At 38.6% G+C, this 65,468-nt stretch overlaps 1 protein-coding gene across 1 annotated transcript; it reads right to left on the reverse strand.

Moving 5' to 3' along the window:
- Positions 1-18,593: 18,593 nt before the first annotated feature.
- Positions 18,594-60,620, reverse strand: CCDC186 (coiled-coil domain containing 186). The gene is made up of 16 exons (XM_069460726.1): positions 60,469-60,620; positions 50,082-50,777; positions 45,520-45,646; positions 38,474-38,602; positions 37,184-37,396; positions 35,436-35,555; positions 30,452-30,556; positions 29,745-29,843; positions 29,486-29,572; positions 28,480-28,622; positions 25,941-26,196; positions 25,152-25,341; positions 23,512-23,592; positions 21,865-22,075; positions 19,971-20,190; positions 18,594-19,084 (listed from the first exon to the last, which is right to left on the reverse strand). The coding sequence occupies exons 2-16, from the start codon at positions 50,714-50,716 to the stop codon at positions 19,001-19,003; spliced, it is 2,700 nt and encodes an 899-aa protein (XP_069316827.1). The 5' UTR covers positions 50,717-50,777; positions 60,469-60,620; the 3' UTR covers positions 18,594-19,000.
- Between the last annotated feature and the right edge of the window lie 4,848 nt (positions 60,621-65,468).

The following is a 65,468-nucleotide window of genomic DNA, read 5'->3' on the forward strand; positions in this document are numbered from 1 at the left end:
AGTTAACGCTAAGTGTGCCATCCCTGGAATGCCAGGCTGGGTACTAGGAGACACTTGCTTTGGCAGTCAGGGCCCTGCACGACGGTGCCCTGTCCTTCACTGGCCTCCAGGTAAGCAGCTGTAACCCAAGGTATTGCCTTCCACGGGGGAGTGCCTGCAAGTCAGAATCGGCCTTCACCGTTGCAGACCCTCACCTCCTTCTGTGTGGCCAGCATTGGGGCTCCACTCCCTTCACCCTCCCCCTCAATCCGCAGAGCCCTCATCATACCAGTGGGTTCAGTCCCGTCCCCTGCAGGAACCCAGACTGTTGGAAACAAAGGCATCTAACGCTCCCTGAGACAAGAGAAGTCCAGACACCCAGGACTCGGAACCTGGCCCCTCACTGGGGAGAAGGAGGGAAAAAATACCTCTCATTCTTTCCTGATGAGCATGCAGCAGAGGCAAAATAGGCAGAGTTAACTCTCAAGCTGGTGATTCCACCACAGCAAATGTTCAATATATGGCCTGGCCCCACTCACACGTGGAGAGTGACACATTGCACGATAATGGGAAGAACTGGCACCATGCCCTGCACTGTCCTCCACCCCCCAGATGGAGATGAGGAACAACGAACGATGGAAGAGTCCTTGCTGTAAATGGTCAGCCAGGAGCCCCGGCCAGGCGTGCCATCGGGGAGTAGCCCATTGAGAATGGTGTGGGTGCTTTCCTGTCTTGGGGGACTCCAGGGTGACCCCTCGGGCTAAAAATAAGGCACACAGACCGTGCCAGAAAAGATCCTTGCAGCATGTGCGAGAATGTGCTTTCTTGATATGAGTCTGGACCACACTGTCCCCGGGCTTTGTATTTGTCCTTCCTTTGGAGACATGTGCGAGCTGGCTCTAGCCAGTCAAGAAGTAAAAGAATCAGGAATGCCCTCCAAGCCCACGGCAGAATCTTGGAATGAGGAGTCCCAGCCTGGAGCACTCAGTCACTGTGGGGTCTGGGCCACCTCTCGAAACATCACGGACATTAAGCTGAAGCCCCAGGGGTCACTCTAGATAGAACAAGTCCAACCTGGGTGGAAGCAGCTGGGGAGCAGTGTGTGTGTGTGTGTGTGTGTGTGTGTAGTTCCGGAGCATCAGCCCCCTTCCATTGGATAAAAATAGCCAAAAGAGGTGTGGGGAAGATTCCCATAGAGATCTTTGAGAAGGAGGAACATGAGGAAGAGGCACAGACCTGAGGACAGGGGAGGCTGGTTAGGATCTGGGGGCACGCTGGCAGGATGGTGGCCACTGCTGCTGGTTTACAGAGGATCCATCCAACAGCTTGCCCAGGAGAGGATGGCCTCAGGGCAGCTGCAGTGTCTTTGCCCAGAGTGCAGGCAGTGGGGTATCCCCCGGACCATCGGGAGAACTGAGCTGAGGAACTGCTGCAGGCTGCACAGCCTCCGAGCTTCACGCTCCAGCCCTCCTGGGATCCTAGGAGTCCCCTAATGCACTTTAGTAAATTCCTTTCCTACTGCATGGGCCAGACTTGGTCTCTGTTGTTATTTGCCATTAAGAACCCTGATTTACCCATGCTAGCTCCTTTTCTCCCAAATTCACATCAATAAATGCCACATGGAAATGATTCCTGTGAGCCTGGGAACAATAAATTACATGGATGCAATGGAACCAGGCTGCTGTTTAGCAAAAGAGAATAACATAAAAATGTGTTTTTGTTTCCTCCTTCCATAACGCACATTAAACAACCCCATCTTACATTACTTCTAAGCCTCAGAGACCTAAAAACCACGAGTAAGCACACGAGGGCTTGTGAGTTAATTATAACAGCCCTTGCTAAGTTCAGCTTGTGGTTTTCCTCTTATAATGAAATGTCAAGAATGGGGGAGGTAAGCTCTGTCGTGTGTTGCTGCTGATGTTTTTAACCAGGGATCTAAGGCAGTTTGATATTTTTGGCTTCATAATTCTCATTTCCAGTCCAGATTTGGAAATAAAGGAAGATTGAAGTCCAAAGAAAAAGAGTTTCTTAGCTACAAAATAGTCTGGTGTTCCAAGGTAAAGCATTGAATTCCTGAGGTCCCTCTTCTCCCCATTCTTTTGAGTTTGCTCTTTCCATGTAGCAAACTATACTTTTCTGTTGCTCTTTTTCTCCCTTCCTGCCCTAGTACTATAGGCTGACTTCTGCCTCAATTTATCCCAGCATTTGTTTTGTGGCTTTTGACATCTTATTTCCTCTTGGCACCTTTCTTGCACAATGAGACTTCAACTTCAGGATTTGGTGCCAGAAAGAAAATCAAGGTGTCACCACGTTGCTCTTTGATGCCCAAGGAAGGGACAGCTATATTTCCCAGCTTCCTTACACCCCACTGTAGAATCTAACAGAGAAGGGGTTCCCATAGCTGAGGAAGGAGGCTTGGGACTGTGTTCCTCATTCAGCTTTGAAATTTCAAAATGCAAGAGAGAGAGGTCAAAAGTGCATGATGGTGTTATTTTTCCCTCTACGAACTAAGGACACTCTTCAGCAAGGGTTGGAAATTCCTAACAGTAAAAACTACTAATGTTGCTTTCTGTCCCCAAGGACAGATGCAAACTCTTCTGGCCTCTGTGTGTGCTTGTGTGTATGTGTGTGTGTGTGTGTGCATGTGTGCATACGCGTGTGTGTGTGTGTGTGTGTGTGAGAGAGAGAGAGAGAGAGAGACCAGCCCTCGTTTTCCCTACAACCCAGGTTTATCCCCCTTATCAGATATCCCGTCTCTAAGAGTGGCAGAACATGAATTTTGTCCCAGCCTGAGTTTGACCCATGTGACCCCAGTACCAGACCCAGGGTGACCTCCAAGTTCTTCTGAACTTCCAGATCCTGAGCAGCCGTCTACGATTGAGGAAGGAAGAGTTAGGGGGAAGTTGTTGAAGGAGAGATATTTTCAGCGCAGCTCCCTGCAAGCTGTGCGGGAGGACACAGTAGGGGTCCTCACCCTCTCATTGCCTACTGAATCCATCAGCCTCTTGGCCACTTTGCGTTACCTACAGGTAACGGCCGATGCGGGGCCCAGCACAGAGTAGGTGTGCGATGGATGATGGAGAAATAAGTGACCAAGTTATTTGCAATATCACTCTAGGCTCAAAGTCCTAAGAAAGTATGCCATTTAGTAGCATCTGCACAAATTTATCTTTCCATGAGGAACTTGGCCTCCAAACCTTGGGTGTGTACAGAGAACGCAACTTCCACACAGGCCGAAGGGAGGCATTGGTGGGCGTGGTCTATCCCACCTCTACGGGATAACACCTCTCCTTTGTATAACCCGTGACACCCTCCGAAGTCCCTTTTCTTAGTTTATCTCATTTGAGTCTCGAGAACAGAAAGGAGAGCAAATTCTTTCCCAGTTTTACCAATGATGTAACTAGGGGTCTGCTATGGGCTGAATCGTGTCCTTCTAAAATTCATATGTCGCAACCCCAACCCCCAATACCTCAGAATGTGACTGCATTTGGAGATGGGGCCTTTAAATAAGTGATTAAATTAAAATGGGGTCGATGAGGGTGGGCTGCAATCCAATCCGACCGGTGTCCTCATAAGAAGAGGAGACTATGACACAGACACTCGCAGGGAGGGATGAGACCACGTGAGCACAGCAGGAAGGCGGCCATCTGCGAGCCAAGGAAAAAGGCCTCAGGAGAAACTAGACCTGCTGACACCTTGATCTTGGACTCGTGGCCTCCAGCACTGCAAGAAAATACATTTCTGTCGTTTAAACTACCCAGTCTATGGTGTTTTGTTATGGCAGCCCTAGAGAACTAATGTAGGTTCCCAGAGGTTAAGTAGCTTACCTGAGTGAACTTTTGTCCACACGCCCCAGTTTTAAAATTCTTTATCAAATAAAACAATTTGCTTAGGAGGCGGAAAAACAAACGCTGCCTCACATCTGCTCCTGCATAGTGGGTGATCGACTTGCTTCTACACTGTTTAATTGCCCGAGGTTTCTATACACACAGACGCGAATTATAATGCTCCTTTAATTTCAGGCAACTTTGATTCAATAGTACTTACTGAGGCAGCCCTGACAAATAATTCAGGGTCCCCAGTCCCTGCTCCCTACCCTCCACCCCCAGGAAAGTGAAAACACCCCTCCTTATCTGTCCTTATTTGTCCAGTGTTCACCTGCGCCATTTGAGTAACACACAGAGAATGACAACGATTCTGAGAAAAATTAGACTTCTTCAGGTAGATCTAATTCCAATTCAAACAGCCCTCTGACACTGACTTATTTTCTTTGGGGATAACCACCCTCCCCACCTGAGCCAGAGCTGCTCTGTTCACCCACCGGTGGCCAACTTCTTCCTTCCACCGTGTGTCCCCGCCTCCCCCTGAGCCGCCCAGAGTCTGAGGTTGCAGCGGGCCGTTTAGCTTTGCATTCTGACACAGAACCGAAACTTGGGCGTGAGCGATGTTTTTGCATCATGAGCCCATTTCCCCTTTTCCTGCCTGCCTCAGAAGGAGAGGCTCGCTGTGTCCAACCTGGCCCTGACCTCTCAGGGAAATTTCTCGAAGCAGAGAGAACAAGAGTCCCGTGGTCATGAAGACGGCTCAGGCCCCGGTGGCTGAGGAGCAGAGCTGTATTCTGGGCAGAACACTCCCCCTGCTGAAAGAGCTGGCAGTGGGTGGGGCAGGGAGGGGGCAGGAGGTCGCAGCTGACTTTCCCAGCAGGCAGAGATCAGGCACTACCTGGTTAAAATAGTAACTGCTGGAAGTGACAGTGACATAATCCAAATGAGCAGTGGCCGGAGTGGTCACATTCCGAGTTATCTAGCCAGGCCCTGCCTAAGGACTGCCCTAGACGATGATTTTGCACTCTGCCCAGCTCCAGGACCAGAATTCGAGTTTCTGCTCATTAATTTTGATAATATATATGAACTTAGAGTCATTAAAAAATACGCCTTCGTGCCTCATTATTGCCATCTTTGTAGTTTTCAGGATGATCATTAGGTCCTTATCAATACACAAACAATTGGCGACAGTTCCCATCATGCCAGCAAAGGCCACCTCCAAATCTGTCATCTTCGTGCTGTGCGGAGAGGCTGGTGCCCCACCTAAACTGTGCCCTGGTGGCTTGGAAGATGTGTGAGTCCTGTGTATGTCAGACTGTAAGTGATATGGGCCTCACCTCCCTCCTGGAGACCTTTGAAGTAAGGCAAATTTAAGTCTGATGATCCCCAAGCAAGAGTCATAATAAAATGAGATGTGGGGACCCCGGCGTGGGGGGTGATCACCCACCTTAACAGTCCCCAAAGGAGGACTCAGTTCTCAGCACGACAGAGTCCTTAATAGGAAAAGTCATATTTTTCACTCACCATTAAAAGCAAGTCTGCATATTTCTAGATACACCCTGGTATTATTATTATCAAAGCTCCAGAAATGTCCCTAGCTACACAGCAAATGTTCTACACCAAATGGAAATGACTCAGTGAGAAAAATTCCCTCAAGCCAGAAACAACGCATCTAGCACAGGAGAGGCCGAACCGCAGAGAAAAGCACTGGGGAGGGACGAGAGTTCCCAGCGGGGAGGAAGCCTGGCCCTGCACTGAGTGGGCTGCCAGAGACCCAGCGCGAAGGATGAGGCCGGGGCGTGAGGGCGCCAGGGACAGAGTTGGTCCCTAAGTCCTCAAAGCCAGTGAAGTGTGGGCTGCGGGAGGAGGAAGAAAGGCAGGGGATGGTTCAGATTGGAGCGAGTGATGATCAGGAGAGTCACAGGGGCTTGCAGCCTGACAGAAGGAAGCAGCTGGAAGCTCCAAAGGGGAGCTGTTCCCAGCTCGCTCTCCACTTGGACAGCACTGGCATGATTCAAAGCCCTGCACACACCCCGGGACAAAGAGAGGAGGGTGCGGCTCCTGCCCACCCGCCTTTCAACTCTCCAAAGCTTGGGCTCCGCCTCGCCGCCCCTGACCGTGGGCAGCTCCTCTCACATCGAGTCCTTTGAGTCCTTTGATTCACGGACTCCCCGTGTCCAGTAGCCCTTTCTAAGGAAGCAAGAGAGGCTGAAGCGCCCAGCTCTTGGCTTGCGGGGTAGGTAGAGTTTCTTTAAAGAAGGAAATGACTGTGTTGACTTAATTTGGAAGCCCTGGAGAAAGCTGGGTTTCTCTCCCACTTTCTTCCCAAAGGCAAGAAAGAGATCCTTTGCAAGAAAGCCGCACTGCCAGGCGGAGCATTTGGCCACGGAGGCCACCGCTTGCGGAGGGGCTAAGTGGATGGAAAATGCTTTGCCAACATCTCGGCTGACACCCGAGGCCAGTGGCTCATCGATGAGAAAATCAAGCTATGTCAGAAGTGGAACCCTGAACGCCCAGTGATGCATGGCGGCTTAGGACACAGGTAGGAGGAGGAGGATCTCAACGCAGGACAGTTCCTTCCACAGGTACCACCTCGGAACCCAGCTCCCTGTCATCCCCACACGGTGTCCTCATTCTGTCTCTGCACATGAAGCCCTTCTAGGCCACAGGCCCCACTCCCACGCCGGCAGGTCCTGCTGTAGTCTTCAATCAGCATCTGCCACGTGGGAGCAGAAGGGGAGACTTGGTTCTTAAACCAAGGCCCTCAGCATTCGCTACCTTTGGTTTGTCTCCAGAAAGCAGAACAATTAATTAGATGATTATAGATGATGGGTGGAATAGTTTCGTCATACTTAGCAAATTACATTGAATATAGTAAAATTCTAAATCATATAGCAAAGCCTGCTGGATTTCTGTTTCATGTGGTAACAGAACATTCAATGAGCTCTTTTTCCAAGAGGACACTTCCTCTCTGTTTGTAAGACTGCTTGATCAATCCCATCCTGAACTCTACCCAGATAGGATATCACCGAGCCAGCTCAAATTCAGAACCTTATTTTTTAAAAAATGAAAAATAAGAGCCTATGGTAAGATCACTCAAATTGAGTCCAAACTAGCCTCCCAAATCTTGGAGTACTTGCAACTGTGTTTAAAATATATATAAAAAAAGATTTTGGAGATTAAGAAGTGAAAGCTTTAGATGGCAGTAGTGTTGTTTGCCCTTTTTGGAGTGGGCAGGTTGGGAAGTAGATCTGGCCGAGGCGTGGCAGGAAGATGGCATCACAGCACGCAGGGCACATCCTCTCTAATAAGCGCTCTGCAAAGCGCCTGCAAGAATGTCACTCTTTCTTCCAAATGTCCAGCTCTGAAAGGCTTGGAAATAAAATTTTCAAAGGTTGGAAAAATTTTGCTATTTTCTGTACCCGGGGTTTGGGCAATAGTAAAATTACACTCTCGTGATCTGCTAGATGATGCCAGAGCCTGCCACCCAGGGTCACAGGCTGTCCTGCGGACTGAGTATCTGTCTTTTACCTGACACTGGGAAGAGGGACTAACGAAAGCTCAGGTTCCAGGAGCGATCACTCAGGATCCTGCACACAAGACAGGATGATGAGGAGAAAAGGGAGATGTTCCCAGAACTAGCCTGTGAAGATGGACTGGTTTCATAACGTTCCTCTGCCATCTAGTGGCATTCAGAGCCTGAACTTAACTCCCAGAGTTTCTAGGAGCTCTTGTCAGAGAGGAGTGATCTGCAAGACTTTGACAAATTATCTTTATCTTTTTCACTTGAACACATTTTAACTTGTGAGGGGCTCATCGGCAAAGAGTATGAATAGGAACCGGCTTCGAGTCTGTGCTGGTCTATACTTTGGGTGATGACCCCAAACCACTGTACCGTGGACACATTGCCTGATAAGCTGTGACAGGCGACAGCTTGTTCCTTCATACTACCGTGATCCACAGCACCAAAATTACACATACACACGTAAGAAAAACGCATGCCATCTTCATCGCTGGAGACAAGCAGTGCCGCATGACTGTGCCTTTCCTATTTATACTGGTTTTGGAATTCTCGTTTAAGGATGAGGCCAAGTCTTTCGTTACGTCACACCGCTTGCGTGACTCCAGTCTTCTGCCGAGTGTCTGTGACCTTGCACTGTCCTGGAGCCTCGAAGGGCCGTGTTCAGTTCTGGGGTTCTGAACTCTCTGCCACTGCAATAGCTGACACTGATCCAGCGTTCACACTGTGTGATTGGAGACATAATGTGTTTAATGCTCATTGTCCCATTTGAATATCACCACAATACTATGAGGAAGGTACCCGCTATCACCATCATTTTGCATATAAGCAAAATAAGGCACCAAAAAGTCAAGCAGTTTGATCAAGTGGTGGGTCCAGGACTCAAACCAGGCAGTCTGACTGCAGAATGTTCACTCCCAGCCATTTTGCCGCCGCCTCCTTCAGTGCATATTGTGCCCCTGCCACTGGAATTTTTGATGGCACAAAACTCCTCATCTAATTTTTCAGGGACTCAAATTACTTGATTAATAATTCAAGCTTGTCAACACACATAAATATAGTCTCCTACCATCAAAAAAAACTACCGAATGAAATCGGTTTTGTGGCTCCTGTTTTTTAAAGCCACTTGAGGTTTCAATGCTGAGTGTTGCTAACTCGTGTCGCTAACTCCGTTACATGTTCTTGTCATCCCAGGGTGCTTCATACATCATTTTACATTGGTTTTCATTTAGAGAATGTATACTTGGCTGAGAATAGAGTGATGGTAATGGTCGAAATTGATAATATAAAGTTCCAGTAAGACTTGTGCTCATGCCATTTGAGATTGTTTAAAAATTTTTTTCAATTTTCCTTTTTAACAATGAGGTACAGGCAGTAATCGATTGCACCCCTAATGATTAATGCTATAGGTACCTACTTAAATATTTATTTGTACTGTCTATACATTTGATACAGGTCAATTAATTGGATTAGAATACGAAGTGTCAATGAGCCAACAACTGTACTTGGCCTTGATATCTTGAGTCTAAATGGGCAGTATCTTTATTTTACAATATGTTATGGAATTTAAAAATGATAATCCTTTCCCACCCTGTGAATACTGAAGCTCAGAAAGCTTTTACATTGCCTCTTGGCAAATCAGTCAACCAAAGCATTTAATGCAAAAACCTTTTATATATCATTGTTTTTAACAAAATGTCTGCCAAGGGAATACTTCAGTACAGGAAAGAAAATTTCTAAAAATATAAAAATATATTTATAAGCTATATTTAAAAATATAATGGAAGTAAGCCTTACGACAGTGTTGTTTTCTACTACGTATTAATATGTGATGTCAAAGTGCTGCTGCTTTTGAGCTAAAATGTGGCCCAGTGTCAAAGGCAGTCCACTAATGGGACAGTTTTTGTCTTTGCTTGAAGCTGACGTCTACACTCATATCCTGCTTGCTAAAAAAACTGGCAAAAAGAAAGCTTTCCTAGAGACTAACGCTCTGGCAAGAAATACATGCCATTTCTGTATTAATAATCCAGGCACAGTTTATTCTTTTTCAATGGCCTGCAGAGTAAATTATATCATGGGCTGCACAAATTAATTAGAACTACCCAGGGAGAATGTGGCCAGTACAGAGATGTATTATGATATTGTTTAGATGCCTGTATTAATTTTTCTTTGGCACTGTGTAATTTGCTGTTGCAACTACTTAGGCAAATAATGGTTCAAAGCACACTGAATAATTCATAACTCATTTACTTATCCAATGCATGGTGACTGTGCATTCCCTTTGTGCCTGGCACTGTGTTAGCGCTGAGGACCCCCCTGGTGACGAGGAATTTGGTGTGGTGGCTGACAGCATAAACCCAAGGGTCAGGTAAATCAGATAACCTGAGTTCAAATTCTAGCTAGCTGCTTACCGGCGGGGTGACCTCAAACACATTGCTTAACCTTACTTAGCTTGTCTCTAAAATGTTTTGTGAGTGTGTGTGTAAGAATCAAATGAATTAACATAAGTCATCTAAAACCATATTTGATTTGTCTTAAGCACCTGCCATTTTCAATAATGCAGCTGTGCATTAATACAGCTGGAGAGGAGGCATTGTCTCCGCCCTTAGGGAAGAGACAGGTAAGTGTGAAACTGCTCCCACTGTATTATCAGGGAAGCATTCATTTGCTAGGTTGTTATACTTACTGATTTACAAAAAATTTACTTGTTCAAGTCCATGATCAATACCACCAAAACTCTGACCTCATTCGAGTCTCTTAGAGGAGCCCTCGTGGCCTGTTGTAATGCATGTGACCAACTGGCTGCATTTTGCTCGGCTGGTACATGTCGTCTCAGAATGGCCTCAGGTGCTCCTTGTTCTATGCTACACTAGTCTGTGCCATTTCTTTGAGTTACAACAATTACTAACCACCACATTTCTTTCAACAGGTCTCCATTGAACTCGCCTGCTATCTGGAATAATCCGGACTCTCGCCATTTTTCTCCAGGGTCCTTGAGAAAACCGTGAGGCTGAAGGATGCTTTGGGATGGATTGTCAGAGGAGTTTGGATTTGTTAACCAGCCCCACTGCAGTCTCTTATGCTCAGTAGGTTCCTGCGACCCAAGCCCATGTCATTTTGTTGTCCATCTTGTTTGTTGCCTTATTTACTTTCTGTCCTCATTTTCCTCATCCCTCGCTCACCCACGTGCCACTTCGTTTGTGGAAAAACGGTGGGCGCATAGAGCTCACGATTTCTGGGTCCATCCGTTAGCAACCGGCAGCAATGCGAGGAAGCCCTCCGCTGAACGTGGAATGACAATGAGTTTGTCCATTCAATTTAGAAGAAACAGATTCCTCCTTAAGGAAAAATATTTCAAAATAATTTCCCAAACTATTTAAAAGTTACTCTTGCCTTAAGTGTTCCTATAATGCGCAGACTGTCAACATCCCAGTGGATGGGACCCCGACTGAAGCAGCTTTTCTGGCAAAGCCAGGACTCAGTTGATTGTGTGCAGCACTCACAGCTGTTCACAGCCTGACTGCTAATGAGATAACTTCCTAAGGTGCTTTCCATTCCTACGGGTCTTACCATTTCTTACTGAACACGATAAGGGACGGCAATGGCCAAATAGATGCCATCTTTCTGCGCCGAGAACGTGATCCAGATCAAGTTCCTGCTGTTCCCTCCACACGGCCCACATTACCCCCCTGCGACAACTGCATCATCCTGAGCAAAAGTCGTGGAGAAATTCTTCCATCTGCGCTTCCCCCTCTCCTTTTCCTTCCGCATGTTTTAATTTCCAGCTGTCTGTGAAGGCCCTTCCCAGATGCCGTCTCTTCCAGCCAAAACCCCACCTCCATCGGTGCCATCTCAGAGCACTGGTCTCTTCCCACCTCGTTCCAAGTCATGTACTTGTCTTATCTCCCACAGTGCCTTGCACATAATGGTGTTGCGTGAGTTTGTCAAATAATAGGATGAGAAGAAACGATCTTTTACATTTTTTGAACATCAAGCTTTTAAGTGTCAAACAGCAACCTCTTGTCTTTGCGCTTTTTCAGAAGGTTGTACAATGCTCTTCACACTCGGCGTCAGTAGCAGTCTGGGTCCAATTGGGAGATAGAAACTGCACAGTAGGTTAAACTGAAGTTCAATACAAGGGATTGTTGAGTATGATAAAGGAGTGTCTATAAGGTATAAGGAAATTCTATACCGTATGCAGGGCTGAGGGAGAGTACCCAAGGAAGCACAAAATGGGAAGGAGGTCAGTCCCCTGGATAAGCAGAGATGTTAGATGGTTTGGCAGGGCTGGGCTGGCCTGCTGGTTGCTGGGTAAGCAATAGAATCTTCTAGAATGCCCACTGGAGAGCAGGCAGGGGAGTCTGGACACCAGCAGGGCAGAGGCCTTCAGAGCACTTGGGCAACATGGAAACTTGCAGAGGGAACGGCTATTCTGTGTGTGACAAGTAGCTGTGTGTAGGCCAGGCCGGGGTTCTGGTTTCCAAGTCAAGAGGGCTACGGGAAGGTTATCACCAGGCAGGGGCTGTAAGGTTGCCGAGGGACGGTGCTCTGGGCTGTGGCTGGGGCAGGCTCCACTGGAGGTTCCCGCACACGCAAGGCTGACACCTCGCCCCCACCAGAAACCCCAGAAAGCCTCTTCATCCCGTAACGTGCCTCCATTGCCCTCTGCTGAGAAAGCTTAACGTCATGCCCCCTCTAATGGGAAAGGCTTAAAGGAATTCTGTTGTTTACTGCAGGGCTGACGTTGAAGAGTACATCTGGAGCTCTGAGGCAATAGAGCGATAATCAACACACCTTCCATCTTCAGAACTTCCTCAATTCGTTTGGTTCCAAGGACCTATGGAACCCAAGGGTGCTGCTGTGTCTTGGGTGTGTCCTCAGGGTCATCGGTGCCTGCAGAGCCCGGAAAAGGCTCCACGTGACTCAGCAAGTCGCTTCCTTTTGTGGGCTTTTCCCTCATCTTAGAATGAGGGGTTGGACCAGGTCAGGGTTTCCCACTTCCAGGCCACAGTGAGGTAAGAAAAACAAACACCGTATGTTGTAGAGCGAAACTCATTAGATTTAAAAGTTGACTCTTTCGGCCTTTGCTTTTACTGCTAAAACATCCTGTCTTTTATGAAAGTATGGGGATAATAAACGGGAATTCTTTTTGATCCTTGCTTAGCAAAATAGAAGTCAGCAAGCTCAGAATTGTGTTTTCAGAATTTTACTAGTCTGTGGAACCTGGAAGTCTGGTCGGTCACTGTGGAACTAGATGTTCTCTCTGGAACGGCTCTTTCATCTCTGAGACTGGTCTACGGGGCCTGCTGGCCTTTGCTGCCTGTGACTCAACTCAAAGGCAAGCAGAAGAAAATCTAGAAAAGGTGCTTGTTTAAGCAGCACATGAAGTCAGTTTGGGTCTGTCACAGACGATTAGTCCCTGCACAATGACAACTCACAGATACGGGACGTGTAAACTCAGGGCAACTACTAAAACGCTTTAAAAAGAGGCATAACTCATAATCCACAGTGAAAATATAATTGAATTATTTAAAATACTTGATTAATCCAAAAGCAGGCAGAAAATCTAGAAAAGAATGGGAAAAATATTTTACATGTGTATCTTGTTGTGCACAATGGCCCAGCCTGAGAGGCAGCAATGAAGCTAAGTTCTATCAAAACACAAGTCCTTTGAGTTAGGAGCAGTGCCTGAGTCATATATTGCTTTGAAAGCACCACAGAACCCAAGCAAACCATCGATGGTGAAGCTTTATTAAATCTAAGTAAATGAGCGCCAACCCTGTGGCAGGTGGGGCGATGCAGCCACTCGGCTGCTGTCCTGACTGCACACGACGGCTGTGCACTAAGCAAAGGGCAGCTGGAGGTGTGAGGTCCAGACCTTACCAAGCGAGGCTGCAGACGCAATTCACGTGGACACCTCCCTTCTGTTGGAATTAGTAAAAATCCCAATCCCTATAGTGCTTTTTCTCCCTTTTCTTCTCCATTCCTACAAAGGGGTAACCACCCACCGTATGTGTACGATAGAACCAGGCCCTCAGGACAAAAGCTGTGTGAGAATGTCAAACAATTATTAATTTAAAAGCTCCAGGCGGGCTCATGCCACCTAGTCAGAGTTCGTAGAGGGGAGGGCTAAAAAGCATTAGGTGGTAACATGGCAGGTCTAACTGGTATTTCTTGGGACAAGCAAAGTGGGAGGGTGCTGAAAACACCCCTGTTTCCTGTCCTTGGGCCGTTAGTTATTAAAAATAAACAAAAACTGCACAGTGAAACGGATAATGTGGAAACTCCAGTATTTAATGTATTTCCTGAGTTGCTGTAACTACAAGTTGACTATTGACAAGCTGGTTCTTTACTTCAGTGGATCCTGAACTTTCAACAGAACTATTTTTGCATTTTCTTAGATGGTAAAGACTCCTCTCTGGAAAATAACATCCTATCCCTTTTTTTGGAGTGCAGTTAGGGCCAGGGAGTCTGACTGGCAAAAGTCTGGCCTGCGGGCAAAGCCCTCCCCGCCAAAAAAGGCTGGAAATTCCTCAGAAATAAAATACTTCTTAAATATATGTTTCCTTCACCTGGACTTTTTTTTAAAAAAAATAAGAATCAAATCTCTTAAATGTAAGTTAGGAATTAATAATTAATAGAGCATTTCTACAGGGGCAGAAACATCAAGTCTGGTCACACAGTTCTTCGAGCCAATCATTAAAATTCTGCAGTAGCTTTGGTCAGGCACAGAGGAGGCCTCCGGAGTTGCCAGTTCTGAAAGCTGACTTTATTAAGAAAAAACAGACTTGGATATAAGTTCATCGGAATGGCCTTCCAATCTGATGACTTCAGGTCACACTGACCACCTGTATGGTACTTGGGCACAGTTAATATAAAGGAGCTATCAAAGCCTCTGTTTGTGATTACTACCTCCGGTTCAAGTCACTATTCTCCTGCTACATGGACCTAAATTAAGAACCCCACAAGCCAATAGCTCCTCAATTTACCCTCTTCCCCTAAATGTTTCTTTCTCTTGCAAACAAATCTACAGGCTACTGAAAGCAGACTACTAAGGATGTCCAGAAAACTGTCTCTACTCTATTAATTTCACCTTTATTCTGCAGATCCTAATTTCAGGGGATTCTTTCCAATAGTGAACTCATGAAGTTACATGGCATAATTTAAGCGTACCAGAACTGTTAGAGAAACGGGAACCAACACCTTGTGATACAACACATCCCATCACACATATTAACGTGATTAAATTAATGCCATTTTTTGTATCTTCTTATTGAATATATTTACTTCTATATTATTAAAGCCAGACAACTTGGACAAGTTCCATGGTTTTATGAAACATCTGAATACATCAGTGGCTCATCAAATTCAATTAGAAATTTTCACATACTTATAGGTTTAGCCTTTTTTTTTGAGACAGTCTTGCTCTGTCACCTGGGCTATGGTGCAGTGGCATCATCATAGATCACTGCAACCTCAAACTCCCTTGGAATCAAGCGACTCTCCTGCCTCAGCCTCCAGAATAGCTGGGACTACAGGTGTGTGGCACACCACCTCGCTTGGCTAATTTTTGTATTTTTTGTGGAGATGGGGTATTGCTCTTGTTCAGGCTGGTCTCGAACTCTTGGGCTCAATCAATCATCCTGCCTCAGCCTCCCAGAGTGCTAGGATTACAGGCATGCCACCATGCCCAACCATAGATTCGCCTTTTGTAAAAGGTTGACTATCAATAACTTAAACAAAAATTTAAAGTACAACCTGGCATTCTGCTTAATCTGCTTATTATTTTTCACTGACTTCTAAATATATTGATAGAATAAAGACAAATATGGAAAGCAGATTCCCAGGCTAGATTAAAAAAGAAACTTCAAGCAATTTGAATTAGCCTTGCCAAAAGTCTAGACAATCAGTCTGTTTAGGATGTGTTTACAAACAAATAATTAAAGATGCCATTAAAATACAACTTGGTAAACAGGCATTACCTATTTAATAAGTACAATATATACACAGAATCCTCTTGAAAAGCTTCATTTTATACAGAAACATATTTACAAAATGAACAATGTAATCAAATTAAAGATTATCTGTACAGTGCACACATATATATATATATGCCCTCTGGAAGATAAAGAAGTTTTCATCACCGCAGTCAAAGTGGACAGCCATGTGCATTTTTAAAAAGAATTCCATTCCAGAAGAAAAATACATCTTTTATATACAATTATATTTTTCATTTATGTTCCTGAAGATTCTTCATATTTGGATACTTTATCAATTATTTCTCTTGTTCATCCTTGAAAAATTTCAGGTTTCTAGTGCCACCAACTGGTGTTAGTTAAAAATTAACAATCTTAGTGTAAAAAAAAATTGCTTTAAAAAAAGTTGAAAAATAGGCTATGGGAGTCAACATTCATAAAGCATGGATGACAACATGATTTATAAAAACATTTTTACCAGGGTAGCATATATAACATTTATAATATTAATGGTTTCTAATTTTTTTCCTTCTACTGATAAATCTTGGTCTGAATTTGAATGTAAAAATTTTTAGACAATAATATATTGCAAAACAAAGTTTGGAAACATGCATGACAACATGATTAGATTCATCTTTCTGAGCATCATTTAGGCATTAATAATTTACTAAAATGGTAAAAATATAATGCCATTTACAGTTTTTGGAATTTTTCCTTTTTCTTAAAGAATAAACATCAAATTGTGACAAATGATAGGAAATGTGCAGAACCACCATGAGAACAGCAATTTGCTCTCGGCATACCTCAGCAAAGATTCAGTTTTCCAAAGCTTCATGCGAGGGTGAGAGCTCTGGGCCATGTACTTGCAAAAGAAGATTAACCATCTTCTCAGCCTTAGTTTTGAGAGGCCGGTTATGAGCCACAGAGACCCAAGACCTACTCCTACTGCCTCCCAGCTATTTTTATTAGACCATAAGCTCCATGGGGACGGAACTTCCCCGTCTGGTCTGCTCACCAATATAATCACAATACCCTGTATGATGCCTATACAACAGTATAAGTTTTCAATAAATGTATTTATTCAATGAATAAATAACATCTTGGTAGCCTGATAAAATTTAATTTCAAGCTAAGTAGCTTTAAATGGTTATGCAGAAAGTAAAAACAAAAAACCAAAAAGCCATCATCAAAGTTCAAAACTCATTCTTCTGTCCAAACTCATCATTTTCAATCCTTAAAACTGAACAGACTAAGAGTCTGAAGTAGTACGGGAAAAAGGAAGTCACAGCAAGTATTTGATTTAAAATTAAAACCCAGTGAAGTGTACACATATACAAAAATCATTTCCTGCTCAAAGATACCAAAATATTGCTAACTAATCAAAACAGCCTTTAATGTGTACAATTAATAATAAGCATATAGAACTCTCCAGATGCTAGGTGTATCCAGATAATTTTTCCTTTTCCAGACACCCCATTCTTCTCTCCGTATCTTCAATAGATAATAGGCAGAAGACCCTTCAAATCCTTGCATCTGGAGCTGTTTGTGAATCAGTCTAGATAGGTATCTCTGATATACGCACATTTTACTTTGCTCAGTACCGATCCATATACAAAAAGATGTAGTAGGTACTGAAGAACAAAAGGAAAATGAGGCATTTTCTTCAGAATTTATGGGGGAAAAAGGTAACAACTTAGTGAAAATATGGTTTATAATAGTTTTCTTCTAAAATTGCTTCACTACTGAACTTAAGCAGATGATGGCACAAATATTAACACTGGAATGTCCCATTTTTGTTTGTAGTAAACGTATATACATTTACTTTAGAGTGTATAGGCATAGGACACTATGAATCTGATCACTATTTGGTCTCCAGTATATACTTTGTGCCTTGAGAAAAAAATAAATATTGTAGTTTATGAATCTATATCATGTAAGAAGCCAGAAAAATTTAGTTATGTTGCCTACTCTGAGTCGTCTTTAGGAGTGTTTAGTATATTTAGAAACAAATGGAAAAATAATTCAGATTTGTTGATACTTTCCCTTGTATTTTATTTTGATAAATTATTATTAATAAAAAGAGCAAGACACATTATGGTAAGACCAATATTTTTTACAACTATTTTAAAAATAAAATGTCTTTGAATGTATTTTCATTTTGAAGTGAAAAGATGGTATTTGTTTTCAGCTGACAACATCTAACTTAATATATAGAAAAAATAAGAACACTACATTAAATCACCTAATCCTTAGTAAATTACCTTTTAAAATAATATTGATTAAAAAAATGTTAAAACACTTTAAAAGGACATTGCCACCATGAGCCCAACTTTTAGAGCCCACACAATTCTTTGAAGGCTTTTAATCCATTATCCCAAAGCTTAATTCCCTTAAGGGGAGAAAAAAGGATGTAAAAATTCAAAATAAAAATGAGACTTGCTGCAACATCTGCACATGAGCCAAGGTATCTTATTATAGTAATGATTTGAACATAATGAAATATGAGAAATTATACTCAGAAATTATAAAAGGTGAGAAAAAGTTCAATGACATAAAACTATGGATACTATGGCTGGCAACATTTAAGTGTACATCTTAAATAAATATTGCAAAAATCCAACAAGATACAAAAATTTGGCTCTAAAATTCCTTTGGTTCCAGAGATATAATTATATTTTGTGTTTTAAATAAATATATGGAAACATCACATTTAGGGGAACTGTATGATCATTCCACTATAATACATAATTAATTCTATCAATAGTAAAGAATGGTGCTCAAATGAAATGGTTAATAGTGCCATATGCTGATTTCTCTTGGGAACTGGATATTCATAAATATCTTAAAACACTATTACATTTATCTTTACACAATATCAATACAACTAAAGTATTTCAGTTTCAAAGAATCAGTCATCTCTCTGTTCTAATGATTAGTTCCATTTCACATTTTAAAATATAACTGAAGTCCACAGGAATTTTCTAAATGAACTTGTAATTTATAATCATATTTTAAGTAACTAAAGATTTTAAAAATTCAACTATTAACTCAAACAATCTGAATCTGAAAAAAATGTACCTAACACAGATAAGAAAACCTGACAGAGGCATATAATGCCTAATCATTGCTAGTTACCAATAGCTAGCTTTCCTATTAAGTACAGTTTTCATTAAAATTGAAATTAAAAGATTTAAGTAATCATATGCATCCCTAAAACACAACCAAATGTTACACTGGAATGTCAAAACACAAATTTTTATCATTTCTTTAGTTTTCTTGATGTTGGAGAAACAGCATAGTACTGAATGATTAATACCTGTCTTTTCATGCATACTTTTTAAAACCTGAGTCATTTTTGACATTCTCTATTTTAAAGGGAAGAAATATGGACAAGGGTTTTTTTAAAAAGCCCTTATAGTAACGTTCAGCATTTCATACGACTATGAGCCAACTCAGCTGTTTAGATTCAATGACAGGCTATTGTACTGTACCATACAAAAACAACTTTCATCAAAGCTTACACTCTTACAGTATACATAGCAATGCATTCATATTGTAAAAGGATGCTTTTTTTGTACAGATGAAGCAAAACAAATTTTTTACTGGCTGACACACAAAGCAGGGAAAAGTTTCCAACAATACTGGTCAGTGGCACCTGCTCCTGTGTGGCTTTTGTTTGTTTACTGAGCAAGAGCTTTCTGTTAGATTTTCTTTGTCCTCTGTTCTAGTTCATGCTGATGTTTAATAAGACGTTCTATTTCTGTTCCAAGCGTTTGTAGATTTTCCTTTAAAAATCAGGAAAAAGAGAAAAACAGAACTACTAAGTATAACAAATAAAAACACTCAGTTTGAACTATTTTTGCCTCAATTTTGAAACTGAAAGAGTGATTAGACCTAAATGCCATGTGAGATAAACTAGGCACAGCGGTCCTGTCCATTTCAAAGTCATACTCAATCTTTCTACTGAAGCTACAGCAATTTTTAGTACATAAGACGATTACTTATACTATCAGGGCCCAAACACAGAAAAAAATAAAATAGTTGGGTCATATAATAACTGCAAAAAATAAAATAAAGCTGGAAAATACATTAGAAATGCCATAATCTTAAAAAATTGTTTCAGCAATTAACTATAACTAAGTATACGTCAAAGGCCATGCAATGCAAAGTAAACAACTCATCTTAGTGTTTATCAAATGGCTGATTTTTGCTACTTCTTCATCTTTTCTTACTAGCTTAAAAAATTGTACTTTTCAGGCCAGGTGCAGCGGCTCACACCTGTAACCCAAGTGCTTTAAAAGAACAAGGCAAGAGGATCACTGGAGCCCAGGAGTTTGAGTCCAGCATGGGCAACACAGCAAGACCCCATCTCTACAAAAAATTAAAAAAAAAAAAATAACTGGGTGTGGTGGCACATGCCTGTAGTCTTAGCTACTTGGGAGGCTGAGGCAGGAGGATTGCTTGAGCCTAAGACGTTGAGGTTGCAGTAAGCTATAATTCGGCCACTGCAGTCTAGCCTAGGTGACAGAGAAAAAAACACTAAAACTTTATCTCTGGGTAAAATAGCTACCATGCATTACAGAAATAGCCCATTTAACAGTTAAGTCAGACGATGATACAGATACCATTTTGCCATGTTTACTGGTTGTTAAGTGAATGAGAAATAAATACCTTCAAAGTAATATTTTTTAGTAATGTATCTTCCAAAACAGCCTGTAATTTTCGGTTGATCTCCAAAGAGAGTTCCAATGTTAATCCACTATCAGCTGGATGGGATGTATATAAAGATGCCATGATGCCACCCCGTTTACTTAAATGGACTTTGTTATAATCAGATGCCTCTGAAGAAAGTGTGCCCGATTCTTCCCGTAAAATGTAACTCTGAATTATTCTGCAAAACAAAATGACACTATCAGTTGTATACCTGCCAATTAAAAACATTGGAATTTGCAAGAGTCAACTAATCATAAGCATAAAGATGATTAGCGTAAAATAAATACTACTAGGTTAAAACTCTAACTATATCAGAAAAGAAAGGAATTTTGCTTTCTCAGGTTTTCCTTAAACTATCCCATTTTTATTCTAGCATGGTATTTAAAGATATATAAACACTGTTTTTCTATTTCTATCCCTATTACTTTAATCAAAATATTTGAGCAATTTCTTTATTACTCTAGTTTCTAATGTTTTCTATTTTCCTATTATTAAACTTAGAACTCTGTATTTTACTATTTAAAAGCCACAGGCAAATTTTTATGAAAGTATAAAATTATTTCAAAATCAAAGTCTGCTTTATCATATTAATTGTACTTGGGTGTAGTACTCTAGTGTTCTTAGATGTACTGCGTGGGCTGCATTACATATAGCACTGTACAGTAACAATTAGAAAAGGCAGTATATTTCACTGAAGCTTGTCTGATAATATCACTTGTGTTACAATGGAGTTATATGTTTTTATATATAAATGAGTATAGTTACATTAGTGTTGTGGTAATGCCTCTTTTTACCTGTTAATACTTAAGTATGTACACGAGGCTCCACTTCTGAGTTATTGCAGTGTTCAGTCCTAGTTTTTACTTTTATTCTTCAAACATTCAGTTTTACTTTTAATTTTATGTACTTTAGTTCTGAGTTAGATAAGCAGATATGTACAGATAGTTCATATTCATGTACTGCACCTAATGTCATTCAGCATCGGTGCCGTATTGTATTATGTAAATAATAAAAGCCATGTACAGAGGGGGGAAAAAAGTCATGGCAAAGACCTGCAATATAAAAATAATAACTACATAGTATTTGTGAGAGGAAACTGGCACAGCACAGCTCTAGATGTAGTCAGCAGTGTCTGGATCTCCAGCTGTAGGTCTGTCACTTACAGCAGCGGTCCCCAACCTTTTTGGCACCAAGGACTGCTTTCATGGAAGATAATTTTTCCACAGATAGCGGGGGGTGGGGGGGGCGGGTAGCTCTGTGGCCTGGCCTGGTCCCTAACAGGCCATGGACCAGTCTCTGGGGCTTGGGGACCACAGACTTACGGGATGAGTGGTAATTCTGGGACACTTAGTGATTTGACCTGAGCCGTAGTTAACTTATCTGTATAATCAGAGAACTCACTCTCTGAGCAGTTGTAAGGAATCAGTGAGATATTGCTAAGCCACAGGCATCATGCCTTGTACTAGTAGGCGCACGATAAATGACCCCACTGTGGCCTACCCAACAGGAAAGGCAATCCACAACCCCACATGTATCTCTTAGAGCCATGGTTGTGAAAATAAAAAGTAGAGCACATCTTTCTTAAATCCAAAAGCACTTTAGTATCTTAAAAAAATTAGTATCTATTGAACTCTACATTGCCTTAAAAGAAAGACCTCTAAGGTGATAGAATTTTCTTTCATCTCTGTATTCCTAAAACCTAGAACAGTGATCACAAAAGACTGGAACTGAATGGTTATAATTAAGAATTATTTTTTGAAAAATAGGCTTTTGATATGATTAATTTTGAAAATAGTAACCTTACCATATGATTAATGGTATTTTGAATACAGATTATGCTAATAATACATACTTTGTTTTTTTCCTAATTTCTTCCACCAATTGTTTGATGTGGTCTTCCATAAATTCGATCTTTTCATTTTTCCGGGCATGTGCCTTCTGTAGCCTCACTATCCTCTCAATCAACATGGCCTTGTCTACTTCTGGAAAGTTATCCACAGCTACTGACGACCCGGTATTTTCTGGAGATCGATCTTCGGCACTGCTTCGAGCATTAAGGGACCCTGAAGGGAAAAAAATCAGTTTAGACACTGTGCTTAGTCTAGAGTCCTTTCTCATGTATTATTTATTCCAGCATCATTTGCAAATATTCACTCTAACAGTGTTGGACACAAAGCACAACACAGGTCATATGTGGTCTGAGTTCTTATTTCTGAATATACTGACGACAGAAGTACCAAAACGGTCTATTACATGGCTTAAGAAAAAGTCAGAATAAAACGCCTAAGGTGATACTAAAATTAAACTATAAAAGAAGAGAAAAGAGCAGAGAGAGGGAGGGGAAGAAGGGAAGAGAGAGAGAGAAGGAGAGGATAGAACATAGTGGGTTAAGCTCTGGAGCCAGCCTACCTACATTCAAATCCCACTTCTCCACTTACTAGCTATGTGACTTTGTACAAGTTATTTAAGACTCTGTGCCTTTACTTCATCTTAAAACGGAAACAGTAATATTATTTGCCTCATAGGATTGTTATCTTCATTTAAATGAGTTAATATTTGTGAAGCACTTAGAACACTGCATATTGTAAACACTATGTTAAGTTTAGACATTATTTTTACCCACATCGGCGAGAAGAATTTCTGATCCTCTTTACCCTACAAAGATATGTTTTTTTTCCCCAATCCCATTTTATAGATGAAAGACAAGTAATATATCTTATCCAATGTTATACAATAAATAAATGGCTGGGCTGGGATATAAATACATACTGTAATTTCAAATCCATGTTCTTTCTACTACACATTTTTTCCCACTATTTTAACAGGTGATGATGTTTTTTTTCCCCTAACATGCAACTCGTGGGGGGCAGTACAGTGTAGTGGCAAGCAAGGACTCTGAAGTCAGAGAGTTCTGTCACTACAGATTTTGGGTAAGTCATGTAACCTCTCTAAATCTTGGTGTCCTCATTTGTAAATGGGAACTGAATTATAATATTTACCTCACATGGCTGTTCTGCAGAGTAAATGATATGTTTAGCATGGTTCCTGGCATTTCAAAAAATGATAAATACATTGATATTTAAATCTGACATATAATGATGACCATTTTATTAGTTCTCAGGTGATAAAAGTAATATAAAAGACACCATACTACACCAAATCTCTCTATATGGATGGATATAAATTTGAATTTAAGAAAATGGAAGTTGTGGCAAAGAATAAAGCAGCAGCAGGTAAGCAAAAAGAAGGAAGGGAGACAGGTAATATAGAACCTTACAACAAGGCTGCAATCCTGGGTGACAAATAGAACTTAAACATTTAATCAGAAACATTTTTTTACAATATAATTACATACAATCACTACTTTTTATACTTCAAATAACCACCACTTTTCGTATTTCAAAATGAAACAAAGCATATCAACACTTTTTAAAACAAAAAATGGTATGTATTTTTATAATCAATCACTAAAGAACAACTAAAGCTATTAGTTTTTTACCTGATGAACTAGAACGACTTCCCATGCTGCTGACTTCTTTATCATAGCTTCCATTCTCAACTTGATCTAATTTTCTCCGTGCTGTAAGAAATGGATCACTTGTGAAAATTATCATGACCACTTGCCCCCATCCTCTCTGATTTTAATTGCTAAAATCACCTAGTCAAAAATGGCACAGACAAGAGAAAGTTACTGAATACATACTTTAGAGGACTGTAGGTTAGTAGTCCCCAAGCTTTTGGGTACCAGGGACCAGTTTCATGGAAGACAATTTTTCCACGGGTGGTGGGGGGAAAGGGAGGAGGAGCGGGAGCTCAGGCATGGTTGTAAATACACATGAAGCTTTGCTTGCTCGCCCGCAGCTCACCCTTGATTGCTTCTTTGCTGCTAGTCTCAAGACTAAATTTAAAACATAACTCAGCAGTCCCCAAGCCTTTTGGCACCAGGTACTGGTTTCATGGAAGATAATTTTTCCATGGGGGAGGGGCGGTGGGAGAGTGGAGGTGGGAGTGGGAGGGGGCTCTGTGGCCTGGTTCCTAACAGGCCACAGACCAATACTGGTCCACAGCCCAGGGGTTGGGGACCACAGCTGTAACATTCATATAAAATGACATTTGGAAATATACAGGTCAAATACAAAATATATAGAAACAAAACTATGGTAACTGATACTGTCATCACGTAATTATTAATACACTGAACTTAACTTTTAGAGTCCTTACAATACTAGAAATTTCCCACAAATTTCCCTTTAATTACATCTTAAAAACAAACTAAATTCTATGGCAAATATCTGAATATATTCACGTGAAGTAAATTCTATGGCAAATATCTAAATGTATTCATATGAAGTAAATACTAAATCTCTTTTATCGTGTTACTACCTCTTACCCTACTTTAACACAGAGCAGTGGGAAGAGTAGAGAATAGGAAGTCGGAATACATATCTTATTCACCTTTGTATCCCAAGCACATAGCACAGACCCCCCAATGATTGTATGAATTTTTAAATGAAAGAAATGTGGGTTCCAGTTTTAGTTGTCAATTGTTGTGTTTGGATAGTTTATAACCTTTCAGGGTCTGTTTCCTGAGACCCACATGAAGGTTAGATCTCAACAATCTCTAAGTTAGAGCTCTGCATCTAGAGCACAGGTACCCTACAGGCTGCACAAAACAATTCACAGGCATATGAAGAAAGAATATATCAGAACTGCTGTTTATACTTATATTTAAAGATAGATCTTTTAAAAATTCTATTTTTCATATTTTCTGGTATACATAAAAGAGTAATATATGTTTACAATTTATAAACACATATAATTTGGAGAACGAACACATAATAATTTTTTGCTAACAGAAGTATGTGATGAAAAATGTTTAGATACTACTACCCTAAGATACTTTCCCAGTTCTCACATTTTGTGATTCTGTGAATAAATGTCCTTTAGCATGGAAGTTAGACTATTAATAGAATTGCAAGAAGCTTAGCAATTTGGTTTATGAACAGAAATTCATTAAAAAGAACACATGGTTCCAATCTATGTGGTAGAATCTGATGTAAAATATAATTTTTCCATAAAATCCTTAACAATTAAAAGAAATAAGCACATTCAAGGTCTAAATGTAGGAGAATGTTATACCTTGCTGAAGTTGTTTGGTAAGATCCTTGATACTAGAGGCATGTTTACGTCTTTGAGTTACTAACTCATCCTTTAATTCTTCTACCTGGGTACTCAGTGCTTTAACTTCTGTTTGACTAGAAGTAAGTTCAGCTTGCAGAGTTTGGACTTCCTCTTTTCGCAGTTCTTCCTCTTTCGACAATCTACTTTCCTGAATATTAAATAACACAAAACCCACCAATTTTAATATGTTTGTTTCCCTTAAAGCTCACACTTTAAAAACCTAAAAATATAAGGTCCTTCATGGTAGAGATTCTTCTACCATTATTTCTCACCAGGTTTTGTTTATTGACCTCCTCAAAATCCTCATATATCAAGTTCTATACAGGCAAAACAACATGCGATACGGGTCTCTGAATTTTTGGACTAAAGTCTCAAATTATTTCTATGAGTAACTTGAAGAAACTCTCATAACTTGGAAATACTAAACCATTTTTAAACTACAAAAAAATAGAAATTTAAAGTTCCTTCTAAAAAATATATATAGTGATCCCAGTTAGGGATGACAAACCGTGGTTTTATTTTCAAATGTGAAATATTCTTCATAATTATTATAGGAAGAAATTTTATTATAAATTACCACAGTTCAAAGAAAAAACTGACATTTTTTATAGCATTTGAAATTATCAGAACATCAGTGCCTATAGAAAAGAGCTTAAAATCAACTAGCACTACTTTTATACTATTAGGTAAATAGATTTGTGCCTCTTGCCATATTGCTTTAAAAGTTAAATGTACATTTATACTTACCAAATTAATATTTGTCTGTTTCATTTGTTCACATTGGCTTTGTAACTGACTTTCACTACATGAAAGTTTATCAAATTGTGATTGCAAAGAATTGGATTCAGACTGAAGCTGTGCATTCTTACTAGTGAGCTTTTCTGTAAATAGCAGTAGCTCAGATTCTCTTTTCCTACTGCCTTCGATGTCTTTTTGTAGGTCATTAATCAAAGAATTAAGACTTTCCACTTCTTCCTTCAAATTTTCAATTTCTTGTTTACCTCTAAAAAACAAAGTTTATATTTAAGAAAAAATTAAACTTTTAAAAGACAGTAAATTAATAGTTGGGGAATTTTCATCTAATCAAATGCTTCACAAGGGTACTTTTATTCATTCATGCAAATATTTATGAATGCCTAACTGAATGCTTAACATATGCCAGAAACTAAGAGCTGGGAATATACATGAGCAAGACCAACATGGCCCCAGCTTTCAGAGAGCTTTTAGTCAAGTAGAGAAATGATATGAGTGTGAAAAAAACATTTTGATGATAAAAGTACAGAGCAGGTTGCCTAAACTAGTGTAAATGATGTTCAAACTAGTACTTAAAAGCAGAAGTCAGCAACCTTTTCCTGCAAAAGACCAGATAGTAAATTAAGTTAGGCTTCTGGGTCATATGGTTTTTGTTGCAACTGCTCCACTCTGCCATCACAGTGTGTGAAAACTGCCATAGATATTACGTAAAGGAATGAGTGTGGATATATTCCCAAAAAACTTCATTTACAAAAAGAAGCAGTGGGCTGGATTTGGACCAAGAGCTTGGCTTGGACTATGGTAGTAGCAGTGAGGGCATAAAAAGTAAATGGATTTGACAGATATTAAAGAGTTAGCATTGCTAATATTTTGTGACTAGTTAGATGTGTGAGGAGGAGGAGGGAAGAACAAAGGATGGCCCCTAGAATCCTGGGTTGTACAGTCATGTGGATGCTACACTTATCACTCATCCTGGGAACATGAGAGGGGAAGCATTTTTGTGGGCAAGATAGAAAAATCAGTTCTGGATATGTTAAAGTTTGAGATGTCTTTGATACTTAACGTGCTTAGAGTTCAGCAGAAAGTGCTGAAGATGATGATTCAAAAGTTCTACAGCATACTATAAAAATAGTTGGGATCACCCAAAGGTACAATAAAATTAGGATAGAGGGCCTTATGACAGATAGAGAAGCCCGCCAAGGAGACTGAAAAAGAGTAGCCAGAAAGGTGGGAGGAACACTACGAGAGCATGATGGAAATGAAGCCAAAGGAACAGGGCATATCAAGAAAGATAACCCAGTTCAGTGGTGTTAAAAGATACTAAGATTCAAGCAAGACTGTGTCTGAGATATCTCTACCATATGTTAGGAGGCATTAGTAGTTGTTAATGAAATGTTGGGGTAGAGTCTACAATGCAGAGGAATACAACATAGGGAGTGAAGAAAGGGAGAATGAGTATAGATGATTCTATAAAGAAGTTTGGTTGTAAAGAAAAGCTGGTAGGGGAAGGTTACAAGAGTCTTAGCTTTTTCAAAGATACAATATTTAAATGCAGAAAGAAAAAGAAAGTCAATAGAGAGAGATAAAGGATAAAGAAGGAATAATGAAGACAGACCCTGAGAAGGCAGAAGAGCATGGGATCCACAGCAGAAGTAGAAAGACTAATTCAGTTCAGAGAGGAGCAAGAACAGTTCTTCCAGGATAATGGAAGCAAAGGAAAATATGGTTGCAGATGCAGGCAGTTCATAGGATTGATAGCAAGAAGTTGAAAGAATTGCCACTTGATAGCTCCCATTTTTTCTACGAAGAAGTAATCACCTGCCAAGAGCACGTAGACAGGTAAGGGGAAAGACTACAATGTGAAGAAATTAGTAAGTAAAAAGTGATAAGGTGTGAAACAGATACTAAAAAGATGCGGGAGAAAACTCTGACCAAGGACATGGTAGGATTAGAGGTGCATTAATATTCTCATCATTTGGGTTAGCAACCATGAATTTATAGCAGTATCAATCGGGATGATGGTGAGGATTTCTTTAGCAACCCTGAGCAGCTTAGGTATTGGTAAGGTGTGGAAAGAAGATATTTGAATTCAACCTGAATCCAGGCTCTGCCAGGTAATGTCATGAGTGAAGTTTAGTTAACTGGTTTCATAAGACACCAAGGAATAATGCCAGCTACTGACCTCAAGCTATATGTATGCGAGGATCTAGATCTAGATTTACCTTTTAGAAGAAAAAGTAAGTACTGTGTATAACTAACAGAATTTGAAAGCTAAGGAATGAATAATGAAATTAAATAAATCCACTGTCTTACAAATGGCTACTGCCAATGTTTAAGGAATATAAACTTTGATTTTTAGAAGCCATGATGGGAACTCGAATATACCCAAAAAAGTTCAAATGAGGAGAAAAATTTAAAAATTTTTAGCTAGTAAAATTGTAAAAATTGTTATTGTTTAATGCCATAATTGCTTTTAAAAATAGATATAGAATTAAAAAACCTATTAACACAAACAGAAGTTGCTGTCTTATACCTTTGAAGCTGCTCCTGTATCTGATCTGTAATTTTCACTTTGTCCAATAAATTCTGAATTTCAGCTTTTTGGCGATTAATAATTTCCTTATATTTTGATAATTCATCTTCTGTTCTTAATCGTTCATCTTCTAGACATTTCACCTATCAAATGATCATAACCAAGTTAAACTATAAACAATATTTTCTTGCTCCTTATAAACTCTTTTACATAGTGGCTACATATTAATAATATAAGTTGAATTCTAAAGCAGTATTAGGTAATGTGAAGAAACTATAATGGGAAGTTAACAGTACTGGGTTTTAGTCTGAGATTTCTTAACAATTTAGTCATGGAAGTTTTGGCATGTTATTTTATTTTTACTGAATCTCTATTTACTCAACTGAAAAAGAAGAATATACCTTCCCTACCTATCTCAAAGAACTGGCCAAGAACAAATGGGAAGGTACAAGAAAAACACGTGAAAATTAAGTGATCTCAAATTCAAAGTGGTTACTTAAAAGCCTATTTTTAAAGAAATGAATGATACATGGTGACATATTAAAAGAGATACTATTCTTACAATAAAGACTATAAACACCGAAAAGGATTTAATAGATAATTAGAAAATTAAAACTGTATTCATCTAAGACTATTAAATATACCCAGGAGAAATATAAAGAAAGTCTATTATTTTCTGACACAGTTCTAAGGTCCAACTATCTTTCTAACTGATTTGCTGATAAGACTGTCTTTAAATCAGAAGCCAAGAATAAGTTATAGATACAGCAAATTGTGCTGTGAAATAGGAATGCTTGGCAAACACTTCAAAGGGACTAACACGGAAGACATTTTTATTTTAACAAAAGAGATTATGTTGCTAGGGAATTGCTATTCTACTCCGAGTTCTTTAATTTTGCAAAATTTCTATATAAATATCCTTTTCACACCACTTTAAAAATCAGAATAAATCCATAATTAAAGACATTTATCCTTCCTCTGGAGTCATGATTAAAGATTTAATTACCTTTGTTCTGAGTGTTCGCAGCTCATCCATACCCTCCTTAAATGTCCTCTTCAGATCTTCGAGTTCCTTTATTTTGGCATGATGCATCTTTTAAAAAGTTTAAAAGAAACCACAAATCATAATGCACTAAACAAGATCTAAAATTTATTGCCTGCTCCTTCCATCAGGCCTTAAAAGCAGATGGCGATAGGTACTCATCATTTCTCTCTTCCTGTAATTATTAGAAAATTTAGGATATACAAAGAGCAAAACTACTCACCTCTAGCTGGTCAGATTTTTCTTGCATTTGTTTTTCGAGTTCTCCTTTTGTAACTCTAAGCTTTGCATCAAGCTCATTTGATTTAATTTCTTCTGACTCCTAGTGGAAAGGAAATTTTAAAAAATGACAATTTTTAAAGTTTTATACTTTGAAAAGTGAATAAGGCTTTGCAATTAAGTTTACTAACTATGAAATACATAGCTGATGTATCTAAAACTGAAAATTGCATTGAAAGGTTTTATTTATTTATTTTTAAAATTTTATTTCAGCATATTACAGGGGTACAAATGTTTAGGATACATATATATTGTCCTTGCCCAATCCAAATCAGAGCTTCACGCATGTCCATCCCCCAGACGGTGCATACTGCACCCGTTAGGTGTGAAAGATTTTAAATACATCTACTTTGCGTGAACAAGAATAACACACTTAAAATATGTAAGATAATACAGAGTAGTTTTTTTTAAGTTATACATTTCTTTGCACTCCTCTGACATTTTCTAGGGTTTTTATGAGGTTGAAAACTTCTCTACTGAGATCCATTTAAACTTGTAGGTACTTAAAATAAGAAATAACCTGCATTTTATTTAACTGCCCTATCCAATCCATTCCATACTTCAAATACTGCAAATACAGAAATTTAATGAAACAAGAAAACTGACATGTAGTATAATTTGACACAAATCTATTTGAAAAGTTAAGCATACCTGGTATGTTTTTATCATATCCTGACAGTTTTTTCGTATCTGATCTGCTTCTTCCTTTGCTTGTGTTAACTTTGTTGTTGTTTCTTTCAGTTTATCTTTGGTTTCCTGCATTGACAAAAAACAGAGACAAAGTTGGCCACAATGATGAATGGTAAAAAGTACTCAGGGAGCAGAGAAAGTTCTTTTCCTAGCACTGCCACTGAGGGGCCAGATACTATTCCAGCAATATTTTTTTTCTAACAGAAAATGGAAATGATCTGCAGAGTTAACTGATAGCCATTAAATAAAGTTAAATTTGACAGATTTTCAGCAAATTACCAGAAGTTACCAACCTGTTAAGACAAGAGCAAAATGTTAAAAAGCTCTGTGCACACACACATAAAAGATAATACATTGGTTTGTGGTTGTGGTATATATTCAAAATTGCTGTTTTATAGATTAATGCTTCAATATGGTTTCTGTTCCTAACCACTCTCCTAAAACGGCAATTCTGAAGGTTTTGGGGGATTACTCTCCTCAAATCCAATTACTTTTTCTTGTTCTTATTCTTTACTTACTTGTTCCAGTTCTGACCACCCCTGGCTCTTTGAATATCCTTCCTCTGTTTCCATTACAAGAGAGTATTCTCCTCTTTCTTCCCTCTCCATTGGTCCTTGATTGGCTTCCTACTTCTTGTGGTGATTTTCCAAGGTAACAGCCCTTGACCTGCAGCTTTCTCTCCATAATTCTCCTTCAGAGAACCAATCCAGTGCCATGGTTTCAGCTATCATATGTATTTAGAATGAGAGGTTAGGTATCTATGATCTCCTCTCAGTCGCTTCCCTTCCAAAAGGGGTAGATACTGCTACTCTGCTTTTTCATAGATACAACATAGGGACACCCTGGATTCTAACCATCAATACACTGCACTGTAGCTGATATGTTCCCGCAATTCAGTATACAGCTTCCAGATGGCAACTCAGTGCTTGTCACATATTAATTGTTCAACTAATATTTGTTGAATGAAGGAATATTTAACATAAGCCTCTAGTTAGGTTGGTCTCCCCAAATACCAAATACTCATCTTGCTTTGTTCTTTGTTCCTGCTATTCCTCCACTTGGAATGCCTTTCTCTTCATCTCTTGAACCATCTAAGTTGCATCGATGCTTCAAACACTGCTTCTTATATGTCATTTTGTTTTTTGGGAAAAATCTACCATACACTTAAGTACTTTGTTATATACTTTCAGTTGCCAGTCTTTAATGATAATTTGACTTATATTAAAACTTAGTATCACTTTAAAAATATAAGCAATTATTTGGATACTTTTCCAAATACTTACTTTTTAAAATACTAGACTTGGGGGTGGGGGGGAGAGAGAGGAAGTTTATCTATTTTTTTTCTGCTACTATATCATCAATAACTAAAACAGAACCTGGCACATAGTAGGTACTTACTTCATTCACTCACAAAATAGCAGTTGAGAGATTCCTCTACGCCAAATAAATATTTACTAAATAAATGAATGTTTGAATAAAGGAAAAGTGAGAACCATAATAAATGTGTTTAGGTTAAGGTATTAACTGCATTCATTGATTTATTCATTCAGTATTCACTGAACACCTTCTTCACACCGCTGTTCTATGGTCTAGGGATACAGTTGTGTACAGTTTTGTCTGTGTAGAAAACAGACAAAATGTCTATCCTACGAAGCTGATATTCCAGTGATGGAGACAGATCACAAACAACACATAAATAAAATATGTATTAGTGACAAGTGCTAAGGAATAAAAAATAAAGCAAGGAGATGAGAAAGCTTGTGGGGAGGTGTTGAAAGCTTAGGTAGAGTAGCCAGGGCAGTCTCAGTGAGAAGGCGATAGGTGATCAGTAGTCAGCTGAAGACTTGAAGGGAACCCACTGCAGACTGCCGCATCTTCCTCTTGTCTGGAACTCTTCCTTGTTTCCCATACGTTGAACTCTGTCTCCTCAATTCAGGGAGACTGCTGAGCTCCGTTTAGGTTCCTCTCCTTGTGCAGTGGCCTGGAACTCTCCAGACACACCTCGTTTGTTTCCCTTCACTAAGGGTTCGTTGTCCAATGCTGCCTGTTGCCTCAGTCTGAAAACCTTTGTTTCATATATTTTATCTTTTTTTTTTTAATTTTGGGAGGGTAAATGTGGACCTTGTTATTACAATACAATAGAGTATAGTCAATCGAATATAGTTATAGAATTGAACATGGAATAAAGCTTTACTAAGTGAGAAAAAAAATGGCAAAGCTAATTAGAAATGAGCCCTGGCTTCTAATTAGTGGGCCTTCTGAGTAAACAAACCATTTAAAAATGAGGCTATCATTGACAACATGACAACTTTGGGAGAAGAGCATATTAAGCAGCAGAGTCTTGCTTCAGGTAATCTAGCAGAGGGAACATATCATAAAATACCAAGCCCTGGTCACACATAATTGCAATATATAACAGTCTACTGCATCCTGCTGGTCTAAATGCTACCTTGATATCCAGTACTCCACTCTCTCGCTTTCTCTGAAGCAGAAACATTTGGCATCCACCCCACACAGCCAAACATGGTTGCCAAAGAACCACTGACACATCTATTGCCAGCCATGTATATGCTCCAGTGAGATGATACTATCCTGATACCAGGTAGTGAATAGGTAGCAACCAGGCAGATAAACCAGTAGATGAGGTCATGGGGTGAGATTCTTTTTTATTCACTACACTCAAGAGGTTCTTTTGCTTTTAGAGGTTAGGTGCTAAAAGCACATTTCAGTCAAACCCCCAAAGGAGTTTAGAAAAGGGAACAAATAAATTTCTACTGTCTGGCCTGATGATCTGGGTGTCCACTCTACCTAGTCTAGACTTAACTCTGTAATAAGCCCTGGAGGCCTGACCAGAAGCTAATGATCGCAATGGATCCAGTAACCTATAGGACTCCAGTATTAGTATCTAAGACTTTATGGGCAGAGACTAGAAATTTGAAAGAGTACCTGGAGAAAAATGTACTGAAAGTGTCAAGTCCCTTGCCCAGATCTCTAGAGGTAGCCTACACTGCCCAGACAATGATTAAATCTTGTACCCTTTCATCCAGAGGCTCCCGCTAATATCCACTAGGTAAATACATAAAATAGGTAACCAGGAATCTCACTCTTTGAAACCAATGACTGTGTTGTCTACAGCTTTTATATCACCCATATTATTTAATACAATGCTGTGCACAGAGCTAAATGCTTGCTGGTTAATAAATGCCTTTACTCAAAAAGAAACTGGTACATGTCTGATTTCCACAGACTGATCAATATGCTTGTTATTTTCATTTTCCAGCAATCCACACCATGTAACCTTATAGAAGTTGGCCTTAAACCACTTTTCTAACCTACTTACGGAGTATCTGGTTTCATCTGACCTAAAAGCTGTCACAAGAATCTCTCATCTGGCCGGGCACAGTGGCTCACACCTGTAATCCTAGCACTCTGGGAGGCAGGAGGACTGCTTGAGCTCAGGAGATCAGGATGAGCCCGAGCAAAAGCAAGACCCCGTCTCTACCAAAAATAGAAAAATTAGCTGGGTGTCGTGGCGCATGTCTGTTGTCCCAGCTACTCAGGAGGCTGAGGCAAGAGGATCACTTGAGTCCAGGAGTTTGAGGTTGCAATGAGCTATGATGATGTCATTGCACTCTACCCAGTAGTGCCAGAATGACACTCTTATCTCAAAAAAACAAAAAACAAAAAACTCTCATCATCCATTCTTTAAACTCCCAGATCTGTAACAGGTTTTTACTCCTCAATGCTAGTATTCTAACAGGTTTCATGATCCTGTCTCTTAGTACTATAGATAAGGATGTGGAAAGTGCCACAAGTATTAGATATGACCGAGTATTATGTTCAGATTTTGAAGCGACTCAGGCAGTTGAAAATCACTACTGTTTTTACGGATTTGGAATTTTAATTCTTCATTCTGTAACTCAAAGGGAAAATTCTAAATGGCTCAGCCCCATTGAGCTCTAGGGATCGCTGCCCTGCTCCGTTCTGGCAGTTCTTTCTCTGCCTCAGTAGTTCCCTCACACACGTGCTGATCAGCAGTCAGCTTCAGACCTGAAAGGAACCCACTATTCTCCAAGCTATCTTCAACCACTGTCAATATGGATTATTCTCCCTACAGTTTTCTCTGATAACACTATCTACAAATACCCAAAGGTTATTAAAGTTCTACTGATTTAGAATGATGTAATAATGTATTCCATGATTATGGTTTTTAACAATATTAAGCCCATTTTTAAAAACTTGGAAATTGATATTTCAATAACCTTGCTCTTTTCATTTCAGTGTTGCTCAACATTTCAGTGTTGATCTTTTACTTCACATTCTATCATCTTCAGATTTTTACTACCTTTTATTATCAGCTCAGTTAGTGCTTACAATTATGACATCAGGTATCAGCCTTTATAATTACCTTTTATTATATTAATTTTTTAATAAAATGATACAGACTGGGCATAATATTAATGGAATTACATTTACATAAAACAAGGAAACTTATTCTTAAAATTTTTATTATATTCATTATTAACCTTAAGAATTTATATTTCTTGAGTATAAGAATCTTAGCATCACTGATATTTTTTTTAAATTTCCAGAATTTACTTTCAATTTTGATAACCTACATATTCTCCTCTCCAATTTCTCACAATGTTTAATTTAAATTTTGCATACCAAAAAATGCTTAAAAAGAACAAGGCAAATTTGGGTACTGCAAACTATTAATAATAAAATTTAACATTCCATCCAATTTTATATGGAAACCATGCAAGGTTATTTCTTTTTCATAATCACCAAATACTTAGGTCCAAGTTACTCTGCAGAAGTCACTAAACTAAGCTTCAGGCCTTATCAACTGTTAGTACATTTACTTTTTTTTTTTTTTTTCTTTTTTGTACATTTACTCCTAAAACTGATTCTAATCATTATTCCACTGCATTATAGTACTCACCTTGTGCGAATCCATTTCAGCTTTTAATTTGTTTTGTGCCCACTTTACTTTAATGATGTGAGAGTTGATATCTTCTTTTAATTTGTCTATTTCTCTGATGAGTCTAGTCGTTTCACCTTCCTAAAATAATATCAGGTCATATTTTTTCATTTAAACTATCAACTAATTATTTATGTATCTTTTATACCCCCTCAAAGTAATCAGTGCAATAACACTATAATTCAAGAGTTGGCACACACTATGGCCCACAGGCCATAACACTGACTTCAAGTTCAAAGGATAAGAGGGCAGTAAAATCCTAAATCCAATCAACAGGCATGAAGATGATTAACATTCATATTTTAACCAACTGGATGTGTTGTCAGCATAAGTATACCTTTATGATTCTTCTTAACTGGCTAACATTAACGTCAAATATGAACTAAATTGGTTTTGCCAGAATTTCTCACAACAATGACAATATTCCAAACTAAAAGCTAATGAATAAAAAGTAACATTTATCATCGAGAAATGATAATGCACTAGAAATATGACCATGTCAAGAGGCTGCTAGTTAACAGCAAGGGTTCTCAACAGCTAGCTCAGTAATCAAATATCCTCAGACAGCATTTGTGAAGGACATGTTCTTCTTTAAGAAAAATACAAATTCTGGCCGGGAACGGTGGCTTTTGCCTGTAATCCTAGCACTCTAGGCAGGAGGAGGACAAGGCAGGAGGATTGCTTGAGCTCAGGAGTTCAAGATCAGCCTGAGCAAGAGTGAGACCCCATTGCTACTAAAAAAAATAAAAATAAAAAATAAATAAAAATAAATAATAATAAAAAAAAACACCACACAGAAAAATTAGCCACGTGTGGTGGCATGCACCTATAGTCCCAGCTACTTGGGAGGCTGAGGCAGGAGGATCCCTTGAGACCAGGAGTTTGAGGTTGCAGTGTGCCACTATGACTTCACTGCAGTCTAGCCCAGGTGACAGAGCAAGACTCTGTCTCAAAAAAAAAAAAAATTCTACTCTATAGTGAGGAAGTATTAAATTAAGATTATATTGGCCAGGTGCGGTGGCTCACGTCTGTAATCCTAGCACTCTGGGAGGCCGAGGTGGGTGGATCATTTGAGCTCAGGAGTTCAAGACCAGCCTGAGCAAGAGCGAGACTCCGTCTCTACTAAAAATAGAAAGAAATTATATGGACATCTAAAAATATATATAGAAAAAATTAGCCAGGCATGGTGGCGCATGCCTGTAGTCCCAGCTACTTGGGAAGCTGAGGCAGGAGGATTGCTTGAGCCCAGGAGTTTGAGGTTGCTGTGAGCTAGGCTGATGCCATGCCACTCTAGCCCGGGCAACAAAGTGAGACTCTGTCTCAAAAAAAAAAAAAAAAAAGATTATATCAAGTTGTACTTCTGGCTCTAAAACTATTCACATTTGACACTACGATGTGTATATTTTACCAAAATATAATCTTCCTTTAAGCCACAAACTAATTTCTCCAACATACAGATTTTAAAAGAAAGTTTTTAAAAAGATCAAGAAAAAGTTATCTAAAAAAACATGTGCCAATACTTCATCTTTTCCCCAGCAAATCTTTTTTTTTTTTTTTTTTTTTACAAATAACAAGGTACTAGAATTACTAAAACAGTCATAAATAAAAACTTTATGTTTGAGTTTTTTAACTATGTTATGATTGTTTGATTAAATAAGGAAAAGGAAAGAGAACAAATTTCAAATAAGGTCCAAGGGCACAAGTTATACCTTTGTTTCATACAGCTGGTGCAACCGTCCTTTCTCTTGAGAAAGCTGCTTAATTTTGTTAGTGTTTTTCTCAAATTCCTTATTTGCATCTCTAAGTTTTCTCTCAAGTATCTCTTTTTCCTTTCGAAGGTCTAAAGATTCCTTCTCACCTCTTACATACTTCATTACCATTGCTTCTTTTTCTTGGCGTGCCTCTTCACATTTCTTGTTGGCCTTCAAAAAAAACACCATCTGGCATTAATAACAAATGTTTTGCCAAATAGAAATATATCAAAATAAATATTTTCCTCTAATATCACCAATGTATTTTTTGGTTTTTGCACAACATTCCCAGGACTTGTTCCATGAAATTTTAAAATGAAAGAAAAAAATACAAAATTATAGAAAAATGACACAATATTACTAGGATTTGCTTGTATTCTCTTCTATTCCCTTTACCTTGGCTAACATAGTTGCTATTTTCCATTGACTCCTCCAGATCCCCTTTCCCACCCTTTTCTATGTCACCCTGTGCCCCAGGAAGATGACCATCGTGGACCATATCAACAAGTTCCCTTCCTTCAAACCTCCGGTTGGGTTCAGCCAACAGGAGGTACTAGGCAGACGCTCAGGAACGTAGGCAGAGTGAGATCTGGCTCCACCAGTTTCCACAGTAGGCTGATGGCTGCTGCTCCCGTGAGGTGCCCTCTCTGTACAACCACTGTCTGTGTTATATTATACTACCTGCTCCCTTTCCTGTTCCTTTCAGCTGAAGGGAGATGATAATGGCTCCCCTGGCAGTTCTAAGCTCATGCATCTTCTTTTTTGGGGATCCCTAAACTTTGCCCACACCTTCTGAAGAGTCTTTATTATATTCTCTTCAAATCACCAATTTAAGTCTGCCATCTGTTTTCTGCCAGGATGCTGACTGTATAGCTGACAATTTCTAAAATCTATAATCTGAGCTTCCTTCCCAAAAGTAGGTAGCCATATGCTAATGAATGATTTGTTTTCCTGTTTATGAAAAGCTTTCTGAAATATTTGACACTTACAAGAAATACCTAATTAGATTAAGGTTGAAATCTATATATTCATTTAAAATTCTCTATTAGTATGAGCTGGTACTCCATATTCTGAAGTTTCACACAATGAAAACTTCTACAAATAGTTCTACAAAAAAATTTTACATAAATAAAAGACCTATTATCAATACACCACTGATATCCAAAATAGTCTAACATGGTTAGTTTATTTTAACAAATAAGAGTCACCGGAGTATCAAGTTAATAATGAGAACGATATGAAAAATACCTGTTCCATCCGTTGGGCCATCTCTTTGTGTAATTGCTGAATTGCATTTTTAGCTGCAAGGTCTTGAGCTACTAGTTTATCTTTGGAAGCTTTAACTTCTATGTTTAGTTCCTCTATTCTTGATTCTAACTGTAAAGAAAATTATTTCCAGATTATTTTTATAAATGTACCAGACATATAAAGAACATAATGAATATAATTCAAGCATGAAAATCAAAACTGTTAGCAATGTTTCTATATCACACTGGAATTTAGTATAAATCTGAAGAGATTCTGATAAGTTAGGGTGTACATGGTAAGCCCTAGAGTATCCACTAAGAAATTACTAAAAAAATACAGTAGTCCTTCCTTTTCTGCAGATTTGCTTTCCACATTTTCTGTTACCTGTGGTCAATCTCGATTTGAAAATATTACATGGAAAATTCCAGAAATTAAAAATTCATAAGTTTTAAATTGCATGCCATTCTGAGTAGCATGGTAAAATCTCATGCTGTCCTGCTCCATCCCACCCCAGTTGTAAATCATCCCTTTGTCCAGCATATCCGTGCTGTATATGCTACCTTTCAGTTAGTCATTGAAGTATCAAGTTAATAATGATAATGAGATGAAAAATACCTGTTCTATCTGTTGGGCCATCTCTTTCTGTATTGCTGAATTGTATTTTTAGCTACAAGGTTTTGAGCTACCAAGTTAACTTTGGAAACTTTAATTTCTTATTAAGTTCTCATAGTAGCTATCTCAGTTACCAGAACAACTGTCAAGGTATCACAGTGCTTGTGTTCAAGCAACCCTTATTTTACTTAATAATGGCTGGCCCTAAAGCATAAGAATAGTGATACTGGCAATTTGGATATGCCAAAGAAAAGCCATAAAGTGCTTCCTTTAAGTGAAAAGGTGGAAGTTCTCAACTTAATAAAGAAAGAAAAAAAGTGTGTGCTCAGGTTGCTAAGATCTACAGTAAGAATGCCTCTTCTGATGGTGAAATCATGAAGGAAGAAGCAATCCATGCTAGTTTTGCTGTTGCATCCCAATCTGCAAAAGTTATGGCCACAGCGTGTGGTAAGTGGTTAGTTAAAATGGAAAAGGCATTACACTTGTGGGTAAAATACATGAACAGAAACATTTTGTGGCTGACAGCAATTGGGTTCAGTACTATCTGCAGTTTTAGGTATCCACTGGGAATCTTGGAATATATCTCCCTTGGATGAGCAGAAACTACTGTATAATGAAATATCATGAAAGATATTTAAGTGTTATATTAGAAAATATTCACTTAATGCAAAAAAGAAAGCAGTGAAGGAGGAATCAGGGAACAAAAAACACATGAGACATATATAAAGCAAAAAGTAAAATGGCTGACATAAATCTGTCAGTAATGGCATTAAATGAAAGTGGACTAAACAATCATATCAAATGGCAGAAACTGACACACTGAGGTAAAAAACAAGATTCATGACTGATCATCAGGGAAATGCAAATTAAAACCACAATGAGATGTCACCTTACCCCAGTCAGAATGGCTTTTATTAAAGAGTCCAAAAATAATAGATGCTGGCATGGATGCAGAGAGAAAAGAATGCTTATACACTGTTGGTGGGACTGTAAATTAGTACAACCCCTATGGAAAATAGTATGGAGAGTCCTCAAAGAACTAAAAGTAGACCTAGCATTTAATCCAGAATCTCATTATTGGGCATCTACCCAAAGAAAAAGAAGACTTTTCCTCAAAAAGACACCTGCACTTCAATGTTTTTGCAGCACAATTCACAACTGCAAAGATGTGGAATCAAACCAAGTGACCATCAATTCATGAGTGGATTAATGAAATGCGGTCGGTATATGTATTTACCATGGTGTAATACTCAGCCATAAAAAAGATGAATACCTTTTATAACAATCTGGATGGAACTGGAGACCATTCTCCTAAGTATCTCAAGAATAGAAAAACAAACACCACAAGTACTCACTATTAAATTGGAACTAACCAATGAGCACACATATACGCAAAGGGAAGTAAAAGTCATTGGAAATCAACCAGGAGGGAGGCAGGATAGGGGGAAAAAAATCTACCTAATGGGTAGAACAAATGCTATTTGGGTGATGGGCACACCTATAGCCAGGACTCAAGCATTACAAAAGCGATCCATATAACCTAAAACATTTGTATACCCTTAATTTTTTGAAATTAAAAAAAAAAAAAGAGTTTAACTTGAAAGTTAGTGCTCACCAAAACTTAATTAGTGCTTATTTCATGTCCCAGAAAGATAAAATATCAAAGTCTTACAGAGATGTCATATGTATATATACAGTATTTCAGAAATCCATGGGATACTCAAAAGATTAAACAGGAATATCCTTTACTTATGGAAAACACGATAAAATAAATCTAAAATTAACTGTCCAAAAAAAAAATGATTCAACTATATGCTGTCTATAGGAGGCATTTTTGGTTCAAAGATACAAACAGATTGAAAGTAAGAGCATGACAAAAGATATATCATGGTATTATGCAAATAGCAATCATGGGAAGTAGGACTGGCTATACCAACATCACACAAAATAGACTAACATAAAAAATTACTAGAGATAAAAAATATTTTATAATGACAAAAGGATCAATCCACCAGAAAAATGTAATAGTTATAAATATATATGCATCTAATAACATAGCACCAAAATACTGAGACAAAAACTGACAGAAATAAAGGGGGAAACGGACAAGCCAACAATAGCTGGAGACTTCAATACCCTACTTGCAATAATGGATAGAATGAGATGATTAACAAGGAAATCAGAGACTTGAACAACACTATAAAACAACTGAGTCTAATATATCTACACAACACACTATACCCAGCAATAACAGTATATACATACATTCTCATCAAGTGCACATGGAATATTCTCCAGGATACAATATATGCTAAGTTATAACAAACCTCAATAAATTTAATACTGAAATCATACAAAGTATGTTCTCCAACCATAATGGAGTGAAATTAGAACTAAATAACAGAAAGAAATTTGGGAAATTCACAAATTTGTGAAAATTAAATATACTCCTAAATAATCAATGGAAGAAATCACATGGGAAATTAGAAAGTACTAGATAATGAATAAAAATGAACACGTATTACACCAGAACTTACGGGATGCATCTAAAGCAATGCTTTGAAGGAAATTTATAACTATAAAAGAAGAAACAATATCAAATCAATAACCTAAACTTCCGCCTCAGGATACTGGGAAAAGAGCAAACTAAACCTAAAGCCAACAAAAGGAAGAACATAATAAAAAACAGAGTGGAAATTAATGAACTAGAGAACAGAAAAACAGAATCAATAAAACCAAAAATTGGTTCTTTAAAAAGACCAACAAAATTGATAAACCTTTAGCTAGAATGATTGAGAAAAAAAGAAAAAAGACTCAAGTTATTAGAATTGAAATGAAAGGCACATTACTAGTGACCTTACTAGAAATAAAAAGGATTATGAATGATTACTATGAACTTAGATGAAATGGACAATTCCTAGAAAGACATAAAACTACCAAAACTATCTCAAGAAGAAATAGAAGATCTGAATAGGTTGATGACAAGCATAGACTGAATAATTAAAACAATAAAAACTGCCCACAAAAAACTTCAGGCCCAGATGGCTGCACAGGTAAAATTCCACCAAACATTTAAGGAAGACTTAATATCAAATTCTTGCCCCTCAAATAAAAGGAATACTTCCCAACTCATTGGATTCACTCCTAGGTATACACAAGAGAAATGAAAGCAAACATCCACCTAAAAACTGGTACATGAATGTTCACAGAAACATTATTCATAACAGTCAAATGGTGAAAACAACCCAAATGTCCATCAACTGATGAAGGGATAAACAAAATGTTGTATATGTATGCAATGGAAAAATGAAGTACTGATACATGCTACAACTTAAATGAAACCTTGAAAACATTATACTAAGTGAAAGAAGCTACACACAAAAGGTTACTTATTTTATGATTCCACTTTTATGAAATTTTCAGAATAGTTAAATATATAGAGACAGAAAATAGGTTAGTTGTTCCCTAAGGCAGAGTGGGAAGGGTCATGTTGGAAGCAAATGACAAGTGACTACTAATGGGTGCAGAGTTTCTTTTCAGGGTGATAAAATATTCTAAGGTTGTGGTGAAGGTTGCATAACTAAAAGCCATTGAATTGTATACTTGAAATAAGTGAACTGTATGGTATGTGAATTATATCTCAATAAAGCTGTTTAAAAAGACTTAAACATTAGCTTATAGTACATGTGTACTAATTTTCCTTATGAAAAAATTCTTTAGAGCAACACTGTCCAAAAGAAATACAAGCCATGTGTATAATTTTAAATTTTCTAGTCACATTTTAAAAAGCAAAAAGAAAACAGTTAATAGTTTATTAAACCCAATATATCCAAAATATTATCATTTCAATACGTAATCAACATGAAAAAAATGAGTTTTACTTTTTTGGGGGACTAAGTCATCTAAATTAGGTATGTATTGTACATTACAACACCTCTCAATTTAGACTAGTCACCTTTGAAGTGCTCAATACCTACATGTGGCGGCTGCCATATTGGACAATACAGATCTAGATATAAAATTAAGAAAGAAAATCCAGCTACACTGTTTTTCTATTTAGAAGTATGAAGTTCTCTAAATGCTAGCAAAAGAAAGATAAATCCAATTTTCTCTTTAAAAAAAAAGGCACAACTACTAAAAAGCTCATGAGAGGAAGCTTATTGGTTCTATCCTCTCTGTTCAGTCTGAAGTTTCTGGTCATTAGCAGTGACCTGACTGCCAAAATACGGATTCAGCCCATCATTAAGGCTCCCTCACACTTTAACATTCTACTTTTGGTTTACATGTGGTAGCCCTAAAACATATTACACAAAGGATGAAATACATGCAATTTTACAAATACAGTCACCTTCCAATTATGTAAAGGTGCACTACGTATACCAAGGCATAAGGCAAGTGAAACTTGGTTTAATTTTTTGTTATATCATTACCAATTGTTTACTGTTATTTTTGTTACATTAACTTTCTGTGAAAGGTGAGACAAAAGGAAATACTTTTAAGGCTATGCTTCTAATCCTACCCATAGAAGAAAAAGAAGCTCAGAAAGATAAAAAGCAGCTCAGCTTTGCTATCAGTCTGAATATTCACCTGCTGATCCATGCATCAGAGTAGTTCATTTAAAAAAAAGAGAAGAAAAGGACAGGCTAGGTAAGCTGGATAGCCAGATACAATCTAAAGTAGGAGAGCCACTCTTCACAGTATAGTTTACAAAAATACTGAGAATGGCACCATACTAAACTGTAAGCCTAAAAATATTCTAATGCCAGACATAAAAACTTCTGTGTACCTATTGCTTATTCCCTGTAGGCAAAAACAGTCTAGTTGACTGTCAAATCAAATCACCTTTTCGATTATTTTGAGAATACAAGGTCTGTCTGGAAAGTATCCAGGCCCATCGTTAATATGAGAATGGTTTGTGCAACACCGATGTAACCTGGCAGCCAATGAGAGTGGGATGTGCATGTGTGAACAATGACAACCTCACTGTACTAGCCAGTGGGGTGCTAGATGCTATTGAGTGAGCACGTGTGCTGTGTGGCCGTCACATTCAAAATGACTGAGCAGAGCAACGAATCTGCATCAAATTTTGTGTTAAGCTTGAATATTCCTCTGTGGAAACTATTTGGATGATTCAGGAGGCTTTCAGGGACAATGTGATGAGTGCAGCACAAATAGAAGTGTGGCACAAACACTTCAAAGATGGTCAAGAACCTGTTGAAAGTGATCTATGTTCTGGAAGGCCTGCAGCAAGGAGAATACTTGAGAATATTGAACCTGTACAGGCTGCAATCAACAAAGATCAGTGACTGACAGTGTGAGAATCTGAAGCTGATCTGGGGACTGCAAGAACTACTGTGTCCAAGATTTTGACACAGACTCTTGGCATAAAATGTGTTGTGGCAAAATGTCTTCCATGGCTTCTGCTACCAGAGCAGAAGGAACATCGTGCTACATTTGCTAATGACTTGTTTCAAACTGCTACCGATGAACCAGATTTCCTCAAGGTTATAACCGGAGATGCATCATGGGTCTACAGCTATGATCTGGAAAGGAAGGCGCAGTTGTCCCGATGGAAGTCACCTGGTTCTCCAGGCCTGAAGAAGGCGCGGCAAAGTCGCAGCAAGATCAGGACCATGTTAACTGTATTTTTTGATTGGGAAGGTGTTGTCCATCACAAGTACATTCCTTCAGGTCAAACAATTAATAAGGAATACTACCTTAATGTTCGTTGTCGTTGGTTGAGAGATGCAATGCAACAAAAACGGCCGCAGCAGCTATGGGCAACTAGTGATTGGCAGGTTCATAATGACAACGTGCCTGCCCATGCATCACGTCTTGTGCAGAGTTTTTTGGTGAAAAATCAAATCACTCAGGTGGCTCAGTGCCCCCTACAGCCCAGATTTGGCGCCCTGTGACTTCTGGCTTTTCCCAAAACTAAAATCATCTTTGAAAGGGAAGAGATTTTAGACTCTTGATAAGATTCAGGACAACAGGAAGAAGTAGCTAATGGCGATTCCAACAAAGGATCTTGCAGGGTGTTTTGAACAGTGGAAGAGATGCTGGGAGAACTGTGTGAGGTCCCAAAGTACCTACTTTGAAGGGGACTGAAGTGTCATTGTCCTATGTACATTTCTTCTATCATCTTCGAGAAATGTCTCAATTTTTCATATGACATGGCTGGATACTTTCTGGACAGCTCTCTGTGTTTATTATATATAGCAGAGCAGTCATGCATATCATAAAAATATAAATTTACATAAAAGAAGTCAGGCTACGATTTCTACTTTGTAAAGTAGAATACTTTAAATACCATGAAAATCTCTGCATTTAAAATATGACTTCTCTCACAGAACTTCAATTTATACACAATTTTTCAGGAAATGTATTTATTTTATAAATTGAAGTATGGTCTTTAAAGATTTTTGTCTTTTTACCTGCTTAATTGTGCTCATATGCTGCTTCTCTGTTTCTGTTCTTTTTTTTAGTTCTTCTCTTAAATTGTCTTTTTCTGAACAAATGTCTAAGATGAGATCCTGATGCTTCTTATTTTCTTTAATTAACCTAAATACAAAAAGGGCAGTATAAGTAAAACATAATTAAAAATGGAGATAAAATGACAGGTGGAATAGAATTTGTTTACAGATTAGGGTGTAGAAACCTATGATTATAATAAATTAGTATTTCTAGGTAATCCTTTTATAACGAAACATGATACTTCCAAAACCATCTCTGGCCATTTAGGTTAACTTTTTCCTAGAAATGTGTATATTTCAAATCAAGTGAAATATAATCAGTTAAAGAAAACCATACCCTTCCAAATTTATGCCTCTGGGCATCTCAATTACGAACCATATCCCTCGGCATTGGAACTCTTAAGTGATTCTCAACCAAGGGCAATTGTGCCCCTCCAGGCATTTGTCTGGAGACATTTTTAGTTGTCACAACAGGGGTAGGGGTTGCTACTGGCATCTAGTGGGTGGAGGGCAGGGATGCTGCTATACATCCTCTTATACAGAGCACAGGACAGCCCCAATAACAAAGGATAATCTGACCCGAAATGGCAACAGCGCTGAGGTTGGGAAATCTTGCTTTAGACTTTTAAAATATTTTAATGATATTTAATAGCTATAATGTGTAGTCAATGTAAACCAACAGGAGTTTAAGCAAAAATTTCAAGCCCCCCAGAAAAACAGAAATTGTACAAACTGCCCGCAAAGTACTCAGAAATATAAGGTACCTAAGAAAGTTAACAGCTAATATTCCAGAATTATTAATAGCAATAGCTATTAGCTAACATTTTTGTACACTTACTATTGGCTAAGTTTAGCTTTTTTTAAAAGAAAAGTATATTTCATTTAACATTCAATATAAACCTATGAACTTATCACTTCTGTTTTATCAATTTAAAAAAAACAAAACAAAACTAGCCTAGAACTTGTACCAAACCATACAGCTAGTAAATGGTTGAATTTTGTTTTGGATGCAGCTCTAATTCCAAAGCCCAGGCCTTTCAACCTTCTACTTTGAAGATCACTTATTCACTAAACCAATGCTTACTGGTACCTATTGTATGCCAGCCAACAGTCCCTGCCCTGCCCTCATGGAGCTTACATTCTAAGGCAGTGATACCCAACCTTTCTGGCATCAGACTGGGGTCGGTGTGGGGGGGGGTACTGGGGGGGGGAGCACAGCTCAGGCGGTAATGCCAGCAATGGGGAGGGGAGCAGCTGTAAATACAGATGACACTTTGCTTGCTTGCCCGCTGGCCCAGGGCTTGCGGACCACAGTTCTAAGGGAGAAAATAAAAACAGCCAATAAAGAGATAGACATGTCATAAAATGTCAGGTAGTAACTAAGCCCTATTAAGAAAAATAAAGGACAGCAAGAGGACAGAAAGTAACTTGAGCTGCAATTTTAGATAAGTAGTCAGGACAGGCCTCTCTGAGGAGGCGGTGGTAGAGCCGAGGAATGCAGTGAGGAAGCAAATCATACAAATGTTTGGCAAAGAGGCAAACGCATGCAAGTTCATTCAAGCCTTTTATGCACAGTGGTTTAACTTAGATTATTTCTGTGATTAAGGTGTATACTCAATATGGTACCGGAAACTACATGAGACACAAGAATCCTGGCTATAGGTCACAAGTAAACAACTAAGGGAGGGGGAAGTGAAGAGCAGTAAACACTCAAATTGTTATTCTTCCATGCCAAATGCACATCCTATACAAAGATAACGGTTCTTAAGAATTTTGGTTGGGACCTTGGACAATACTATTGATGTTTTGGAAAACAGGGGCACAGAAACAGAGAATAGAATGGTGGCAGGAGAGATGTTGGTCAAAGTGACAATAGTCAAAGTGAGATTACACCACATTATATACTTGAAATTTCTTAAAAGAGTAGATCTTAAGTATTCTCACCACCCGCCCCCACACACACAAAAGGCAACTATGTGAAGTAATGGATATGTTAAGTAACTTGATTGTGGTAATAATTTCACAATGCATATCAAATCATCACATTGTATACCTTAATGTATACAATTTTGTCAATTATAACCCAATAAAGCTGGGAAAAAAGAAAATAGGGGAACGTATGTATAAACAAAGATATCTGGAAACAGATGCATTCATGAAAATTTCAAAGAAACTAAAAGGTAGTTTTCTTCATAGAATATTAAATGAAGGCAAAAGTTAAGGAAAAAAATGTAGTGGTTTTAGAGCTGATCTGAATCACAAACCATTTTATCTGGAATTAAAAATATTATGTGTATAACGAAAGATTAACCTAGATTTAAAATGATAATGTTTGACATTTGTATAATGCCTTAATACCCACGAAACAGTTCTATCAGATATTGTCCTCTTCATTTAGATAAAATGTCCTTTATTCAAAGAGGTTGATTTGGCCAACCCAACTGAGCTTGCAAATGGCAGTGGGAATCTTCCAACTCCAGGCATCTATCAGAATTATGCTTAACCTCATTCTCCCATGCTGCCACTGTTCTGACAGGATGGAGCGAAATAGAGGAATCAATTCTCTACTACTTTTAGATAAATTTAATAACTAATAACTAGTGCATTACTGATAACCACATTTAACAAAACTCTGAAGCCCAACTGATGAGGCTCAGATTTTAACTTTGCATTTATTAGCACACGACTTTGAACAAGTTAATCTGTCTGTGCTTCATGTACTTCATCTGTAAAATGGGATAGTAGTACATGCCACAGACTGTTGTGAAGATTCTATGAGTTAATATATCCAATGTGGCAGGCACATAATTTACAACATATAAATGTTTGCTGCTATTAAGTGTACAACACTTATAATTTACAAGAGAAGTACGAAAGTGGTTAAGAGTCCAAATCTAAGGAAAGTGGGAAGAGACATCAGAGACAATCTCAACGGGAAGGTCTAAAAGAGTAAGTATGGACTGCAGGCAAATGAGGACGTTACCCCATAAAAAGCAAGAACAGCAGAAGCATGGATGTTTCAAGCATAAATTCACCTAGTAGCAGTATTCCAGTAAGGATAAGAGCAGGAGTAGCAGTCATTAGTTTTGGGATAGTATTAAGAAGGGCTTTGGAGTCTTGAAGAGATATTTGTACACTCATGTTCACAGCAGCATTATCCACAATAGCCAAAAGGTAGAAGGAACCCAGATGTCCAGTGACGGATGGATGAATATGGTATATCCATACAATGGAACATTATTCAGCCTTAAAAAGGAACAAAATTCCGACACATTACTACATGGGTAAACCTTAAGGATGTTATGCTAAATGAAATAAGCCAGTCACAAAAAGACAAGTACTATGTGATTTCACTTACATGAGGTATCAAGAGCAGTCAGACTCATAGAAATAGAAAGTAGAATGGTGGTTGCCAGAGGCTGGGGGCAGGTGGGAATAGGGAGTTGTTTAATGGGTACAGAGTTTCAGATTTGCAAGGTGAAAATGTTTGCAGATTGACTGCACAACAAGGTGAATATAATTAGCACAAAGGAACTGTACACTTAAAAGTGGTTAAGATGGTAAATTTTATGTTATCTATATTTTATTACAATTAAAAATAAAAATTAAAAATATGGAAAAAAGGGCCCTTGATACTAAGAGATTAAAAGTTCACTGGATAAATCAATGAAGGGTGAGCTGGTTTGGGGAAAACTGATTAACTGAGCAGGATAATCTAGAAGAGTAAAGGTTAGAAGCATGGAGATCATTAAAAGCCAACTTCATAACCACAGTGATGTATTTTCTTCTGTCATCCTCTTTTGGTATACGGACTTCCTCCCTCCCTTTTTCTACACACACTCACATACCCCTAATTCAAAAAAATTTTTTTAAGTATCACTTTTTTAAAAGAGTCTATATTTTAATGAAGGCTTGTACATTTTATTTTCCTTAAAGTTTACCAAAAAGTGCCTAAACCTATTTATCACTTCGCTATATAAATCTAGAATAAAAAATAGGGTAATATAATACTATTAAGAAAAATACTAAAATTAAACTGTCGTTAAAACAGAATTCACAAATCCAAGAAGTCTAAAAATAACTATAGTTCTCATTATTGAGTGATAACCAAATAATTCTTCTGTTCTCTAAATTTTAATTTTTTTAATTAATGAATTTAGAATGAGGATTTAAAAAAATTTTTTTTGAATTTTGACTTCTCATTTCCTTTTGAATTTCTCTTAGTTTTGACAATACTATACGTCTACATTCTTTCAAAAATAAAAAATGAGTTGTCTTTATAAAAATTTCTAACTCTTTAATGAATTTACACTATTTAAATATTTATTCCTTTAGACTTAGATGTTAAATAACTAGGAAAACTTCACATTTGTTCATTTATTCCGTAAATACACATTTTTTGCTCAACTACTATGTGCATGGCTTCCTTGTGGAATTAAAAGTGGACAAGATGACACTTTCCCTTACAGAATTCACTCTCTAATTTCTGTGAAAAAAATAAACTAAAAGAATAAAAAACTTACTTTTTTATGGTATGTTCCTGCTGCAAATACTTATCTTGTACACACTTTTCAAACAGAACTAATGCATGTTCTCCCTTATTCATTCCATTTGGTACTTGGTGTTCTTCTGCAAACTCTGCAGATAAGAGCTCAGATTCTATTTCTTCCAACAAATCCTCTGATGCTGAAACGTTCTTTATTTTTGAAATAAGTTTCTTGGTGCAGTCTGTGTCATAGGGACTTTCTGAATAAGTCTTTTGATTAGCTGCTTCTGTAAATGTAGATGACCTTAATTTCTCCAATATTTGCGTTACTGTCTGTTCCGTTTCGTTTGTTTTTGAAACTTGCTTTGCAAAATCTCCATTAGGAAAATTACCTATTTGTTCAGGATTTTCTGGGGATATGTCTGTTTTAGTACAACAATCCTCACCTCCACCATTATCTGGAATATAATTTTCCTGGGCTTCAATTTCATTATCATGTTCATTAGGCTGACATAAAGTTTTATCAGAGTTTAATGACAATAGTTTGGATTCATTTTCTAATCTGCTGCTTTCATCACCAGAAAACGAGTTGCATGAGTCTTCCTTTAATTCAGATGTTTTCCCAATATTTTTATCAGAGGAAATGGAGGCTATGTCCTCTGTCTCTGACATGCTGACTGGCACCAGTTCACTTTGCACTTCTTCAAATCTGCTTCTGATCTTCGTGTTACATCTAAGAAATCGAAACATCAAAATTAAAAAAATTTTTTTTCAGCCAAGATCCTATATTTGCACATACACCATGATGTGATATAACTAAGACCACAAACTAATGATTCCTTTAAAAGCCTTTCCCTTTCAAAAAGAAGAAAGACTAGCACAACCAATCCAAGTTGGCTACAACCAGCAGGGCCACTGCAAAGTCTCACCGTCTTTCTTCCTTCACTTCGGTCACAGTTTCACTAATTAATTTCAGTTGCAGTCTGGCATTCCCCAGTCATCCCCAGAAAATGTTAGCTAAGGAATAATACTAGTGACTGGAAAATTAGCGCCAAAGAATGTTTAGAATTCCTTCAGCTCTGTGAGGAAAAAAGACTACTTCAAGAACCTTTAAGAAAATATTGGTGAAATAAGACAACAATGAAAGCATTAAAAGAAAAATCACAAACCAAGATAATGGAAAAATACACATTAATGAAGACAAAAAGTTTACTGAGAAGGAAAACTAAACAATACTAATGACACAGCTACCCATAGCCCAGAGATCTAGATTTGAGCTGAAAGGAAGTCAGAGTGTAAAGGATTCCTGATGGGAATTGGTTTTTTATCCAGGTAGGGATCCAGGAAGTACTATGGTGATTTTCAAACATTCTCATCAAAAACAATGTTTAATGCAAATCAAATGGAACCCACATGCACTGCCTAGGTCAATAAAACTGACACTAAAAAATTAATTTCACAAGGTTAGAATAAATTTTTATAATATATCGTTTACGAAGGTTACTTTTCTAGCTATTTTATGAAAATTAGTCAACTTCAAAAACTATGAGACACAAATATAAAATATTTCAGTGATCTTAATGAAAAAGAATTGTGGACTTCTTTTGTCAGGTGTCAGCAAAGCATGTACAAGGTAGGTAAGTTACTGAAGCCATGTGAGGTTACACTAAAAAGTAGGCAGATTATAATTTGACTACCTAGAAAAGAAGTAATTCCAGATGAGAGATATACTAATAGAAAACAAAACAAAGATTAAAATTTTGAATAACAGAAAGATGCATATTTACATCAGGCTGTGATGGGGGTGGTGGTCAGATGATTAAAAAAAAAAAAAGAGTGAGAAACCGGTCAGGTAGAATCCTCAGAATGCTAAGCAAGAGTGAATTTTGTTAAGAACAAATCATAATAAATTATAGTAGACTCGTATACTGTAGAGTTTCTAGCATATAGTAGGTTCTCAAATATTTGTTGAATTAAAGCCTGCCTGTAAGCACAAAAATGATATGATAAAACTAGTATTTGAGAAACATTATTCTAGGAATGCAGAAAATTGGAGGAATAATTGTAAGAAAGGAAAATAAGACCACTTGTTTGTTAAATACCCTGCCTTTTAGTTTAGACTGTCCTTTGGGCATCAACTAATATAGCCATTGGCCCCAACACTCTAAATACCTATCTGCATAACGTATTTCCAAATAACCAAACAGAAATTATATTTTGCTGCATATATTTTATAAGCAAGCCAAAGCCCACACTAGTATTAAAGACTTGGTTTAGACAATACAAATAAATGCAGTAAGTAAATAAAAGACATCATAAGTATTCTGTATTCCAAAATCTAGGACAAAGTAAAATAATTCTCAAACAGGGGCACTGCCAACTACATCACCTTACCCAAAGTAACTCACTTTAAAATATAACCTTGTGAATGTGTTGCTGTTGAATTTAAAATCGTATCAATCTAGAAATCAATCTAAAAACAAATGAAGGAATTGGTCTTAAACATCATAAGTAATTATTCCAACAGAAGTCGAACCCAGAGCTGATCAAAATGTAATGAGAAGCAGATAAAGAATCTATTTAAAGAGATTAATACTGCAAAGGTGTTTTGACACCTCAGCATAGAGAAAGTGAAAAGAAAACTTTAACAACAACTTTATGGCTCCTGTCTATGTGCCATGAGTTGTCAACAGAAAAACACTAAGCAAATATTGGTTTATCCTCTCACCCAGCATTTATATTCCCCAGGATTCAGTCCTCAAGTCTTTTTCCTTCCAATTAGATAAATTGAAGCAACACTCATGGTTGATGCCTACATAATTATTTTCAGTCCTGTAACCTTTAGTTATAGATATCAAATTATCTCCTCTTCCTCATTCTCACTATACATTAAAATCTCCACCTGGGCTGGGCACTGTGGCTCAGGCCTGTAATCCTAGCACTCTGGGAGGCCTAGGCAGGTGGACCACTTGAGCTCAGGAGTTTGAGACCAGCCTGAGCAAGAGTGAGATCCCATCTCTACTAAAAATAGAAAAAACTAGCCAGGCGTGGTGGCATGGGCCTGTAGTCCCAGCTACTTGGGAGGCTGAGGCAGGAGGATTGCTTGAGCCCAGGAGTTTGAGGTTGCTGTGAGCTAGGCTGATGCCACGGCACTCTAGCCCAGGCAACAGAGCGAGACTCTGTCTCAAAAAAAAAAAAAAAAATCTTCACTTGAATACTGGCATTTCCTCTAGAGGTTCTACTATTACCTCAAACTCAAACTGGCCAAATCAAAATCATAATTATAGGTCCTATAATTGAGCACCCCCAGCTTATCTTTTCTATTGTCAATAGTATCATTTTTCTTAGTCATCTGACTCCTTTCTCTCTTTGCTCTCACATTCTTTCAACAATTTCATGTCTCTGCATGTCTACAGCCATTGTCCCCTACCCACAACCCTACTCAGGCCTCTGATCACTTTATACCTGGAAGGCTTAAACTGTTGGTTTCTCAATCTCACTTCATTCTTCCCTCTTGCAACTCCAAATGAAGGAGCAAGGAGGATTAATGGAGGGGTAGGTTACTTGGGACAGCCCAGGGGTGAATAGTACCATGGCAAACGACAGGTCATCCAAACCAGAGAAGGAGTTGAAGTGTGTACTATACTGGCTCTGCCAAAGTGGGACTGCCCTATGAAGTGGGTCTTCAGTGGCTAGAGGGGCCAAGGAGCTACAACAGTGCCCCTGCAAAACTCACACACCACCTCCACAGAGACCACCATCAAATTCAGCCAGATGAACCAGAGTGAGGCCAGGGCCACCTCTTCCTTCTTTCAGAGGTTCAGGTAATGAGCACTCTGCTTCTGCTGGCTGGTCTTCTTCCCCCAACTGGTAAGGGGTTAGCTAAAGGAGGGAGCATGTCTTAGTTATCCCTCTTCTTCAAGCCAAGCAGATGGAAACTAACAGCTTCAAGTTTTCTTCTGGGAGAATAAGTTTGTGACTTTGGGGTTTCTTTTGGTGTTTGTTTTTTTTGTTTTTTTTTTTTTAAATGACTGGAACCTGTCTTAATTTCTGGAATAAGTTTTCTCTAGTAACCAAAAGTGGCAGAAAAATTATAACACAAGTGATTGCACTTCAGAGAACAGTTAAGGTGATGGACGTGCTTTATACAGCATGACTGGAGGCCAATTAAGCAAAATAAAACTATTTGACGTTTACACCTGGAATTGAGATTCCTCAATAAATCAGTTGTCCTCTTTTTCCAATCTTATCTCTCAACACATTCCTAAAATCCTAGCACTTCGCTATACTTTACTACCCTGACCAGTCTACTCAGGATTCCCCAGATAATTCCCCATGGCTTTGTCCCCACCTAGAATGTTCTTCCCTTCAGTCTATCTAAAGTCTGATTATTTTAAAGGACCAATTCTAATGCCACAGCTTCCCCCAAATTTTCCCTCATCACAAGTACAAAAATAATCTCTTAAGTAAATTAAAAGACATGGCATTTATACTCATCAAGCACACACAGCCTTTCTTGTGACATTTTTGGACAGGCATAAATGGTCTTTGTACTTGCAAGAACTACCTCACTCCAAACTGAATCAAACTCCTTAAGTCTCAAGCAATATAATAGTAATAATAGACAAATAAATCTAACAAATATATTCTCTACTACATTTGCACTCATTTTTGCAAATGCTGTCCAGTGGTTCTCAATGAGGGTAGGACCCATTGGGTTTACACAATGATCTGGGGACCAAACAGCATTTAGTAGGTGGGAAACAGGTTGTAAGAAGACTTTTAATGTGCAGAACAACAAAATTTTTCTCAAATCCTGCAAGATATTCATCTAGACTAAAAAAACTGCTTATATAATTACCTAAGCTTAGAATTTTACATATTTTACATATTATCCTCCTATAAGTTAAGGAAGACTTAGATTAAGCTCAAAAGACAAGTATTTTCTGTAACTTCTCTCATTAATATGCCCATGACCTTTAAAAAATAATCATGTAAATTGGCATCTGATAACCACTTAGCTTACAAACATAGTTTTCTGATGCTCAAATGAATACTATTTGGAGCCCAAAGGAAAAGCAGAGAGAGTTAACAAAGATTTGTGTGTGTATATATAACAAAGCCATCACCAAAGATTAAGAAACTACATAAGAGGGGTGGCAAATGGAAAGGAAAAAAAAAAAAAAAGCAATCAGCATGATTATGTCCATGATTAACCAGGAGAAAAAACAGTCAGCTGAGTCCTCTTGTAGGCCTCCAGTTAGCAATGCTGATGCAGGCCAATTTGATTGCTATCCAAGTTTTTTCTTTTGGTGAAAGGGCAGGGGATAGAATAGCCTACTAGCAGACTAAAGGGGGAAGTTATAAAAACTAGGATAGAATAGCCTACTAGCAGACTAAAGGAGGAAGTTATAAAACTAGACATTTGTTTACAAGATTGTCTTAATTTAAGAAGTGCTTGCACAAATCAAATTCACACTCATATAGTAATTACAAGAACAGAGTACAATTTATGTAGCTTTTTCTGAGGTAAAAAAAAATAACAGGTTATTTTGACTTTTTAGCCACTCTTAGTCATTAAGGGAAATATTGTATTTAAAACAGCACAGTCACAAAATTCCTCTTAATTCAAGCACTGTTTTTTTTTTAACCCCCAGAGTTGTTTCTGTTTCTGACACAGTACTACAGGACCAATTCACACTTCAAAATTGTTTCAGTAGGTGAGAACTGGTTTCGCTCTTGCTGGAGCTCATCAGCTGTAGGCAACTGGTCAAGAAACAATTTTTTTTTTTTTTTTTTGGGCCTTAAAGGCAATCATTATCCACCTCGGATTTTATTTCTTAATAAAAGAACTCACATTTCTACAAAATTATTCTATACAAGAGCCATATAAATGAAAACAGTTTTTTTCTTTAAACAGCTTTTGGTTCTATTTCCCATTTTTGTACAAATTAGTACTACAAACAACAAAAAACTTAGGTTTATTCAATAAACTGCAAATACAAAGGAATCCAATCCACAGATATTTGGTAATAAGTTATCAAACAAACAAGCCTCATACAAAGATACCAAGTCAGGAATACACTTCCAAACTAGCTGTCAATTAATTCATTCACCAAATAAGTATTGAGTAACTACTATGCGCAGACACTATTGTAGGTGTTGGGAATATGGCAGGGAATAAAACAGACACTTCTCATGGGGCTTACATTCTGGTGCAGCGGACCAATATATAAAAGCTCTATGTCGAATCTTTTACTCCTCTGTGTTCTGCTGCCAATAAACACTAAATTGTTACAGATTACATAGCATTTAACATTATATTTTGATTTTTGAGGTCTGCCAGTGCTCCATCAGAAACTATATAAAAAATGCAATGAGTGTTTTAAGTCTAATAGAAAAACATGACTTACTTCAGCATAAACATTATTTACAATTATAAATTTTTAAATTATAAACTGTACCATTCAAGTCCTAAATAATACCAGCTCTATACTTCTCAAGTAATATCCATTAAGATAAGCAAGTTGAGCCTGTGAGACCATTCCTGTTCTTCAACATGTTTTACTGTGCTTTGTAGTTAAGGTTTGTCAAAAGTTTTTTCTTTTTTTAATATGTTCTCCAAATGTACTTTAAAAGCAGCATAAACAAAAGAATGATTTTTCTTTCTGACTAGTTCTAACAAGAATGACATGGCAATTAAAGTCAGAAGCAAAAATCAAATCAAAAAAGTATCCACACAGTTCAATATAACCTGCTCACAACCCCCTAATAACTGATTTTTTTCTTTTCTTTCTTTTTTTTTTTTTTGAGACAGAGTCTCCGTCTCCCCGTAGACGTGGTGTCATCAGATCACTGCAACCTCAAAACTCCTGGACTCAAGCCGTCCTCCTGCCAGAGCCTCCTGCCTCAGCCTCCCGAGTAGCTTGCACTAGAAAGGCAGACCACCACTCCCAGCTCATTTTTTCTATTTTTGGTAAAGACGGGCTCTCCCTCAGGCTGGTCTTGAACTCAAACACGATCCACCCGCCTCGGCCTCCCAGAGTCCTAGGATTACAGGCGTTAGCCACTACGCCTAGCCTGATTTTTGATAGACATTTACTTTAAAAGACATTTTCCTGGAAAAACCTTTTTAAAAATAGAATAAAGGATGAAAAAGAACCTGTGTAAGAAACTTGTTTCACATGATGAAAATATCTGACAATTAAGTTTCATATAATGTGAATTTATGCAGATCAAATTCTTCTTTTAAAAAATAAAAAAAAACTGAGCTGGCTATTTCAAAGAACTCTAGTACTGCAAAAAGAAGTAATTTTTAAAGTAGTCACATCTTATTTTAGATAAAATTTAACATATTGAGTTTCTTTTAAGTGAACCTAGCACTAAAATTTTTAAAGTTGCCTTTAGTTTCACAGTTTGAAAAGTGTGTTACATGAGGCCAAGGTCAAATTAATCTTATGGGAGTTTGTTTAGCTTTATACCTAATACTCAGGGCAGGGTGAATTTTATGGTATATACATTATATCCCACACACAAAAATGTTAAGAAAAGACTCAGGGGAATGGATTTGGTGCTACTGGAACCCCCAATAGGACCAAATCCTGTGACAGGATAACAGGATAATGAGAAATTATGGTCTGTCAAGATTCCAGGAAAAAGAGGGTCAGTGGCCAACATCGCACAGCACATTATCGAGTTATATATGTAGTAGCAGTTTGGTATCTTAGATCCATGCAATTTTACATATTCTAATAAATTTTTAAAATACTAAAGCAGAAAGTTATTAATACAGAAATCTTAATTTGAAGTTACTCGTGTAGATCTCAATATCTGCACTTTAATGAGTCTAAGAAAACATGAAACTATTTTCAGCTAATTTTTCTTCCAAACCTGAAAACCAAAAGAAAAAACGTATAGGTCAATAGTTCTTTTGAAAAAGGAAGGTTAATAACTCAAAAAATGTTTTTTTAAAGATAAGTTTTGAGTCTGCCTTATAGTAATATTAAAGGATTTTGGTTAATGTTTAAATTTTGATGCCACCTTTGGCCTGGGTTTGGTTAATTTGATATGATGTAGTTTATAAAAAAATTATTCATTAGCACCTACTACATAACCAATCCTACAGTAGACTATCACTTCATGTGTCTTAATGACAGATATTAATAAGAAACATACTGACAATCCAATCAAAACTATGCTGGGGTTGATTTCCACTTTTTGTCTATCACCCCTTTACCCTATTATTTTTCCTTTTATTTACTTCTTAGCCCAAATAAATTTTTAAAATCTCAGTAGCTGAGAAAGTTCAAAAAACTATGAAATAACATAAGATTGGGGGGTCATTTACAGATTTAAATTATCTATGATCCCACTGCTGCCCCTAAAATGAATACTAAATATATAACATTCACAATAGTGTACGCCCAGTGGTATGTTTATGAGAAATTCAAGAATCGGCTTTAATTATTTAAAGGTAGAGATAAGCGACAAAAGAAAAACCCAAGTTTTATAAACAAACAAACAAACAAACAAAAAAAAACCCCAGAACTTCAGGTTTAGGATTCTTACTGTAACATGAAACTGTTAGATGAATTTGGAAAACTAGTACAGTTTACTAGTTCTTCTTCAAAGGGAAAGACGATTTTCTAAACCTCTAAATAAGGCTGCTTTGGGCTTCAACCTATCATCTTTCCTAAAGGGTATACTGCACTATTTTACCTTCACTCCATGATGCCAGCAGTTAGCCATAAACAGATGTTTATAAACTGAATATACTAAGCAACCATCATCAGCTATGTTGTCATGGTATAGCATCAAGGCGAAACTTGTTAGTTTATGGGTAAAGGAACTAAAAGCTTAAAGTGGTCACTGTGCTACACACTAGGCACTCCTTTCTGCTATCAATAATAAAACTCTGAAATGCCAATGACAGTTTATGGAATCTCCACCGTTTAAAAAAAAACCCTAAGTTTATATGCAGTTAGTTTGAATTAGATTAGGCCTTTAAAAAAATAAAATATAAACACAATCCATGCACCTCCGAGAGAATTCTTCAGTAATTATACGTTTGCCTATTGTACTGTAAAAAGGAGTTTTAATTCTTAATACTTTAAGATTTGTGAACTACCTAATATCTTCAATGAATTTAAAATAACATGAAAAGACCAAAAAGAAAGGAAAAAAAGAACTAGGTCAATCATCACTGTTTTTTATTTGTGTAACGGTGGAAAAAGAATTGAAAAGCAGATGCAAGGGTAACAGTGTACTTTATACACAGAGATAGTTAAGTTTCATTATCAATGTCTCTTGAACCTTAGTTTTTCCTACAAGATGAACACTCTGCAAATACGAAGGTGTAGTCAGTAGTTGGGAAGGCCACACCCACAACTAGCATACCTAACCACTTAATAATTTTTTTGAATGGCTACCAGCACATCTACTGAAACACTGTTCCCCTGATTTACTCTACATTTTCCTTAGAAAACCACTCAGCCTATCGTTTTGGAGAAATAAAAAAGCTAGGCATCAAAGGAACATGACACACATGCAGAGAAAACTGCCCAGTACTTGGGACTGTACTGAATATTTTCACTATACTCTCTCTTCTGAGAGAGTTACCTGTTACCCACAGGTAACAAGACTAGCAAGTGAAAAATAAGGATTCTAACCCAGGTGTTCTGACAACAAATCAAGGCCTTTTTCCTCTAAACAAAATCAAGATGGGAATATTAGCCTAAGTTGTAAAACTGTTAACAGCTGGGCAATAATTAAACCTGCACTGTTCCCCAGGATTGCTACTTGGGGACACATGGAAGGTTTTACCATTTTACACGTTTGATGAGGACATAAATTAGAAACTCCTTTCTTACCAACCACGGTTTATGAAACGTCTTGATGTCCTTGTAAGACAACATAAAAACAAAGAATAGTATCTCTCTTATCCGTAACCCCAAAGAATCGTTTCTAAGGAATTTAAAGTTACAGTAATGGAAGTGTTTGGAAGGGGGTAACAAGTCGCCACAACAGTAAACATAACATACACAGTCAACTTGGAGACGGAAAGCAAAATAGGTGACCGAGTCTCTGAAAGATTCTCGAGCAGGTGGGACTTAGCAACAGTTCACACTCGCAACCTAGGCCCAAATTCCGTCCCTTTCGAGGTACAGCCCCCACGACCCGTGCCCACCCGTCTCTGCCGCCTCCCTCCCGTGACGGCCCGGAATCCGAAGGAGGGAGGCACGGAGAAGGGGACTCCGAACCCCGTGCCCCAGTCCTCGCCTTCCTACCTCTGCCCCCAGAGAAGCTGGGCAGGGGATCGGCTCGCCCCCGCCCCAGGACCTGCAGGACAACGCAGGAGGTTGGCAGCCCCACCGCGCCGCCACCGCGGCTGCCGGGCTCGCCCCGGGCGCCCCTCTGGCACTCACCGCACTTCTCCCAGCCTCAGGCCACACCCTAGCGAAACCGCTGGAGCTCCAGCTCAGGGGCCAACTTCTTCATAGCGGGGTCCGGCAGACTAGGAGTGGGACGGGGACACAGCAGCGAGGAAAAGGGCCGACACTTCGCTCTCTCCGCGGGAGCTTCCCCAAACACCCGCTGAGCTGACACATCAACAAAGATGGCGGCGACGCTGAAACCGACCCGGCTACAGCTGAGGGGGCGGGGCTCCCTGGAAGAGCCAATCAGCACCGCGCGGACGGCGTGACGCGCTCACCTTGAGGTTACCGGTAACCTGTCTGCAGTGGGCGGGGCCAGAGGAGCACCGCCTCCTACCTCGCGGCCCCGGGAGGCCCCGCCCGGCGCTTAGCCAAGCTGGGCACCTACGTTCACGCGAACCTGGCGAGCCGGCTGTCCTGTCCTTGGTCCTGTCCCGCCTCTCACGCCCCTCCCCAACCCAAGCAGGTTGTTTCTTTCAGTGGGAAGCGCTCATTGGATGTTATCCCTCCTCACCCTTTGGCCTGTCTTCGGATGAGTCAGGGGCATAAAGCAATAAAAGAGAATTCCAAATTGCGGCTTCCCGGCTCTGATGCGCAAACCTTGCACTTAACGTGGGTGGAGTCAGCAGGAGCAGCTTACCTGCTGGTTAGACAATTCATCCCTGGGCGAGACCTCGGGGGATTTCCATAATAGCAAGTTCTTGTCTTCAGCGTGGCCCTACTGCCATTGTTTAATAATAAACTGTTGGTGCGTTCGTCTCCAGCACCAAACTGTGAGCGTCTTGAGGGCAGGGGGTGCCCTCTCCTGACTGGGTGTCCCAGCACTCAGCGTAGCAACCAAAAGTGTATTGAATACTGTTGCCTACCTGGGTCCGGAGAAGGAAGACGAGCAGCTTTAGTTTGTGGAGGTTTTGCAAACCTTCCCCGTCCAGTGAAACGATTTCTTTGGTTTAGGACTTCTTATGCACAACTCATGAATGAAAATAGTTCATTCACACGAGTCTTCAATGCAAGAGTATATAAGGCACAACTTACTACCATTCTGTTAAGCTTCTTTGATACTAACTGCTGGCCAAAAAAAAAAAAAAAATACAACGCTGTATAACTCTGTTCCTCTTTCCTTTTCAACATGAAATGGTACCTCCCTCCTTAAATGAAGGTACATTAAAACACACTTTTCAGTTAAAGTGTTTGTGACAGTAAAAAAATTATTTGACTCTGAAGCAATAAATCAACCAAACATTTCTAGTGAGATATATTAATCCAAGGGGGGAAAAAAATCGAAGAAGCCTTAAGGTGTTTTCATCATTCATAGTGTCAGCAATAACATTGGTATAGATATTTCTGAATATTTCTAAATTTATAATTAGTATAAAGCATATAAATGTCTTTGGGAACCAAGCTTTTCATTATAAAAGAAACACAAATATAAACCAAAGAAATTAAATAACTCTGTAATCCTATATTTGAATTTAGAAATATCAGAATGAATTTATTGTGCATTTTTTTCATTAAAAAAAGTCTGTCCACTGGAAAGGCCTAGAAAATGACCAACCTAATGCATGCCCCTATTCTCCAGACTATGATCTCTAAATATTATTTCCCAATAAAAGTTAGTAGGCTCAATCCAATGGTTGATGTGGGGAAGTTCGTCTCTATAGAATTCCATGTAATAAATGCAGAAGGAAAGATGGACTACCACCATTTTGCAAACCCTAATGATATAATGGATCTAGGTAATGTGGATCTAGACCCATTAGATGAAAAGCTGATGGGAAACTTTATAATGCATGGACGGGGCTGACAACACTTGAACTTACTAGATCAATCTTAACATCCCATAAGTGAAATAACTACATACTATATATCTTCTGATGTGCTGCAATAGAGAGACACAACACCAATTGTGAGGTATTCTTGCCAAAGGGCATGCAATCAACAAAATTAAATGTGAGAAGAATTGCAGTTACTTCAATCAGTAAATTCCAAGGAAAGTACAGGATTTTTTAAATTTTTCTTTTTAAAATACAAAACTGAGTGCAAATACAGGATCTTGTTTTAATCCTGAATTTAACATACCAACTACTAAAAACAATATTTGAGACTATCTATCTGGAAATTTTAAATACTGACTGTATGATACTAATGCATTATTATTGTTAAAGGTGGGATAAATTTTGGCAATGTTGCTTAAAAGTCATAATTTCTTAAAGACACATACTTAAATATTTATGGATGAAAAGATACAATATCCCAGAAACTAAGAAAGTACTCAAAGACAAACAAAAATAAAGCCCCACATTGATGGAGTATGTGAAAGAACAGGAACCAACTGAAAGAGCTCCCAGCAGCCAAAGCTGGAACAATTTGAGCGAGGAAATATAGTAGTATCGGATTATAACCTAAATATAAAATAAATATCCTTGGGTCCACACTGATATAAATAGATGATTGAATAAATTAATGAGGGAGAAGAGTATGCAGAAGTATTTCAAATAATTGTTGTGGATACTCCACCCTCAGGGAGGCAAAACATAACTCCCTATTCCTTGTATGAGTGTTCCAAATAATGGCTTCCTTTTACAGTGTATAGTATGGAAAGGAGGGGAGGAAAGTAACTGCGGGAGAGAAACCTAACGAACACTACTTCAGCCAGATGATCAAGTCCAACATCAATTGTCATAAATGATGTTCATAGGATGTACGCTTGATATGATGCATTTTACCTCTGGGGTCTTCCTTCCAATAATCTATAATTCCATTTTAATCATGAGAAAATCAGACAAATTCCTACAAAAGACCTGACCTGTACTCCAGGAGGCTGTAAAGGTCATCAAAACAAGGAAAGTCTGAGAAAATGCCACAGCCAAGGAGAGCCTGAGGATACATGACAACTAAATGTAATGTGATATCTTGGATGGGATCCTGGCTCAGAAAGCCAATGATAAAAACCAAAGAAATCAGAATAAACTATGAACTTTAGTCGACAATATACCCATATTGGTTCGTTAATTGTCAATGTATTATACTAATAGAACACGTTAATAATCGGGGAAACTGGATGTGGCTTATGTGGGAATTCTGCACAGTACTTTCTTTTCAATTATTCTGTACGTCTAAAACTGTTCTAAAAATATATCAAAAAGAAAAAAGGTAAAAATCTGGGATTTGCTTCAAAACATTGCACGAAGAGTGACTGGGGTACACAGGCAGACAAGACTGATAATAACCTGATAATGTTGGAACTGGGTGGTGGGTACACTGGGGTCCCATTCTTCTAAATTTGTTAGAAAAGTTCCACGCACACACACAAAAAAGTTAAAAAATATTTTCTTTGACCAACACCAACAGACATAATCACATGCCCTCAGTCAGAAAAAGAGAGCGAGCGAGCGAGAGAGAGAGAGAGAGAGAGAGAGAAAGAAAGAAATAAAGCGTATGCCGTTTCCAAGACCAGGCAGAGGCACTGGGTTAATTTGGAAAACCTTGAAAGACCTTTAAGTGGCTAAGGCGACCCAAGTGACTTTCACGGTGACAAGGCGTGCACGTCTGCGCTCAAAGTTGGCCTGCCCACGGAGTTCCCAGGGACACCTTTCTAGAAAAAGTTCGAACACACAGCTGGATAAAGTTTCCGCAGAGGAACTTTCTGAGCCCGCAGCCTCCGTACGCTACCGCAGCACAAGCCTTGGAGAACACAGCGCATCCCCAGGGCCAGTGCGCAGCTTCCCAGGAACCCGGAGGGCGCACGTGGGCGTCGCGGGGCGCACGTGGGCGCCGATTGCGCAGGCGCCGCGCTGCAACCGAGGGCCTGCTGGGCATTAGAGACCAAGTGAGCTTAGGGAGCGCACGTAGGTGGTGGGGCTCTCGGGCACCGGCAGTCGTCACCACGGCCAGGCTTCTGAGACAGGCCGGGGGCGGTGGCCCTTTCGCCTCTTTCCAGGTCAGGGTTCCCAGGCGCACGAAGGTGGGAGGGGGCTGCATGAGGGCTCCAGGGCCTCGGTCGTTGGGGGCCAGACGTTGGGCGCTGGACGTTGAGGTCGGGCGTTGAAGTCGGGCGTTGAGCGGGCACAAGGGGCTTGCAAGTGGAGAGAGGAGGGAAAGGTAGAGACTTTGGAGGCTTGGCCGGGAAGGGGAGGTCTGGGGTTGGAGGTTTGGGTGTGGGGGGCTGTGTGTTGGTTGGAGGAGCGAGAGGCGCAGGACGTGAGGCGTGGGCAAGCAGGAGCGCCTCGGTGAGTTTGGAAATAGCACTTTCAGGTGTGACACCTCAAAATGTGAGCTTTCCCCTTCTCTCTAGAAGAAACTTGTTTGTGGATTGAGTGCCTTTGTTTAACTCAAAGCTACAGTACAAGTTATATTACTATTTTATTAGACATTTTTTCCCCTAACACCTCCTCCCTCCTTTAGGAAGGGAAGTTGCGGCGAGGCATTCACTTATGTATGGGTAAGCTGGTGCTGGTTCATTTAACGCGTGCTTCTAGCTCGTCTGCTGTGTGCCAGCAATAGCTTTTCTTGGCACTAGGGCCCCCGCTATAAATATGTTTGCCCTGCTGGGCCTCTGAACTGAAGGAACTGAAGTTTCTGGTTCCCTTAGCGAGGCACAATGGGACAGTGTGCAAAAATGCAACGCCGTAGAGTCTGACCTGCATTTTCATTTCAACTGTGTAAGGTGCTTATTTCAACTCCCCTCGTCTCCCTTGTTCTTTTGTAGGAACAACGAAATAAGAATACCTTAATCCTCAAATTGTTTCCATCCTGAACATGCAAACTGGTTCCGCATGAATGGAAGAAATTTTGTGTGTGTTTAGGCGTGGTATAAGAGTAAAGTAGAAATGGTAGCAGCCCTTTCAGTACGTAGGTGGCACCAGCCACTGTACTGAGTGGTTTACGGACAGTCTCTTCATTTAATCCTCATGATTAAAATTTATGAGGAAGTTACTGCTTCTGTCCACGTTTTACAGTCACTGAATCCTGGAAAGGTGAAGTGATTTGCC

Source organism: Eulemur rufifrons, chromosome 28 (assembly GCF_041146395.1).
Source record: "Eulemur rufifrons isolate Redbay chromosome 28, OSU_ERuf_1, whole genome shotgun sequence".
Taxonomy (NCBI): domain Eukaryota; kingdom Metazoa; phylum Chordata; class Mammalia; order Primates; family Lemuridae; genus Eulemur; species Eulemur rufifrons.

What these genes read in the sequence shown, in the direction of transcription:
- CCDC186 (XM_069460726.1), bottom strand. Translation starts at nt 50,716, where the DNA reads ATGTCAGAGACAGAGGACATAGCCTCCATTTCCTCTGATAAAAATATT. An exon ending in CAGGAACATACCATAAAAAA is followed by an intron (nt 45,647 to 50,081) that starts GTAAGTTTTTTA and finishes TTTTGTATTTAG; the next exon opens with GTTAATTAAAGAAAATAAGA. An exon ending in ATACAGGAGCAGCTTCAAAG is followed by an intron (nt 26,197 to 28,479) that starts GTATAAGACAGC and finishes TTTGTTTTTTAG; the next exon opens with AGGTAAACAAGAAATTGAAA.